Below are 61,221 nucleotides of genomic sequence, written 5' to 3' on the forward strand. Positions count from 1 at the left end.
ATCAAAAGTCATCTCCCAGGAACCCATCTGCTCATATGGAGAAGCACACAACCAGAGGGTTTAATAATCAGCGCCCTGAACAGCCCTGATAATTTATGCTAATAGTCGCATTACATGTGGAACCAGACACAGCTTAATCCGGCTCCCTGCAGCGTGCGCCTCAAGCCCCCTCCCTCGGCATGAAAGGCTTTTGAGCACGAGGCCCCCTTCTTTGTCCCTCTCAGAAAGTGGTATTCGCTGCATCTCCTGGTTACCTGGTAACACAGGCCTTGCACAGACTGAGATGTCTAAGTGGAGCTGGAATTTCAACCAAGGCGAATTTTCTAAGATTTAGGATCTCAATAGCTCACTGATGCTTCAGGGGCTTGGTTGGCATGGTACCCCGTTCCTATCTAACGCAGCACGACCTCAGCCTGCTGTCTGCAGGATCCCAGCCTCCTCCCAGTGCTCGCAAACGATCAGGGCACATGGAACAGAGCAGCTTGTTAAAGTAATGATAACAAAGTACTACCACCACGACCAGCTTACTGTTGAGAAACGGAACCAACCCCTCGGTGCAGAATGAAGGCTCACCCCGCAGCACGGCACGCCAGTCCTGCCACGAGCCCGCCCCAGACAGCTCTGGGTCTCATCTCCTCCGCCAACCAGCCCACTGGGTATTGCCTATGGGTCCACTGTTCACACTTGCCCCAGGAGCTCCTACCTCCTTGCCGTGGTTTATGCAGTGCCTCTCTGCCCCCGCTTCTCAGCCCAGGAATTTTCTACCCATCTTTCAAGCTCCACTCAGCTGCTTCCCCTTGTGTAAGGCTATCCCTGATCCTCTGAAGAGCCATCACCGGGTGCTGGAACAGAGGCCCCAGCAGCAAGCCTTGGAGGGAAAAGGAAGGTGGATTCAGGCCGAGAAACTCTAAAGATTCAAAGGTTTGCAGCGCCTTCCTGATCGAGTTGCCAGCAGGTTATAGATACATGACTCCATCTGAGAGTCAGTACCTGGAGCCCCACCTCAGCCGGCAACCAGTCATGTGACTCCAGGAAACTCTCTTCCACCCGCCTTAGTTTGTCTTTCTATTAAGTGGGAGTGAGATCTGGCCAGGGTAGTTGTAAAAAAATCAAAAAAGCAGATGGAATGCAAAAGCGATTTCCGATAGCCAAAAAATTACTTTTATGTTGGAACCCAGTGAGTCTTCAATGCATGTATGTTGATCACAGGATTGCTCTCATAATTCGAATTTTGGGGGCATTTCAGAGCATAGGAGGAAAAGTCCGAATTTAAGCCTGAAATCACTTCCCAATGCCCCTCAGAGGTATTTGGGTATGAACACTTCCCACACTGTGAAACCTAGTATTTACGGAGGCTTCATCCCCTTAACGTCAGGTGCTGGCTTGCTGACGGCATAGGAGAGAACAGGGAGCGCTGACTTTATCGCCAATACTGAAGCAGAACAGCTGCTGCTCTGACTCGGTCTGTTTCCCGTCAAGCAGCGAGGTCCCCAGGGACATTGTTAAAAAGTGCTCCCACCGTGGTGTCTGAATAAAGGATGGCTTGAGGGCAGCATGGAATGAGGTGCCATTTTCCCTAGCTGAAAAGATCCCCGGTCCACACCTTCCTGCTCCACCAGGGCACGAGAGCAGGGGCCGCACAAACACGTCAGGACAGAAGGCGATGGGACGACAGTGCTGTGGTCTGGGGAGTGGCCAATGGCACAATCGCTGGTAGGGAAGGAAAGCTAAATTGTGGGGAGGCCTGACGCCTGCCATTCCTGGGATCGTTAAAAGCAGCTTCTGAATTACTTGTGTTTGGCTCCATAAACATCATTACTCCCGGGGCCTGTGCCTGGAGTGGGCTCAGAGCCCACAGATCAGAGTGAAGGGGCTGTCACATTTACTTGTCATTTGGTAATTTTCAAAGAATTAGGGGTACAGGACCTCCATCTGCCCACACTCCGGTAACCATGGCAACCGCCACTTGCCTGACTTAACACTATCAAGCCCTACCCTGAAGCAGTGCTGAACAGGGTGCTGGGGACCTGGAAGCCAGCCAGGTTTTACTGGTCACCCTGGATGAGACCCCTGCCCCAAGGGTCTCCGTCTCCGTATAATAGCAGATTGGGTCTGAATGCCTTCAAGGCAGCTCTCTCTTAGAAACAGAGCACCAGTCCAGGGAGGAATCGTTTGAGAGCATCAGCAGTGAGTTGGTCTGGAGACCTGGTCAGCATTTCTCACGTCTCCTGCATGTGGAGTGAAAATGTTACCTGTCTGGAAACAAAGAAACTTGCCTCAGCAGAATTAACTGCTGAGGAAAGTAGATTGCAAAAATAGATGGCAGGAAGGAGAAGGAAGGAGACAGGGCTGTTTAAATGACACGGGCAGAAACATAGGTTCAAAGTGGAGGGACCTCAACAGTGACTCCACCAGGGCTGACACCGCCCCCGGAAGGGACCAGCCCAAAGCCGCAGCCAGGGAAGCAGCAGCCAGCTCTCTCCTCCACCGGGAGCCCTAGTGAGGAATAGCCAACAGTGACTTGCATGTGCTCTTGGGGCTGTCTCAGACCCCTCAGTGGGCAGCATATTATTTCCAAGTTTCCATAGACAGAGGCCTTCTTGCCTCATGTCCAACAACCCATTGGGTCTCCTGGACTTGAGGGCATCTAACTGGGATTCTTGGTGAAAGATAATACTTACTAGAAACTTCCAAAGGCTGTCCCCCACCCCCAAGGCTTCCTTGTTGCAGCTGAAGTCATTACACTGAATGAAGCATTTAGGCCTGCTCTTGGATCTCCAGTCCCAGGCCAGAACCCCAGAGCTGGGCCTCCTTGGGACTCCCCTGGCACAAGCTCACCTATACTCTCCACTTCCCTCTCCAGGCCACCTAGACAAGGGGCATTTCTCCAAAATCTAATGGTCCAGCAGGGTGCTTGACTGGGCATCCCTATACTAATATTTTGGTTTATTTCTGTTTGGTTTTAAAACATTACTTGTAGAAAGTGAGCAAATATGGCACCCAGAGATGGCTTTATTGTGATGTTAATGAAGCTTGTGTTTTTAGGTCCCAAGCAATTAATCATTTTCTATTACTTTACTTAAAGTGAAGTGAAAGTGAAAGTCGCTCAGTGGTGTCTGACTCTGTGACCCTAGGGACTGTATGGTACATGGGATTCTCCAGGCAAGAATACTGGAGTGGGTAGTCGTTCCCTTCTCCAGGGGAATCTTCCCACCCCAGGGATCAAACCCAGGTCTCCCACTTTGCGGGCAGATTCTTTACCCTCTGAGCCACCAGGGAAGCCCTTACTTAAAGTGGAACCCTCCAAATTCTATAAACTTCAGTCTTATAAAACCTGGGATTTGCCTCTGATGGCACCACAATCTCTTCGGAGCTTAGGTCTCCCAAGGTTTTACCTGTCCTGGGCGAGAGCTTCCTCAAGATTCCGCAAAGGGCTGGACTCCTCACTCACTGAACCCCGGTGCCCTGATCCCCAGACTCCGGAATCCCAATCTGCAGCTCCAGCTCCTCCTCATCCAGCATCTCCATCTGCTCTCCCTCTTCATTCAAACAACCCACCCCCGTCAGGTCCAAGGTGGGACCCCAAGGAGCTGGACCCAGTGGGAACACCCTGCTTCCCACACTCTGTCTTCCGGAGGCAAATATGCCAGACTTGCAAACAACTGTATCAATAAGTACTTAAGTACCAAAAGGGACAGCAGGCTCCCCAAAATTACGACCAGCTCGGTGACTGGTGGCTCCAAGGGCTTGGTAAGAGAGGGTACAGGATGTGGATTCCTGCCCCCCCCCCACACACACACATCCCTCACCCCCGTCTCCTTGGGTAACTGGCCAGATGAGAAAACTGACCCCATAGGGAAAACTGGGGCCTGGGCAGAGCTGTCCATCGCTGTGTAGCAAGAGATCCTTCACCCCACGCCCCAGAGGGTCAGGGTCCCTCTTTTTCACCCGCCCCAGGATCGCGGGGCAGAAGCTAGACTTACCAAATTCGCAGGGGCCGTCGCGCGCCTTGTGCAGGTGGCCAGGGAGCGCGCGGGGCGCCTGGCGGGCGCGCAGGCGCAGCGCGCAAACGCTGGGGTACGACCGGCCGTCGGAGCCGCAGACCGAGCCGCGCTGCGCGCACACGCAGAGCCCGGTGCCCTCGGGCGCGGCCCCCGCGGCGCGGCTCGCACACACGAGCCCTGGGCCGCAGCGCGCGCCGGCCCGGCCCCCGCAGCTCGCGCCCTCGGCGCCCAGGCAGCGCGCGCAGCAGCCGCACTCGTCGCGCGCCACGATGCCAGGCACCGGGCAGCGCTCGGGCGCGGGACAGCGCTCTGGTCGGCACGGACCGCACTCCGGGTTTCGTCCGCCTGTGCTGCGGAGCCCGAGGCCCGCGGCTGGCGGCGGCTGCAGCACCAGCAGCAGCAGGAAGAGCCCGGGTGAGCGTGGCATGGTCCGCTCCCGGACGGCACTGGCGCTTCTGCTTCGCGGTTCTCTCTGCGCGCGCCGCGCCGCCACCCCGCCCGCCCCGCGACCGCTGATTGGCCGGGCCTGCACCGCGGGCGCCAGCGGTCGGCCGCCCGGCCGAGTCTAGCGCAGCGGGGTGGGCTGCTGGCCTGGCCTGGGCTCTGCGATGGAGGGATGTTCTGAGATCCGCCCTTCCGCAACCAGTGGGCTCTTGGAGATCCCGTAGGGGCGGGAACTTGCCCAAGGTCGCTCTAGTAGAGCAAGGATTGGATATACAATCTCCGGATCCAAGGCTGGCTCCAAGTACTGTGCCCCTTAATCCAGAAGGAAGCTCTTTTATTTTACTTTGCATTTCGTAGTTTCCTAAATTTTATTTTTTAAAAAGGAATATTTGGCTTAAAATGTCAAAGTTAACAAATGAATGTAACTATGAAAAGAGGACCTCCCTTCCACCTGATATCCCAATGCCCCAACCTGGTGTCAAGAGGCCACACCTGTTATCAGGTTCTTGAGTCTCTTTCCAGGAATTTTGATCTTTATAAAAGTAGGTATGATTGCATAGCCCCTCCTTTAAATACACGCCCAGACACACACGAATACCCTACACATTGCTTTGTGCTTGGTTTTTCTACCCACAGTTATTTCCCGTAGTTACCCTGCCTCTTACCATCTCTGAAATCAACCTCTTGTACAATCAGTGGAGTGGAGTTTTATTGGCTCATTTACGCCCTTGATGCTGCATAAAGGCTTCGCAGGTGGCGCAGTGGTAAAGAATCCACCTGCCAATGCAGGAGATGCGAGACAGGTTCAATCCCTGGGTGCGGCAGATCCCCTGGAGGAGGAAAGGACAACCCCTTCCAGTATTCTTGCTTGGAAAATTCTGTGGACAGAGGAGCCTGGTGGGCTACAGTCCATGGGGTCCCAAAGAGTCGGACATGATTGAGCACGCAGGCTACATAAAGTCATGGTGCATCTCACAGTCAACAGTGACTTTGGTTGTAATCAGATGGTGATACATTTTGGATTGTCCTTGGGCTTTTCAACTTTGCAGAGTGTTAAACGCAGAAAACTGAAGTTTTTTAACCCGTTGTTTTCAGTACTTTTGTTACTACAAATAATGCTTTGATGTCCTAGAGCACGTATCAATGTATCTGAGGCTTAGTGGGGGTATGCGTGTTGGAAAGATGCAGTGGAACAGGTTCTTTCCGTCAGCTATTCTGTTATTCCTGTGGCCCTGCACTTACTCAGAGTCAGACTCTGCACCATATCCATGGCCCAGTCCTGGCAGGGGTGCCAAACAAGAGACCCAAGAGAGTCTTGATTGCTGGAGTTCGTTGTGTGGCCACATGAAGACACTGGATGGAAGGAAGGACTTGTTGACCAGGCTTTATTAGTGGCTTTTCATGCCTTCACCCCCTAAGCCTCATTGTCTCTAGGAATCCTACTAAAAGGTGACTCACTCTATTACAATAGGAAAAACTGTGGATCTTGTGTTCAAAAGCCAATTTGAATCACTGTAGAAGAAAGCCATGGTCTCTTATCCAGATTCAGATTTCATCTAGATGTGGAGCCGCTAGTTGGAAGAGGAGGCCATGCCCTCTTGAAGGATTCTGTAGAAATTCTATAAATCTGAGCCCTTCCAGAAGAACCTGTGATCACTTACTAGAGTGGTCCACTGTTGCCCAGTCCAAGTGGGGGCTTGTGGCCGTCAGGGCCCATGTTCCAATCACAGTGAACCCGCCTGTGGTTACTTCTGCAGGTCCTGAACAACTAGGTGCACTTGGCAACTGGCAGAAGAACCCCAGCATCAGTTCTGTGAACACAGAATAAGTGCTGTTCTTCGAGGTAGGAAGCCCCTGGAACTTTCCTTTTCTGCCAGGAGAGTAAACCGGCTCCCTCGGTTTCCTTATAAATAATTGAAAGAGAAGTCACCTTGCCAAAGGGAGACTAAAAAAAAAAATTCGTTTTTAGAAGATGACACAGCCTAGTCTCACATTAGGGAAGTGTTGGCTTCTTTTAACAAGCCTTTGGCCCTGCTCCTTTCAAAGTAATAATGTGCCTTTATTGTGCTAAGGAGCACTTGGTCCCTTCCTGAACCAGGGTCAACAGAAAAATAAGGTTTTTCTCTTAAATGAATCCCCTGTTGGGAAGGAGTTTCTCTATTCATCTCGCTACAGCACATCCCTAATTCATAGATTCATTGCTTCATTGTTTATGCAGCAAGCTCTCAGAGGACCCAGCCCTGCCCTCCAGGCCTATGCAGGACGCAGAGGGGCTGGGGGATAGATGAGCAAGCCAGTGCTTAAGAAGGCAGGCAGAGAGGAAGCAATTTCAGTGTGAAAAATGCTGCTACAGAAACAAACTTGGGGGGGAAAGGAATCAAGGAGGCTTTCTGGAAAAGGTGCTTTGTGAACTGGGTCTTTTTAAAATATATACACAATTTTTAAAGGTCACACTCTGTTTACAATGATTACAAAATGTTGGCCATATTCACTGTGCTGTACAATATATCTTTGGAGCTTATTTTATACCTAATAGTTTGTATCTCTGTCTCCCTCTCTGTATTGCCCCTGCTCCCTTCCTTCTCCCCACTATAACCACTAGTTTGTTTTCTATATCTGTCTGCTTCTTTTTTGTTATATCCACTAATTTGTTGTAATTTTCAGATTCCACATATAAGTGATATCATACGGTATTTGTCTTTCTATGCCTGACTTATTTCACTTAGCACAATGCTCTCCAAGTTCATCCATGTTGTTTCAAATGGCAGAATTTTGTCCTTTTAATGGCTGCATAATATTCTATCACACACACGCACACACACATGTATGTATATGTGTGCATGTGTGCCAAATCATTTCAGTCATGTCCGACTCTTTGCAACCCTATGGACTGTAGCCCGCCAGACTCCTCTGTCCATGGGATTCTCCAGGCCAGAATACTGGAATGGATTGCCATGCCCTCCTCCAGGGAATCTTCCCAACCCAGGGATGGAACCTGAGGCTCTTGTCTCCTGCGTTGGCAGGCAGGTTCTTTACCGCTAGTGCCACCTGGGAAGCCTATATATATAAATATATGTACTTCTATATACTATATACTATCTACACGCACACATCTTTATACTACTTCTTCCTTATCCATTTATCTGTTGATGGACACAAGTTGCTTCCTTGCCTTGGCAACTGTAAACAGTGCTTCTGTGAATATTGGGGTGGCTGTATCTGTTTGAATTAGTGCTTTGGGGGGTTTTGATATATTCCCAGGAGTGGAATTGCTGGGTCCTAGTGTAGTTCTAGTTTTTTGAGAAAACTCCATGTTGTTTTCCACAGTGGCTGCACCAAGTCACTGTCTCACCAGCAGTGCATAAGGGTTTCCTTTTGTCCACACCCTCACCAGCGCCCATCTGGGTCTTGAAGAACCAGCAGGTGCCGCCTGGTAGGACAGGGAAGAGAAGGCCCGGTGTGTCTGAAGGCGTGAGGATCAGAGAGAGCAAGGCAGAGCCGGGAGCAGAAGAGAGCTCACGCCGCTCACAGAGCTGAGTGGGGTGGAGGAGGGCTGCGGCTGCTGAGGGAGGAGGCTGGGGAGGGCAGTGTCAGCCGGGGCACCAGCCTTGCCCAGCCGGGTGAGAAGCCGGGAAACGTGAAACTTGGGCTCGGCCGCTGTGGCTCAGGCCTGCGTGGCTGGCTGAGATGGACGCTTTACGGTGGAGGGGAGCGCACCGCACACACCTGCTGAGCAGTCAGAGGTGAGTCCTTCAGGAGAGTCCTTCCAGGCTGTTTTCAACATCTCCCAGGGCTTCAGCCAACATGCAAGGTTTGTATAGCAGCCACCTGTGCAGATTGCCACCTTGTGGACAATTCAGGGATTACAGACCTAGAAAGGTTCCTCATTCATTAGTTCAGTATATAGTATTACCTAAAACCGAGAACTTCCAGATGTTCAAGCTGGTTTTAGAAAAGAACCAGAGATCAAATTGCCAATATCCGCTGGAACATCAAGAAAGCAAGAGAGTTCCAGAAAAACATCTATTTCTGCTTTATTGACTACGCCAAAGCTTTCGACTGTGTGGATCACAATAAACTGTGGAAAATTCTGAAAGAGATGGGAATACCAGACCACCCAACCTGCCTCTTGAGAAACCTGTATGCAGGTCAGGAAGCAACAGTTAGAACTGGACATGGAACAGCAGACTGGTTCCAAATAGGAAAAGGAATACATCAAGGCTGTATATTGTCACCCTGCTTATTCAACTTATATGCAGAGTACATCATGAGAAACGCTGGGCTGGAGGAAGCACAAGCTGGAATCAAGATTGCTGGGAGAAATATCAATAACCTCAGATATGAAGATGACACCACCCTTATGGCAGAAAGTGAAGAGGAACTAAAAAGCCTCTTGATGAAAGTGAAAGAGGAGAGTGAAAAAGTTGGCTTAAAGCTCAACATTCAGAAAACTAAGATCATGGCATCCGGTCTTATCACTTCATGGGAAATAGATGGGGAGACAGTGGAAACAGTGGCTGACTTAATTTTTTGGGGCTCCAAAATCACTGCGGATGGTGACTGCAGCCATGAAATTAAAAGATGCTTACTCGTTGGAAGGAAAGTTATGACCAACCTAGACAGTATATTAAAAAGCAGAGACATTACTTGGCCAACAAAGGTCAAGGCTATGGTTTTTCCAATAATCATGTATGGATGTGAGAGTTGGACTGTGAAGAAAGCTGAGCACCGAAAAATTGATGCTTTTGAACTGTGGTGTTGGAGAAGACTCTTGAGAGTCCCTTGGACTGCAAGGACATCCAACCAGTCCATCCTAAAGGAGATCAGTCCTGGGTGTTCATTGGAAGGACTGATGCTGAAGCTGAACCTGCAATACTTTGTCCACCTCATGAGAAGAGTTGACTCATTGGAAAAGACCCTGATGCTGGGAGGGATTAGGGGCAGGAGGAGAAGGGGGCGACAGGATGAGATGGCTGGATGGCATCACCAACTCGATGGACATGAGTTTGAGTAAACTCTGGGAGTTGGTGATGGACAGGGAGGTCTGGCGTGCTGCGATTCATGGGGTCTCAAAGAGTCAGACACGACTGAGTGACTGAACTGACTGAATAATTCAAATGTGGAGAAGGCAGTGGCAGCCCACTCCAGTACTCTTGCCTGGAGAATCCCATGGACGGAGGAGCCTGGTAGGCTGCAGTCCATGGGGTCGCTAAGAGTAGGACACGACTGAGCGACTTCACTTTCACTTCTCACTTTCACACATTGGAGAAGGAAATGGCCACCCGCTCCAGTGTTCTTGCCTGGAGAATCCCAGGGCCGGGGGAGCCTGGTGGGCCGCCGTCTGTGGGGCCGCACAGAGTCAGACACGACTGAAGCGACTTAGCAGCAGCAGCAGCAATAATTCAAATGAGCCAGAATACTGGGATAAGGTGCCTTTGGTTTGGAGGAGAGAGCAGAAATAAATGCAGATGATCACCAAGTGCTCTGATATGCGAGTCTGCCTGAAGCAGTAGGGTCAGTGAGTTGATCAGACAAAGTGTCACAGAGGTGACTCCTGAGCTGGGTCAGGTAGGAAACAAGGGTCTTTAGAGACCACCTCTAATATCCTCACTTTACAGAGAGGGTGACTGCAACCCAGGGTAGGAAAGGACTTGCTCAAAGTCACAGCGTCTTTCGGGTGGGTGTTCCAGGCCAGGTCCCCTTCCCGGTGCATGGTTGGCCTCCGATGAGAATAAGCCCCCCGCCCTGGGGTCTGATCTGCTGCTCCTCTCTGTGCCTGGGAGGTCCCACCCCGGCGGCTTGTCCAGCCTGCCTCCTGCTGCAGCGGTCGCTTCCCGCTTTGTCTGCCCTCGACCTGTGATCACCAGCAAAGCGCCGAAACCCTCCCCAGGGAGCACCCTTTCCTTAGGCCGGGATCTTAGCCGGCCTGGGAGGAGGGCAGAGTGCATCTCCAGGGCATCTGCCGTCCGGGACCACCATACTTCCTAGTACATAGGTTACCTTGTAAATTCCGTAACGTGGATAGATGGGTAAGGGCGGCGAGGGAGAGGGCTCGGGTGGCACTGGAGAGATCAGTCCTGTCCTGTGGACTTTTCCAGAGTTGAGTCTAGTCTGGGAATATAAATTACAGCCGGGTCACAAAGGTCACTAGATTTAGCTCAGCCAAGGAGTTTGTCTCTTTTCTGCCAGCAGGGGGAGCCAGGTTTAGCTTGTGACAGAGAAGGGATAGGACCAGAGCATAAGAGAGTTTCATTCTTTTCCGAAGTTTTGAGAAATATTGTCCCTAGTCAAGGGTCATACCTGTTCCATAAAGCCATTGATATTGCTTGAGGAAGAAATTGCACTAGGTCTTCCAGATATCTTTAGATTCTTTGTTTTTAAAGTAAATAATTAAGTCATATGTTTATAAATAAACGCTGTCCGGGGAGAACCTTCCAGCGCTCTGGAAATGAGCATGGCCTTTGTGATGCACCGCTGAGTTTCCTTCTGCTGTGTCTCCAGAACTCTGGACCCTCCAAGACACAGGCCTCAAGCAGAGCGTGTCTTCCTCCCCTGGGTTTTGGTGCAGTGGGTCGTTTCTTTCCTCACGTTCTGCCGACTGCAGCACTGTTAAACATGCCTCCAGGAAAGAGGTCTGTAGTGGAAGGGCTCTCTTCTATTCAATGTTTTTTGTCAATAACCTGGATGAACTCATCAAAAGTACTCAAATGCTCCAAAGTTTCAAAAAGAACTTTGTGTACATTGAATAGAGTAAACAGTGTTCTGGGACTTCACTGATGGTCCCGTGGCTAAGACCCCATGCTCCCAATGCAGGGACCTGGATTCTATCCCAACTCTGGGAACCAGATCCCACGTGCCGCAACTGAAAGATGCCACATGCCTCAGCTGAACATCAAAGGTCCCATGTGTCACCACTGAGACCCGTGCAGCCAAATAAATAATTTTCCCTTTTTAAAGAAGCAATCTTCCAAAGTCTTGCAGAGGTTAGAATGGTAGAGGTAAATCAAATGTTGAAATGTTCCACAGATATTTGTTAAGTTCTCCATTTAGATTCAACTCTAAAATGAGAACGTATGGGGGTGGGGGAATGAAATATAAATCACACAGGGTTATCTCCAGGTTCAAAGCGGCCATGCCTGGAGCATGGTGGTTGCTTAGAAATGGGTCCTTCTCACTGCAGATGAAATTGTGCTGAAGCTTTCCTCCCACATAATTGTGGTTGCATTCCCAACTCCCCAGGGCAGCTGGTGGCAATTCAGTAATGACTCTTCCTTGATGCTGTGAAGAGAGCAGTTATAGATTGTGAGGGATACCACCATGCGAATCCCAGAATGTAAAACATCCATCTGAAGCCTGGGCAACGGAGCCAGGAAGCACCTAGCAGGTGGCACTCCCAGAAGAGACTGCATCTGCGTGTGCCTGATAGAGAGGTTTGCGATTCCCTTCTCTGAATGGTATGCATGGATGTGCTAAGGACTGCGGCTTCTGGGAAAGAGGGCCTGGTTTCCGAGCAAACACATTTACAGGGTTTCTTTGTTTCCAGGCTGTCCAGTAAGAGAGTTACATTTTACTGATCCTTGTATTTCTGTCTTTTTATTTTTCTCTTATCATTTAAAATTTTGAGAACAAGCATTTATTTATTTATTGGATTTTCTAAAGAAGGGATTCCCCTTTCAATTTTTTTTTTCTTTAATTGGAGTGTAATTGCTTTACAGGGCTTCCCAGGTGGCGCTAGTGGTAAAGAACCCAGCTGCAGGAGACGTAAAAGACAAGAGGTTTGATCCCTGGGTCGGGAAGAGCCATTATCTTTGGAAAATATATCCTCATATAAATTTGATAAAGAGAAGTATGTTAGCATGTGGTGCTAGTGGTAAGGAACCCGCCAGCCAATGCAGGAGATACAAGAGACACTGATTTGATCCCTCGGTCAGGAAGATCCCTGGGAGGAGGGCGTGGCAAACCCACTCCGATACTCTTGCCTGGAGAATCCCATGGACAGAGGAGCCTGGCGGGCTACAGTTCGTGGGATCACACAGAGTTGGACACGACTGAAGCGACGTGACAGGCACACAATTGCTTTATGCTGTTGTGTTAGTTTCTGCTGCGAAACAAAGCGAATCAGCTGCGTGAATACACATACCCCCTCCCCGCCCTCCCCCACCCCTGCAGGTCATCACAGAACCCCGAGCTGAGCCCCCTGGGCTAATTTACAGCAGCTCCCGGCTAGTTCTCTGGTTCATACGTGGAGTGTATATATGCCACTGCGACTCTCCTAATTCGTCCCACGCCCCCCCTTCCCCCCATGTCTGCATGTCCCTTTTGATGTCTCTATTTCTGCCCTGCAAATAGGTCCGTCTGTACCATCTTTCTGGACTCCACATGTGAGTATTAATGCGTGATACTTTTCTCTTCCTGACTTATTTCACTCTGTATTACAGACTCTAGTTCCATCCGCATCACTACAAATGACCGACTTTCAGGAAATGAGCATTTATGAGGCCTCCCCTGTATCCCAGATGTCATGTTGAATTGGATCAGGTGGTAGCTTCCAGGCCACTGGGATCTAATTGGGGATCAGAGATCTTGGACATGACCGTGTGTCCACCTCCCAGTCTGGCACGCCCTCTGATCACTCATGCTCACTGAGGGCTTGTTGCGTGTCAGGCACCCTCCTGAGCATTTTATGTTAGTCCTTCAACCTCATCTGTCATAGAGTAGGTGCAGCTTGTCTCAGATAACACTGGGGATCAGAAGGGATCACAACGTAATGTGGCCAAAATTACGGCTGGTAAATTGTTGAGTTGTCCTCAAAGTCCACACTCTGAACCACTGCCCCAGGCTGCTTCTCCATGAATGTGTACTAAATGGACAAATAAAGAAGACATAAATACAAGCCATAAAAGAGACATCGACCAAGCCAAGAGAAACAAGATTATGCCACAGTCATCAGAATATTATGCCAGATATTACATTTGAGGTAATCCACCAGGCTCCTCTGTCCATGGAATTCTCCAGGCAAGAATATTGGAGTGGGTTGCCGTTTCCTTCTCCAGAAGATCTTCCCGGCCCAGGGATCAAACTCACATCTCCTGCACTGAAGGCAGATTCTTTACCACTGAGCCACCTGGGAAGCTCATGCTTAAGGTAGGACTTGATGAACAAGCAATGGTGATAAGCAGAGGTAGGAGGTGTCATTCTAGGCGTGAGTAGAGGGGTCAAGTGGGTAAACACAGGTGGTCTGAATCGTCAGTTATCGTGCCTATTCAGTGCTTCCAGGACCCCCTTCTTCTCCATCAGGACTGATTAGACCAGGGCTGTTTATGGACTGAATTGTCCCCCTGCCCCAAATTCAGATATTGAAGCCCTAGCACCCAGCTTTCTAGAATGTGACTTTACTGGGAGTCGGGACATTTAAGAGGTGGGCCTGATGCAATCTGACTGGCGTCCCCTTAAGAAAAGGAGCTAAGACGTAGAGATGCTGGGATGCAGGTGCAGAGGAAAGGCCAGGTGAGGACAGGTGAGAGGGCAGCTCTCTGCAAGCCAAGGAGAGGCCTCCGGAGAAAGCGCCCCTGCGGAAACTCTGATCTTGGATTTCCGCCTTCTGGAACTGTGAGAAAATGAGAGTTCTGGGTTTTGGATTTTTGTTGTGGGGGGCCCTAGGAAACTGATACGAGGGGTAGAGGACTGAGCCAAAGACAGGAAGGCGTAGGCTGGCTGTGATCCACTGAACGCAAGATAAACGGAAGAAGAGCTTTTCTCTTAGCAGGTCTGGGGAACGAGCCAGGGATAGAGGTTGAAAGGATCCCATGGACTAGAATCAGGATGGTGGGGAATTGGAGCCCCAAGAGAGCCCCAAGAAACCCTAAGAAGCAAAGGGGACTAAGCCGGAGAGAAGAAAGGTTAAAGAAAAGGCCAGAGAGGAGAGAGACACGATAAAGAGGGACCACTTGGCAGGAAGGGAAGGAACCTTGCCCAAGAGAGCTTCAGTTTCCATCATCTTCCCTGCTTGGGCCCCACCTCCTGCAGGGGAGTAAGTGGAAACCCCTTTATTTCAAGGCAACTCAAGTGGATCTCCAAGCGGGCAGAAGGGAAAAGAGGACTGAGCCCTCTGACAACAGTAAAGGGGTGGATAAGAGCCCCCAGGAGGCAGAATGAGTGAGGTGAGAGAAGGGGAGGAGACACAATTTGGGGGTGATAAGAGTGTGAAGGTGCCATTAACTGGCCTGGGAGCCAATGGATGCGATGAGTGGACAGCAAGGATACCTCGGGTCTAGTTCCCATTTGGCTCTGGAAGATCGTCATGGAAACAGAGTGGCCATTTAAAATCTATAGGCCATGCTGAGAGATCTTAATACTTCTTAGGAGCAAGAGTCATGATCTGCCGTGATCAGAACTTGGTCACGCCTTAGCTTCCTGCATCTCTCTGGGTGTCGTTTGGTTCTTGGTCCCACTGACCAGTGCTAGGCTCTTGTTTTGTGTCTCAAGGTCAGACTCCTGAGAGTGATGACCTGCTGGACAGAATGTCCGTCATAGGTGACAGATTGACGTGATTTATGACTGGCTGTTCTTGGGCCAGGGGCTCAGCCTCAGTCCAGCGAGCAGCGCTCTGGGGCACAGAATCTCACAGCACCAGCATGAAAGCTCACGCCCTTGGCACCGCCCTGTGGGCATAGCAGACTTTCTGAGGCTTGGCCAGTCCTGTTACTGTACTTCCCTTCCTTAAGCCCATGTCTTCTTATCCTTAAAATCAAGAACTTGGACCACATGATGTTTACAAGTCCTCCACATTCTGTGCTGTGTTAGCTAGGGCAACACTAGCTGCTATAACAAATAGGCCAGCACTCGATTGATTTATTACAATAGACCCTTATTTCTTGCTCATGGACAGGTGTAGAGCAGCAGTCCCCAGCCTTTTTTGTATCAGGGACTGGTTTCATGGGAGACGATTTTTCCATGGACTGTGGAAAGGGGATGGTTTTGGGGTGTTTCAGACCCATTACATTTATTGTGCACTTTATTTCTATTATTACTTTGTGATATATAATGAAATAATTATACAACTGATCATAATGCAGAATTGGTGGGAGCCCTGAGCTTGTTTTCCTGCAACTATATGGTCCTATCTGGGGGTGATGGGAGACAGTGACACCCGAAGTGTGTTACTTATGTCCAGACTACTCCATAATCTCATTTTCATTGCTGTCACTGCAGAAAAGCCTGCTTCACAAAGATGAGGTGTTGAAAATGGAAGCAGGCTCCCCAGTGCTTTTGTAGTAATCTCAGGACATTCCTTCTCGACTTTAATCCAGAATATATGGAGATTTGAAGTTGCCTCAAACAGTTAAGAGGCCACTGTCATTTGCCATCTCAAGCAGTTGATCTTCTTTTAGCATGTCGATTCATCTGGCTTATTCACAAATGAGTCCCGGATCCATTCCTTCCCAGTTTGGGGGTCTTTTGTGGTTGAGAAGTAATGTTCAAATTCTTTTGAAAGTTGAGATAGGTGGTCATGCTTGGAGAAAGAAGACCCTGGCTCAGTCTCTTTTGAAATCTCTGCTCATGTTTGAAACATGTCAAAAATCCTGATGTTCACTCATCACCCCCGTAATTCCAGTTTGACTTTGAATGTAACTACTTTGTCTGCCAACTGAACACAGTTGTTCTCTCCTGAGAGGATGGACTGAGTTCCTTGAACAGGTTGAACAGGTTTATCGACTCATTCTGTGTCACTGAAATATGCTGCCAATGGTGACTGTTTTTTTAAAAGAAATCTCTAGAACTGCTCTCATAACTCAAAAACTGGCCAGCAACCTACCTTTAGAAAGCCATCTCATCTCTGTGTATAAGTCTTCTCTTTTAAGCTGAGATGCTTTGGGTTCAAATGGATGCTCTGCATCCATCTCCTCACAGATCTGCACGAAGGGACTTGAGTTAAGGGCATGTACTCTAATGCAGTTGATAATTTTAATCACATCCTGCAAAACATTGTTAAATTCAGGTGACTGTTTTTCAGCTAGCCAGTATTTCTCTATGGATGACATAGTGCATTGATTCATATTCAGAAGGGAATTCTTTGACCTGAGTAGTGAAACCAGAAAGTCATCCAGTCATGGCAGCCACTTCATCTATGTATATACCAACACAAAATGACCAATTCATCTTTCCTGATATGTAATCATTCAAGTAATGCTCAAAATTCTCTGAGCCAGGCTTCAATAGTACATGAACCGTGAACTTCCAGATGTTCAAGCTGGTTTTAGAGAAGGCAGAGGAACCAGAGATCAAATTGCCAACTTCTACTGGATCATCGAAAAAGCAGAAGAGTTCCAGAAAAACATCTACTTATGCTTTATTGACTATGCCAAAGCCTTTGACTATGTGGATCACCACAAACTGGAAAATTCTGAAAGAGGTGGGAATACCAGACCACTTGACTTGCCTCCTGAGAAACCTGTGTGCAGGTCAGGAAGCAACAGTTAGAACTGGACATGGAACAACAGATTGGTTACAAATAGGAAAAGGAGTACGTCAAGGCTGTATATTGTCACCCTGCTTATTTAACTTGTATGCAGAGTACATCATGAGAAACTCTGGGCTTGAAGAAGGACAAGCTGGAATGAAGATTGCTGGGAGAAATATCAATAACCTCAGATATGCAGATGACACCACCCTTATGGAAGAAAGTGAAGAGGAACTAAAGAGCCTCTTGATAAAAGTGAAAGAGAGTGAAAAAGTTGGTTTAAAGCTTAATATTCAGAAAACTAAGATCATGGCATCTGGTCCCATCACCTCATGGGAAATAGATGGGGAGACAGTGGAAACAGTGGCTGACTATTTTTCTGGGCTCCAAAATCACTGTGGATGGTGACTGCAGCCATGAAATTAAAAGACGCTTACTCCTTGGAAGGAAAGTTATGACCAACCTAGACAGCATATTAAAAAGCAGAGACATTACTTTGCCAACAAAGGTGCCTCTAGTCAAGGCTATGGTTTTTCCAGTAGTCATGTATGGATGTGAGAGTTGGACTATAAAGAAAGCTCAGTGCCAAAGAATTGATGCTTTTGAACTGTGGTGTTGGAGAAGACTCTTGAGAGTCCCTTGGACTGCAAGGAAATCCAACCAGGCCATCCTAAAGGAAATCAGTCCTGAATATTCACAGGAAGAACTTATGCTAAAGCTGAAACTCCAATACTTTGGCCACCTGATATGAAGGACTGACTCACTGGAAAAGACCCTGATGCTGGGAAAGATTGAAGGCAGGAGGAGAAGGACACGACAGAGGATGAGATGGTTGGATGGCATCACCGACTGAATGGACATGAGTCTGAGTAAACTCTGGGAGTTGGTGATGGACAGGGAGGCCTGGCATGCTGCAGTCCATGGTGTTGCAAAGAGTCAGACATGACTGAGCGACTGAACTGAACTGAACTGAATCATTCAAAGGCTTGAATAGTTCTGCAGCTGTTGGTTGGCAACAGAAGTGCACATAGTATATCCTCAAGCACACTCTCAAAACAAGCACTGTTGCCTTGATGTCAACATTGGTAGACTCATCAATGTCAGCATTGCATGCCACAGTGACTCATGAATCCTTTCTAACAATTGAGCCTCAACATCCCCTGCTGTTTCATCAATTCATCTAGTTATGGTGCCAGTTATAAAAGACGAACATGTGCCACCATTTTGACTGCGGCCTCTCCTAAAAGTTCATGATAAATGTCCTTGGCAGCAGGCATGATCAACTCTTTACCAAGAGTAAAGTGCTTCTTAGCTTTACCAATGCAGTTAGCCACTAAGAATGATGCTCTCGGTGCAGACACATTGGGCGAAGTGATGGCCTTCGATAATTATTTCTGTTCTTCATGTTTGTGGGGTTTTTTTCCTTTTAAAAGACTCCAAAGTCTTTTCTTTTAATGCAGGGTGCTTGGTCTCCATGTGGAGAAGTAGTTTTGAAGGCTTCAGGGCTTTGTTGTGTAGCCAGTCACCACATAGTATACAAAGCAGGGTTGGAGAATATGAATCACCTGTTGCAACAAACCCATAATTTAAGTTGGACCCTTGGTATTTTCTATTGAATGCAATTTTCTTTTTGTTTGCAATCTTCAATCTTAGAGGCTTCTGCCATCTCATCATTGGATCTTTCCCCAAGCTCTCTAGCAACGTTTTTTTTTTTTTTTTTTTACTCATTTTGGCTAGGGTTAGCTTGCAGGCTTACCAAAACTGTGACTGAGGCAAGTGTTCAGTGCAGGAAAGAGGCATGGATGGGAGTGGTAAATAAAATAAAGTGGTAAATAAAAATAAAAAAATAAAAAATAAAGTGGTAAATAAAATAGTGGGCCATGCACAGACTAAAATAAGTCGGATTCTGACTTAAAGCCTGCCACCAGTTGCAGCTTGTCACTTGCCACTGTCTGATAGGTTTTGATATGAGTCTGCAAGCAACTGATTTATTATGGTCTCTGTGCGGTCAAGCCTGTCTAATGATAATCTGCATTTGCAGCCGCTCCCCCGTGCCAGCATCACCACCTCAGCTCCACCTCAGATCACTCGGTATTCAGGTCTCACAAGGAGTGCACACCTGGATCCCTCACATGTCCAGTTCACAGTAGGGTTTGCACTGGTGTGAGAATCAGATGCCACTGCTGAGCTGACAGGAGGTGGAGCTCAGGCAGTGATGCGGGTGATGGGGAGCGCCTGTAGGTGCAGATGAAGCTTTGCTTGCTTGCCTGTTGCTCACCTCCTGCTGTGTGGCCCGGGTCCTAACCGACTGTGGCCCAGTACTGGTCTGTGACTCAGGCACTGGGGACCCCTGGCATAGAGGACAGTTTCCTCTACATGGTGATTCCGGGACCTAGGCTCCTTCCCTCCATTCCTGTCAGGCCTTTGAATCCTAAAGCAGCAGGTGGGGAAGGAGAGGGTAGAAAAACACACTTGCTTCTTAACTGTCTTAGCCCAGAAGTAACACACATCACTTCTGCTCACATTCCATTGGCTGCTTTGGTCCAATGTTTGTTCTAGACGCTGGCGTGGGCTGGGAAATATGCCCCCTGGTTGGGCAGGTCCTTGCCAGCAGCAGCTTCACTTTATGGCAAGGGAGTAGGAATTCCTGGTGGAGAGCTAGCCCTGGTTCTGCTACGGGAGTAGGGTTCTGTTTTGAATTTGTCTCTGGCCCCTCCTCCCAGCAAAGGGTCTTGTTTCCAGAGAGAATCTTGAGGGCAGTGGTCCGCATTTCCTAGTTTATTGCCTTGGGGCCGAGTAGGCAGAATCCTACTTTATTGCCTGTAATAATTTTTACAGCTAGCCAAAGAGGCCTCAACTGCTGAACAAAGCTTCAGTATCTCAAGGAGCCAGTGCCCACAGCCAGCAGGGACTGAGAGAGATTGCAGAAGTCTCAGAAAGAGGAACTGGGAGGGCAGTTCCTGATTTTGAGTGAGAAAGCACGCGAAGGGTGGAAGAGCCAAAGAATAGCCCATAGTGTTCCCAAACAAGAAGGCCACCACCACATGCTGTCATTTCTCGGGTAAATATTTGACTGGATGTTTGTTTTTCTCTGAGGGTTTTTGGATGATGTGACAGAATCTGGGCAGACCATCAGAATATCAGAAGCACTCAACCGGAGGCCAGAGAAGCCCAGAGAACAATTCAGAGAAGCAGATTGCTCACCAGGGTGGCAAGCAGTGCTTTTCCACCAAGATGCTTCCCCCAAATGCAAGGTGAGTTATCAGGGCTCAGCTTGAGACACGGCATGCTGGACAACAGCATGTTCCTGGCAACTGTCTTCTTTTTTAATTAAAAAAGTAATTTTTTAATTAAAAGAAGCACTTTAGTTGAAGTATAGTTGATGTACAACATTAGTTACAGTTGCACAATATAGTGATTCATAATTTTTAAAGGTTATACTCTAGGTATAGTTATAGAATATAGGCTATATTCCATATGAAAGTGAAGTCACTCAGTCGTATCTGATTCTTTGTGACCCCATGGACTGTAGCCTACCAGGCTTCTCCGTCCATGGGCTTTTCTAGGCAAGAGTATTGAAGTGGGTTGCCATTTCCTTCTCTGGGGGGGTCTTCCCAAGCCAGGAATTGAACCCAGGTCTCCTGCATTGCAGGCAGATGCTTTACTGTCTGAGCTAATTGTATATTAGCTATATTCCCTATATTGTACAATATATCCTTGTAGTTTATTTTATGCATGATAGTTTGTACCTCTTCATTTCCTACCCCTGTTTTGCCCCTCTCCCCTTCCTTCTCGCCACTGCATGCATGCAGGCATCAAGTCGTTTTAGTCGTGTCCGACTCTTTGCAACCCTATGGACCACAGCCAGCCAGGCTCCTCTGTCCGTGAGATTCTCTAGGCAAGATTACCAGAGTGGGTTGCCATGCCCTTCTCCATGGGACCTTCTTCACCCAGGGATCAAAGCCACATCTTTTACGTCTCCTTCATTGGCAGACAGGTTCTTTATGACTAGTGCCACCTGTGAAGCCCTCCCTCTCACCACTGGTCACCACTAATTTGTTCTCTGTATCTGTGTTTTTTTGTTGCTGTTGTTATATTCACTAGTTTGTTATACTTTTTAGATTCTACGTATATGTGATATCATTTGATATTTGTCTTTCTCTCTCTGACTTAGTTCACTTAGCATGACTTCCAAGTCCATCCATATGGTTGCAAATGGCAATCATGTTGTCCTTTTTATGGCTGAAAGGGGATCTTCTTTATCCATTCATCTGTTGATGGACGCTTGAGCTGCTTCCATATCTTGGCTATTGTGAATAACACTACTACGAACATTGTGGTGCACGTATCTTTTCAAATGAGTGTTTTTGTTGTTTTCAGATATATACCCAAAAGTGGAATTGCTAGGTCATATGGTAGTCTGTTTTTAGTTTTTTGAGAAACCTGGTGATGTCTTCTTTGCTATTGGTGATTCATGGGACCGGGAAGAAGGCCTGGTTTATGTAATCTGGCAGCTGGCACTGAGCAAAGACCCACAGATAGGTTCTTGTGTCAGTGAACAGATTTCAGTTTGTCTTTGTTTTGAAGGTACAGACTAGAATGGGAAGAGCTCAGAGGATCTGGGTTTGGAACCTGGCTCTGTAGTTTCTAGTAGATCTTAAAGCCTCAGTTTCCTCATCTATTAATCAGTTTCCTCACCTATTAACCCCTGCCCTAACCCACAGCTTTGTGAAGATCATATGAGAAAAGAATATGAAGGCATTTGAGAGCTCTAAAGTCACGTCTAGCTAGATGTCATGAATTAAGAATTCTCACTCAAACATTTAAACTTAAACATTTTATCTTAAATGATTCTAAAACTAAAAAGACTACTCAAAAAGTAGAACCATCGCTTCCTGGTGTCAGGGGAGTCTCTGTTTAGATTGTTGCAAGATGTTATTGTAGGGAAGGAAAAAATAATACTTCCTCTATTATTCTAGGTTCTTGGCCAAGATATTCCTATAATAAAAAAAAGATTAACAGGAGATAAACAAAAGTTTAATAACATGTATGCCTTCTGTATGGGCTCCCCAGGTGGTGCTAGCGGTAAAGAACCTGCCAACCGATGCAGGAGATGTAAAAGGCACAAGTCTGATTACTGGGTCAGGAAGATCCCCTGGAGGAGGGCATGGTAACCCACTCTAGTATTCCTGCCTGGAGAATCCCATGGACAGAGCAGCCCAGCAGGCTAGAGTCCATAGAGTCGCCCAGAGTTGGGCACAGTCGGAGCAACTTAGCACGCATGCACGTGTATACCTCCTGAATACATGGGAGACATAGGTGACATACATTGGGAGACGCTAACTCTCCCAAATGACTGAAGTTGTCACCCTAAATACCATCTTCAGCTAAAGACAAAAAAGGATATTAGGGTGAGGAGTCAGCTATAAGAAGTTATTAGGAAAAGCACAGTAAACAAAGGTAAGATTATAAAAGAAATAAAAATGAATGGTGCTTTTTAGGACAGTAAAGAATGGAAGGTAGCAAATAAATAAATAAATAAATGGGCATTTGTCTTCTTCAATCACCCATTTTTCACGTGATAACTCTGCCTGAACTTGCCAGACATGGGTGAAAACACTTCCATAGACTCCCTCCAAAAGGAGGGCAGCTACCAGATGCAGACCATTCTTCTCTGAACAGTAAGTTCCCATTGAAGGGGTAAGGTCAGGGCAAAGAGAATAAACAGAGATCTGGACACCCAGAGGAGGAAACAGGGAGGCCCTGGGAGAAGATGGAATAAAGAACCAGGCCAGAGACGAAAGGCCAGTCAATAGGTCATCTTAAAGTTATCAGGTGTGTTTGAGTCCCACCAAGAATGAGTGATCATCTGCCTCTGACTGGTGTTCTCCGAGGATCCAGTGAGACCTTGGTGATGAGTGAAAGTGAAAGCGAAAAGTGAAGTCGCTCAGTCGTGTCGGACTCTTTGCGACCCCATGGACTGTAGCCTAGCAGGCTTCTCCATCCATGGGATTTTCCAGGCAAGGGTACCAGAGCGGGTTGCCATTTCTGTAAAACACTGTTATTTACTACAGTGCCCTGCTCAAGACAGGAAAATCCTTGCAGTCCTTCTGCCCTGGGAAAGAGCTCTGTTCCCAGCTTGGCTGAGCTGATTCTGTCTCTGAGTCAGCTGACCAGTTGGTTAAACAGCGGAGCCAAGACGTCCAGCCAGGAGTCCAGCTCCTTAGCTATGTGGCTCCTGTATCTCTTGATAATGTCAGACCCCACCTCCAGGAGGGACCCCAGGGTCTGCTGGGGGCCAGGCTGCTGCTTGGAATACTCCACTCCTATCTCATGAAACAGCATCTATGGGAGGCAGTCGTAGGGAAGGTGGAAGCTGGCCTGAGGTTCAGCAAGCACGGTGCTTCTCAGTTAACAAATCACCATTCTTATCCATTCTCGAAGGATCTAGGGAAGTGCTGGCATTCCATCCATTCTACAGATGAAGCAACCAAGGATTCAGCAGGAGAAATGATTTACCCCAGCTCAAGAGGTTTCTAACTCCAAATCCCAGGCTTTTCCTCTGGGTAGACCTGAGGACTCACACGTGCATGAAGACAGCCCATTCACACCCTCTGATGGAGGTTACAAACCAGAGCTGATCATTCCCAGCTGCACATGAAGTGTTCAGTCACTTCAGGCGTGTCTTACTATTTGCTACCCCATGGACTATAGGCCTCCAGGCTCCTCTGTCCATGGGGTTCTCTGGGCAAGAAGACGGGAGTGGGTTGCCACGCCCTCCTCTAAGGGATCTTCCTGACCCAGGGATTGAACCCGAATCTGTTGCAGACTCTGCCGCTCACTGGCTGGGGAAGCCTGGATGTGAGTCCTTACCTTCTGTGCTTCAGTTTTCTCTGGTGAAATGGGTTGATGACAGAACCTCTCACAGGGCTATCATGAAGCTGGAATTAGTTAATCAAAGCGTACCCTTGAGGGATAGCTTGGCATACTGTAGGCCCTTGAGAAAGGTTAACTTCCCATCTATCCGTTTCGGAAGCATTAGTGGGCACCAGGGTTTCGCTGGTGGCTCAGACAGTAGAGAATCTGCCTGCAACTTGGGAGACCTGGCTTTGATCCCTGGGTTGGGAAGATCCCCTGGAGGAAGGCATGGCAACCCATTCCAGTATTCTTGCCTGGAGAATCCCACGGAAAGAGGAGCCTGGCGGGCTACAGTCCATGGGGTCGCAAAGAGTCAGACACGACTGAATGACTGGGCATAGTGGGCACCTGTTGTTGCCACGTGCTGGGTCAGGAGCCAAGCACATGAGAAGAATGAGGAAGGTCCCTGCCCCTGGGGAGCACCTCCTCTAGTGGGGAACACAGACGTATGAAGACTTTTCCACAAAGTGGGCTCCCTGCCATGATTGTGGACTGAGTCCCAAGCAGTCCAACTATCTCAGTTCACAACTGAGACCCTGGGCTCATCTGAGACTAGGAAGCCACGGCACTTTTAGGAGCAGGGCTAGGTGGGCTCCAAGTGGTATTTCCTGGCCAAGTGCCTCTACATGAAGGCCTCAGAGGAGGAGGCTGGCGGCTCTGGAGGACAGAGGGGCCATTCTGGGCAAGACTGCTGTGTTCTGCCTGCCCCGCCCCCCAACCTGTAGCGCGGAGCAGGACACTGGTCACTGCCAGGTGGGCAGAGCACGCAGGCTACTGGTTAACCAGGCGAAGGACTTCAGCCCACCATGTGACCAGGAGCCCAGGGCAGGTGAGCCCCAGACACTCGCTCACCTAGCAGGAGGCCAGGGACGCCAGTCAGCTGCCCGTGGAAGTGCACTGGGTTGGAGCTGGGGGGCACTCAGTCTGGAGTGGGCTGACCCCAGATGCTCAGGGCAGAGGAGCAGATGGGGTCTGGCATTTGAGGAGGTAGAAAGAGTCCCTCTGCAACCCAAGAAAGATAACTTTCCTTTGGTCCAAAAGCAGGGAATTGTACCGAAAGAATAGATTATCACACACCATTTACAAATAACAAATGTACAATGATCTTTCTTGCAAACTGCACAGACCCAATTAAATCTCACAGAATGCTTTCACTGATTTTTGCCAGAACTCTTGTATATGTAGTCAACCTGCCATTGACCCATGAGTTTATTTCCGACATGAGTGTTGGTTGATATATTTATTGACATTAATGAGTAAGCCAAACCTGCAACAGTGGAAACTAGGTGTGAGTCAGAGTTTCATTTGCCAGAAACTCCTTTTTGGATGAATGAGATAAGAATTTTAAATTCTGGAAGAATACTTCCTTTTTTTTTTTGCTATTCATAATGTAATGGCTACAAACATGTTTAAATTTAATCTGCCTTGTTAATATTTTCTCTGTCACATTCTAGACAGTCTCAGAACATAAATCAGAGCCTGATTTGTAGTGCTCCTCCATCTCCCTGGTATAAATACTCCCAGCCGGGCTGATTTCAAGCTCACGGTGTGATGTTGCTGAATGGAGGTGTGAAGCGGGGCACGGGAGTAGCACAATCCACAGCACAGAGTTTTCATCCTGCACGTGTAACAGATGTAGATAACCTCCAGAGAGAAATCACAGCCAAAGGTAGCAAAGTAATTAGGAGGTGATGGGTTTTCAGGCTTTACTACCTTCCTTTTTAATAATTTATTTAATTATACATTTGTATATTTTAATTTTTACCAGTGGTGGTGTTTACAAACTGGCTTGCAAAATTCCTGATTATGTGACAGTCCTAAGCTGGCACAAGCCAGCTTGAGCATACTATCACATCTGCCTCCAGCTCCAGGCAGGACTAGGAGGAGGCTGTGTGTTAGGGGATTGAAGGGATTCACAAAGCTGAGGCTGGGTGGACCCCAGAGACCCTGGCACACAGTCTGCCTCATTGCTAGAGGCATCACACGGACAGGCATGCTCATGCACACACACGCACACACACACACACAAACATACTGCACACGCCTCTTCCTCCTTCTCAAGCCTTCTCTGCGCTCAGCAGTGGGAACCAGTTCCCTTTTTTTCTGCCCCCAGGGTGGCCGGTGCCGCACTCACAGAGCACCTTGAGCTGGACTTGAAATAACCTGGGCTTTGGGACGTTTTCTGCTCACTGGTCCTCTTTGGGCCTCAACTTCCTGAGGGCAGTTCCCATGGAATTTAGCAAACATGCCCTAATCCTGTCTGTGCCAGGTGCTGGGCTGGATTTGGGATCAGAGATGAGTCAGCCACAGCCCGGAAGGTCAGCGAACTCTCGGAGCTCTGAGGAGCCACGTGAGCTAGCAGCAGGGGCTGGGAGGATGGTGTCATGCAGAGCTGCCTGGCTCCCAGCCTCACCCCTCCTGGGCCAGTTAGGAAACCTCTCCTGGCTCCAGTTCCTCATTTGGAAAAGGAGTTATTAAAATCTGCTACTTGTAAAGACTACATAAGATAACATAAAATAGCAGAATTCCTAAGGAGATGGTGATACACAATAGTGACATCAATCGATAAAAGCGATTATCATATGTTTGATGACCGTAGAGTGATAACCTTAGGACCAAAGGAAGCAGGACTGTGGGGCTCAGAGACTCCATTCTGCCCCCAGCAGGCGATCCGCACAGGAGTGTCAGAGAAAGAAGTTAGGAATGCAGCTGACCTGTGCTCTAGATGGACCAGTTCTGTGTCTTTGCTTGGACTCATCCTCGTTACTTTTTATTTTCAATCTTTATTTTTTTCATTTTGTATTTATTAGATAATTTAAAAATTTTCTATCTTTTTAATTAATGAGAGATTTATAATTTATACCCCATCATAGGACAAATCTTGCATGTTTTCACTTTATGCTGATTCTTGGGTAGCTTCCCTTCAGAATGGTGTTTTATTGCTCTGGGAACTGAGCAGAAAACCTCCAGTCTTTTCCCTGATTACGAAACCCAGTCATTCATTCAGCGTATGTTTATTGCTGTCTACTTTGTGTTAAGCACTGTTCTAAGCAGTTGTCAAGCACTACATCTATGCAGTACCCTTGGAAAATTCAGGAAAATCACTTTTAAAAAGTAGAATGGACTCAAATGCCACTACACAGAGATAAGCACTCTTCACAACTTGGGATCATATTGTTTTATAATATGTTTCCCTTAACAATGTATCACAAACACAGTTCCAAGCTGTCATCTGTGAAAATTAGATTTTCTACATTTGGGGGTGCTGTGTTTCGGTTCACCCCTCAGCAGATCTGCCCCAACAGCCCTGGACCCATTAGGAAGTAGTGTGAGTCTCAGAGACCAAGAAGGGGGGTCTCAGTGGCCTTCTAACTTGGGTTGACCTCAAGTCAAGGTCACCTGTTCATGCATGGATAGAGCTCTTATTTAGAGAGCTCCGCTCTCTACTCTCTCTGAGCTCACCTGCATCTAGCCACTGCCAGACTGACTCTCGTCTCAGCCCTCCAAGCAGGAGACAGGTCCAGCAGTGAATATGTGCAGGCAGAGTCACCCCACTGAAAGAGTTCTGTGGGTCTGTATATTCTGACATGAGAAATTGCCCTTCTTTAATAAAAATCTTTCCCTTTCCTTTATTGATTAAATGAAGAAATCAATCAAATCAGACAACTTTAGTCTGATCCCATTTTTGCTTGAAACTACAGGTTACAAAAACATAATTATGGAAGGGAAAAGGGCTTTTATTAGTACTTTTTACATTTGTAAATATTCTGAATATTTTACAATAAGCATAATTTGCATTTAAAATGTTAAGCACACATAGGAGGGATGGAGGGAGGAAGAATGAAAATTTTAGCATTCTAGTACATGTCCCCAGTCATCTCTCTGATTATTTCCTTAGTGTATGTTTTTTAGAATTAGAATTCCTAGAAGTGGAATTGCTATATTTTAACAGCTCTTGGTATATATTGCAAAATTAATCCTCAGAATGGCTATTTCTCCTTGCACTTTGATTACCAGTAAATGAATACCAACTTGTCTTGACCGTCAGTGATTCTGAGTAGTCCTGTCAGTAGCTCCCACTTCAACAGATAGGACAGGGTCTTCCCTGGCGGTCCGGTGTTGCCCTAATGGCCCGGAAGCAAGGGACGAGAATGAAGACAGAACACGAAATCTGATGCAATGGGCCAGGGGGCCTGCAGCCTCTATTGGACTGAGGTACAGAGTCCACTCTGAGCCCAGCTTTTATTCCTAATTGCAGACTACAAGACTCTTTTGATCTTATCTTTCCCAAGACACTACACTGACATAGTCCAGACCTCCTTGTTATTACCCCAGGCCGCTCACTTTTGGGCTAGTCTTCGGAACAATCAGCAAGTGATAGGCAGCGTTCAGGCCTGACGCTAACCCGGAGTTCCAAGGTCCTTGCTTTCAGGATCCCAGTCACACTCCCTTCTGGGTCTGGCCTTGGGGTTTGTAACAAGGAGATTATTGTTAAGAAAAACATGAAAGATAATCATTAACACAGCTTCTTAATATATGCTGTTTTTCCAGGTGCTATTTCTGTGGAATTTCTCAAGGCTGTGAAAGTACATTGTTAGAAATCCCCACTACATCTTCCCCCCTTTTGGTTTTTCAGGAGTAGATACGCCGTGTGAGCAACTTTTTTCTTCATCAGTTCTCAGATGGTTTTTCTCGTGCATCTGAGGACTAGACACAAAACAGTTAAAAATATACATCCTGATATTATAGTACCAAGCAATCCTCCTCCTAAAGTTTTAATCCACATCACGGGGTTAAGTTTATGTAAGCTTTCCTCAGTTTCTTCAAATAAATCAATTTCTGGGAGTAATTGTAAGTGAACATTCTGCATATTAGAAATAGTAGCCATAATTGGGAAATATCTAAGGATAGATTATTATGAACATGTCCTCTCAAATGTTTAAATAATCGATCCCAAGTATATGCACTTTGATTCTATTTATGAGGTGTGACACAAAATGAAGAGATATTCCAATCACACTGAAGATGGATTTGTAATTTTAAGTTTTGTACTTCGTCCCCTAGTAGAACTGCATTTTCTAAATCAACCAGTCGTTCATTAATCTCTTGGTCTATGTGGGTTTGACTTCGCCAGGCAGAACTGCATCTTGGTGCCGCTGCTGGACAAACGTAGTCTTTATATAGTTTATTGATGCAGTGTCTCTCCAGCTACTGCTGCGATCGGGGCTATAGCAGTAATTCCCACAATAGCTGCTATAAGGAGCCCATTAAACTTTTTGGAACATTGTAGTACTTTCTTTATAACCTTTAAAAGAGCATGTGTTTCAGGAGAGCCTTCCCAAGTTCTGGTTTGATTTACTGGAAGCCATATTCCCAACCTCCTTCTTAATAAAACAAATGAGTGATTAGAATTATAAACTGAAGAATTTAAGCAAGTATATAATTTTCAGTCCTGGCAAGAAAGTTCTTGTACACTTTCATTGATAAAAATTGTTCCTTTCAAGAACACATAAGAATCTCTCACACAAGACTGACTATAAAATGTCCAGTTTGTACTGGTACTAAATGTCAATAAATAATGAGTTTTATCGGAATAATGTCCATCCCAAATTTGGAATTTTTTAAGACTTAAAGCCAATCTCCAAATCTCTCCTTGCCCTCTTCCTTTATCCAGTTGTGGGAATGGGGCTGACAGGCCACTAACATGCCATATAGTTGGATGATCTGAGTGAGTGGTAATATTAATGGTCAAAGACTTTATGCACCCACCAATGAAGCCTTTTGTGAGGATCGCAGGACTGATTTGGATGAGAGCAATTAGAGGCTGCATACCCCTGAGGGGATCAGTCCCATACAATCCCACAGGAACCATTATTCAAAATTACTCCCTCAGTCCAGTAGAGGCTGCAGGTCCCCTGACCCATTGCACCAGATTTCCTGTTTTGTCTTCATTCTCATCGCTCACTCCCAGACCATTAGGGCAACAGTCCGGTGGCTAATATGCCAAGCTCCAAATGCAGGGGACCCAGGTTCGATCCCTGGTCAGGGAACAAGATCCCACATGCCCCAACATAGAGTTGACATGCTGCAACAAAGGCTGAAGACCCTGCGTGCTGCAGCTAAGACCCCGTGCAGCCATGCAAATGGATAGACATTAAAAATAGATAAGGCAGCATTTATCTTAATTTCCCCTTTTATTACTAGTTGAAATTTTAAGAATTTGTTGAATATTTGTATTTTATCCCTTGCTGGTGGCTTACTGTTCTTTGGACAGTTTTGTTCTTGTGTTTCAATTTTGGTCTTTATTTCATTTTTTCTTTTCCTGTGGCTTGCTGGAGTGATTGAATTTTTATTTCTTCATATTCACTTTTTAGTGCATTGATTTGCTTTCCATTTATATCCTTCTGGTAGCTAACTGTGGGCTTTTGATGTACGTACTTAGAATTATATTTTACTTATAAATCCTAGAAAAATAAAACAGATTTCTACACCATCTTCCTAAACATGACAAGAACTTGGTCATCATTTCACTTCCCTTTATATCCACATGTGTTCCTACCCTTCCATGTGAGGTATCATCAGGTATTTCAACTCCAGGTGGACATTTCAAACATTTTACTTCACAATAATTACTTATCTAGATATTTCCCCCCTAATTCCTATGTTTGTTGTTGCTTTTAAATTCTTCCCCTTCCTCCTAGATTCATTTTTCTTCTTAATTGAGAATTTTCTCCAATATTTCTTTTAGAACAGGTCTTTTTGAGTCCTTGTGTTTCTAACAATGTGTGTGTTAATATATATTTGTGTGTGTTTAAAATTCTGTGCTCGGGAATAATGGGAAATTTTGCTCATTTCTTTGCTAATTATGATTTTTTGCATCCCTCTACTTCCTCCTAGGGGGCTTCCCTGGTGCCTCATTGGTAAAGAATCTGCCTGCAATGCAGGAGATGCAGGTCCGATCACTAGGTCAAGAAAATCCTCTGGAGAAGGAAATGACAACCCACTCCAGTTATTCTTGCCTGGGAAATCCAATGGACAGAGGAGTCTGGCGGGCTACCCTCCATGGATTCGCAAAGAGTTGGACATGGCTTAGTGACTAAACAACAACTTCCTCCTAGGTTCATTCTTCTTGTGGACAATTTCCTCTACACTTTGTCTCAAAGAAGTTCTGCTTCATTTCCTCAGGAGTAAGCGCCTCTGTCTGTTGAATTTTTGGCTCCCTTTCAAAGTGTAATCTTTCCTCATGTTTGATGGTTCTGGATTGGGTGCTTATCTTTGTGTTGGAGCTTTCCACGGGGATATTTATTTGGGGTGTGGGTGGCAGCTGCTGCAGCGGCTAATACTGAAGTGTGCTGAGGTGGGAGGTACCGATGGATGGGGTACCGCAGCAGCTGATCTTCATCCAAAGAGCCTGGTCCCTCCCAGGTGCCACCTGTGATCTGAGGCATTGCCTTTCTCTCTGTGATGCATGTATACTATTCCCAGAGAGATAAACTCCTTGCCCCTGGCTGGTCAGCGTGGTGGGAGGACGCTTGGGTCTGTGGCCCCCCCAACTCTTCATTTTGTGGTCTGTCAACAGCCCCCACCTGTGTCAGCATCTTGCATGCGGATGCAGAGCCCTTTTCTCGTGGTCACAGTCTACAGCCATGCTGATTAATGCTTTTTCTCTTTGATCTTGTCCTAATTGCACTCCATCATTCAGCATCTTCTGGTAGTTTCGAACCTGATAGACTTCTTTCCTGCTTTCAAATATGGCTATTTTTTCCTTTCTTTAAAAGTTTGAGGCTCTTGTATAGGATGGGGAGATTGATGTATGTGCTCAATTTACCTTCCAAAAATAGAATTCTGACTTTTACAGTCCTACCAAATTTCTAACAGCATGTGTCCCCCCCACCACTACCCCACCACTTCTAGGATATTTCAGTCCTATGGTTTAGACATCACCATTAGGAGGGTCTGCAGGAGACAAGAGATGTGAGTTCGACCTCTAGGTGCAGAAGATTCCCTGGAGGAGGGCATGGTAACCCGCTCCAGTATTCTTGCCTGGAGAATCCCATGGACAGAGGAGGCTGTCAGGCTGTATACGGTCTACAGGGTTGCGAAGAGTCGGACACGACTGAACTGACTTAGCACCCACACACACATGTGATGTTCATGGGTTCCCCTGAGAAGTGCTCTTCCCTGAGACTTCTGAGGAGAAAGCTGGCCAGGAGGGAAGTCTGGGGAATGACCAGATGGATGCTGCAGGAGTGGGGCATGGAGTGAGCAAGGATCTGGAGGGTGAGCGTGTGCCAAGGTGGTGCCGTGCAAGTCAGAGTGATGAAGAGGAGCAGCTCCCTCTTGAAGAGGGGCCACAAGCCTGCCGTGATGTGGTTCAGACCTGAGACCCCAGCGGCCCTGTCCTGCAGGCTGTGAGGTCTGGAGAGGACAGAGTCCACAGCCTGTCGTCCAGATGACTGCTGTCCTGCCCCAGTAGCCCAGCGGTGAATCAGAGTGAGCAGATGCTTCTTGACCTCTGATTATGAAAGACCATGTCGCTGTCCTGTGAAGTTTCTAGAGCTTAAGTCTCAGGACCTCTCACTTGCAGGACCCCACCAAGGCTCTGGGAGGGCGGGAGGCACCTTGGTTAACTGTTTACATGGTGATGTGTTTTCTTTAAAATATGAGCAGGTAAGATATTTTTGTAGTTCTATGTGAAAAGGACATCCAAATGATAAGCTTTGGGCTCCAAGGAAACCTGAATCTGTCCTGGACTATGTCACCAAGAAAAGGAGTTAGAGCCAGTTAGTAGGACAGTTGTATAGATAATTAAGCTGGAGAAAGAGTTAAGAAAGAAGATTAATCCACTTAGGGAAGACACATCACAGGCGAGCGGCACTGGCTCAGAAAGTGACGTTAGAAAAGATGAGATGATCTCAGTGGGCTACAAGTCAGATTCCTGACAGTGATGCTCGAGGCTGAAGGGTCAATGGCCACAGCCGTGACTGATGATGTGAATGAGTGTTTTGGCTGTTTTTCAGGACCGGGCGGCTGAATGGCACTTGTGACAGTTCGGTGGACATGGAGCTCTTCCTGCATTATTCCCTCATCCCGTCAGTAAGTGAAGGCAGGGGAGGGTCATGAGGGGAGAGGGGGGGAGCCACCCCCCATACACAGGCATCCGCAGGGGTCTGAGGAGGTCAGCGGAGACTTGCTGTCTTACATGAGGCCCCAAAAGCACAGGCAGAAGAAGGCTTCGAAGGTCCCAAGAGTCGGGAACACTGACTTGTAGGGAAGTCAAAATAGGTTTTTCTGAGGAAGCCATGCTGGAGCTAAGGTCTGTTGGAAGACGTAGTAAAGAACATGTCAAGCACAGGGGAGAGCTTGTGCAAAGGCTGCGTCGGGGCAGGGAACGTGGAGAGTGTGGGGGGCTGAGAAGGCAAGTGGGCCGGAGTGGAGAATTGAGGTGGGCCTGTCTGGGGAGGTGGGGCAGGGCCAGGCCCTGTGTGAAGGAGTTTGTCTTTGCTCTAAATACAGTGGGGAGTAATTGGAGGATTCCGGCATGAGGATGGTGGGATCAGATTTATGTGTTGAAATGATTACTCTGGTTGCAAGTGGGGATCAGGTTGGAGGCAGGCAAGAGAGGAGGGAGGAAGGACCAATGAGGAGATGGTTGCACAGGTCCAGGTGAGGTAATTTTACGTCATCCTAGATGATGGCGGTCAACTCAAGGTGTTCAGGAGGTAGGAGCAGTAGGACCTACTAGCAGGTTGGCCAGAGAGGAGGGGGAGGATGACGCTTCAGCTTCTGACTTGCACAGTTGGAAGGACGGTGGTGTTTGCCATTCACTTGTTGAGGGAAATTAGAAGAGATCCAAGCTTGGTGCGGATAAAGGAATAGGACAGGGAGGAAAATCACGAGCTCCATTTAAGACATACTGAATTTAAGAAGCTTTCAACACATCAGAAAGAAATGCTAACTGTGTGGTTGGACATACAATTCTGGACCAAGTCTGGGCTGGAAATTCAAGTTTGTGAGTCTTCTAGGTATTTGGTGGCCAGGGAAAGCGTGGACATGGGTAGGATCACTGAGGAAGAGAAGGCCAGGGAGTCAGAGGAGTGGTCCTTGGAGTGAACTACGGTGAGGACCTCCACTTCTAGCAGCTGGGTGAAGAATGATCCAGCAAAGGAGACTGAGAAGTACTGGAAGAAAACCAGAAAAGTGTGGCTGACAGAAGCATAGAGAAGAGAGTATTTCAAAGAGGAGGAAAAGGTCAACAGTGAATGCTGCTGAGAGGTCAAGCAGACCTGGCTTAATGTTTACGTTTGGGTTGAGCAACAAGGTGGTAATTAATGACTTTGACCAGCACTGCCTCTGTGGAGCGATGGTGGTGGAAGCCAGGTTAGGGGGCTGAAGAGCAAGGGAGAGGTCAGGAAATGGAGATGGCGAGTGTTGATCATGCTTGGGATACTTCTAGCAAAAGGAAAACAGAAAAGGGCCATCAAATATCAGAGAGATGACTGAATCCACAGGAATAAAAAGCAAAGAAGGATTTGCTTCTTTAACAGTTAATAGTAACTTTAACAGATAATAATAACAGTTACTATCTGTTTTTTTACAGAAGAGGACACTGAGATTCAGAGAAGTTAAGTCTCCCTTCAAGCCAGTGAGTGGGAAAGAAAGATTTGAACCCATGTCCATTCAGGGCAGCACAAAAGGAAGCTCAGTAGAAAACATCCTGGCAGCTCCAGGGTGCACACAGCCAGCTCCCTGAGTCTGGAGTTTGAGTCCTAGACGTTCTGAGTGCTGGGCTCACCCTCACACTCCCCTTCAGTCAGGGCACAGAGGGTCTGAGGATGAATACTCCCTGATGGCAAACTCATCTTCTCTTCCTGTAGCTTTTCATCATCTTGGTCTTGTCCTTTCTCCAAAGAAGAGAGCAACACAGAGAGAGAGATGACACTTACCTTCTGCGGAACCGCTTCGGAATGATCATGTAAGTTGAGCCAAGGTTCATAACTACAGCCTGGGATACTCTGTGTTGGGGACCAACACCACTTGTAAGACCAGGCTAACTCCTAGCTACCTCCCCACCATGAATAGCTCTGCCCCTCCCTTCCCCAACCCACCCAAGGCCCAGAGAGTTCAGAACACAGTTCAAGCCATTGTGCCCTCAGCACCCAGGGCTGCCCAGGTGTGCTGAAAACATCTCAAGGAGGCTCAGCTCACTGTGGGAAAGGCCCTCCCCCGCTCAGCACCGTGGCTACTCCAGAAAGCAGAGGGGAGAGAGTTCCCTGTCGCTGGTGGCAGCAAGCTCCCTTGTTGGGATGGAGGCAGGAGTCGTGTCCCAGGAGAGCTGGGGGGTCCAGGCAGCTTTCAGGGCCTTTCTGGCTCTGCCATTCTGAATCTCTGCTCCCCTTACCACATTTTTCCATGAGTTCTAATTTTCACATCTCTGCCTCCTCACTCTGTAGTTAATAGTAATGTTGATGATACAGTTGGCATTTATTGCACGCTGACTATGACCCAGGCACTGAACCATCGGCTTTAACTACATTACTCTGATGAACCCCAACAAGGCAGAGGTTGTTATCCTCATGTGATGAGTGAATGAGCTCAGGCTCAGAGAAGTGAGTCACTTGCCCTTGCTCGTAGTCATGGCTGCTGATGTCCTTGCTTTTGCTCCCCAGACTTTGAACTTCTCCAGGGCAAGGATTTTGTCTCCCTCACTTCAATACCCTGAATCCACATCTAGCCCCAGGATCGGCACAGAGGGCCTCAGGATATGTTGTTATTGTTTCGTCACTAAGTCATGTCCAACTCTTTTGTGACCCCATGGACTGTAGCCCACCAGGCTCCTCTGTCCATGGGATTTCCCAGGCCAGAATACTGGAGTCGGTTGCCATTTCCTTCTCCAGGAGGTCTTCCAGACCCAGGACGGAACCCACATCTCCTGCATTGCAGGCAGATTCTTTACTGCTGAGCCACCGAGGAAATGAATAGTTCACTAATCAATAATTCCTCCCCAGCCTGGGGTAGTTAACTTTGGAGATGAACTGTGGGGGTGAGTCACTTCTGGCTTCCTAACTTGTTTCTCTTATTCACAGACCTCTGGACTTCGTGGGCACTTTTAGTAACCGATGGTCCTATGGAATCGCCTTTGGGGCCACAGCCAATAAGGTCATGTTCTTGTTCTCAGAAGGTTATCAGCCCCTGCTGGTACCGCAGTGGGCCCAAGGTACACGCGCTGCCTCACACCTGCTGGGAATTTCACCACGGAAATTCTCGCTCAGAGACCAATGGCAGGGGTTCTCTGGGGTCAGGGGACACAGCATGTGGACTCTCAGCATTCTTTTCAGCTTATCACTTACCCAAGGTCAATGTGGAGCTCACAGAGTTTCAAAGCTCGTTTGCGGGAATTTTCTCCCAGTTAGATTCAGAGGTTCTTTAGTCATAGTAGAATGAAGGCCCAGAAGGTAGGTTCACTGTAACCCGCCCTAAACACCTCTCCTGAGTGATAGCTATAACTGCCTTCTTGCTATCAGTAAGCATTCAGATGCTTCCTCAAAGAACAGTGCTTACTTCTCTGGCCATTGATCTGAGGTCTCTTTGTTCCCCATGCCCTGGGCTCTCCTACAGTTCAATCATCCCTAATCTAATGACTCCCAAACCTCTCCTGTCCAGTTTGGTCCTCCCTCCTGAGTTCCAGTCCTCTATGAGCAAACGCCTACAATATCTCCTTAGTTTTTAAGAGTTTTTGATGGAAATTAAAACCAAAATGACACATCTCTTAGAAGTGCATAAGTTAAGCTTTGGCTGATGTTTCTTCTCGTGGTTTAGTCACTCAGTCATGTCTTTTGCAACCCCATGGACTGCAGCCCACCAGGCTCCTTTATCCATGGGATTTCTCAGGCAAGAATCCTGGAGGGGGTTGCCATTTCCTTCTCCAGAGGATCTTCCCAATCCAGAGATTGCACCTGCGTCTCCTGCGTTGGCAGGAGGATTCTTTACCACTCAGCCACCTGGAAAGCCCGTGGCAAATGTTTACATCTATGAAATCATCACCACAATCATGATGGTGAACCCCAGAGTTAACTTTTTCCCCTTTGTACTCTCTTCTTCCCACCTGTATCTGGTCATCACCCCCAGCCTCAGGCAACTGTATAAATGGAATCACATGCAATGCACACCACCCCTCCTTGGAGGGATAATCTGTTTTCTTTCACTCACCAGCGTCATTATTTTGAGATCCATACCTGTTTAGCATGTATCAGAAATCATTCCTTTTTCATTTCTGAGTAATGTTCCACTATATGAATAGACCACAGTTTGTTTATCCATTCACAAGTTGACAGACATTTGATTTATTTTCAGTTTTTGGCTATTACAAATAGAGCTGCTAAAAGGACTACAAGTCCTTGTACATTTCCATTTTTCTTGGGTAAATACCTATGAGTGGATGTCTGGATTATTAAGACCTTGAAGTAGATTATATTTTTAAAGAAACTCTCAGACTATTTTTCAAAGTGATTTTTTTCCAGTTTTGATTACCTTCCTCAGTGTATGAGAGTTCAGTTTCTCTTTGCTCTTGACAACACATGGTCAGTCTTTTTAATTTTAGCCATTCTAAGAAGCATGTGCTGCTGCTAAGTCGCTTCAGTTGTGTCTGACTCTGTGCGACCCCATAGCTGGCAGCCCACCAGGCTCCCCCGTCCCTGGGATTCTCCAAGCAAGAACACTGCAGGGGCATCTTATTGTGGTTTTAATTTGTACTTTTGTGATGACTAATGATGTTGAGCATATTTTCGTGCTTATTTGCTATCCCTCTACCTTCCTTGATGAATTGTCTGTTCAATCTTTCGCCTACTTTAAAAAATTGGGTTGTTCTTGTTCTCTTATTGTTGAATTTTGAGAGTTTTTTTAAAATAAAACCTGTATATAAGTGCTTTATCAGATGTATGAATCGCAAGTATTTTCACCCAATCTGTGACTTGTGTTTTCATTCTATCAACAGTGTCTTTTGAAGAGCTGCCATTTACAATTTTGAGGAAGTCTAATATTTTCATTTTTCTTTTTATGGTATCATGTAAGAAATCTTTGCCTAAGCTAAGATCACTTAGATTTTCTTATTTGTTCTTTCTAGAGGTTTTAGTCTAATGGTGTCTTGCATTTAGGTCTATGATACATATTAATTTTTTGCTTATAGTGTAAGGTGTGGATTGAATTCCTCCTTCTTTTTTTTTTTTTTTTTTGTCTTTGACTATCCATTTATTTGCAACACTACTTGTTGCCAAAACCTATTCTTTGCCCACTAAACTGCCTTTGCACCTTTGTTGAAAATTGATTGACTACACATGTGTATGGGTCTATTTCTGGGCTCTCCATTTGGTTCCACTGACCTGCAAGGTGTGAAGGTTCCAATTTCTCCACCTTCTATCCAACACTTGCTATTTTCATTTTAAAAAGATATAGGCATTCGAGTAGGTGTGAAGTGCTGTCTGACTGTTGTCTTGACCTGTGTTTCCTGGAAAACTAATATGTTGAGCATCTGGCTGGGCCAGAACATTGTTCTTGCTTCATGGCTCAAGGGTTCCCTCTTCTGTTTTCACAAAGTGATTTTATGTATGTATCCTCATTATAACCGTACATTTTCTGAGTTGACTTCTTCCCTCCACTGTTGTCTGGACTCACTAGTTCCCAGTTCCTAATGTTCTTATCCTTTTCATTTTGAATTCCTACTTCCAGCAGTTTCTCTGTCACCCTGGGCTTGTCCTGGGAGGGGACTTGGATATTTAGTATAGTGAGTTCATGGGTTGCAATAGATCCAGCATCTTCAGACTTACTAACACCAAGGTCTGCTGATTCTCACCTGTGAACCATGACCTTCAGCACCTTGCCCATTTTCTGCTGTTATTTCATCTTCAATATTTCAGCTGTGAGTATCTGTTGGCAATTTTGGTTCTGTTCTTGGGCTTTCAAAGATCCTATTGTCTGCTGTCTGCTTCCTCTTAATCTGATGTTGATATCAAATGGGTCTTGTCACTTAGATTTGTTGTAAATGTTTGTGGGTTTATGGTTTTGCTGTCTTATTCACTCTGTCTGCTTTCATGGTGGGTGAATTCGGGTAAATTTTAAAATTATTCTCTTGCAGCTTCTAACCTCACAGCAATTATTCCTTTTATATTGTCCCTTACCTGCCCCTCCTCCACCACTCACATTCACAGAAATACTGACCACCCATAACCAACCATCTCCCATCCTTTGAGTGAGGAATGTCCTTCTTTTCCTCCTTCTCGCCATCCTACAAACTCCTTGTATTTCATGGCCTTGCTAAATGTCATCACCTCCAGGATGCCTTCCATCATACTCAGACCCTAGGTGAGGTCCATGACTTCCTCTTCTTGCCCTCATAGCATGTTGAATATGCCTCTACTATCGTACATATCACATCACTTACTTTCCTCCTTGTCTTCCCTATTGGATTGTAAGTATCTCAAAGCAAGAACTTTGTTCATTCCTTCTGTGTCCTTGATGCCTGGTCTGTGCCCCAGCTCAAAGCAGACACTTAGAAAGGACACCTTGTCCAATTACATTTTGGTGGTGGTTTAGTTGCTAAGTCTTGTCCGACTCTTGCGATCCCATGGACTGTAGCCTGTCAGGCTCCTCTGTCCATGGGATTCTCCAGGCAAGAATACTGGAGTGGGTTGCCATTTCCTTCTCCAGGGGATCTTCCCGATCCAGGAATTGAACCCGGGTCTCCTGCATTGCAGGCAGATGATTTACCAACTGAGCTATGAGGGAAGCTGTTAGACCATCTCAGAACTAGTCAGTGACAGCATTAATATTATCATTGCCTTAAGGGCACAGTGTATCAATATAATACTTTACAAGAGGTTTTAAAACACAGGACATCCCTGCTCCCTGTGTTGCTATGGTATACATTATGGTACTTTACTTGCAGTGATTGTTTGTTCATTTATGTTGTCTGTTTCTGCCCATCATACTGTGAGTTAATCAAGGCCAGGGACCAAGTCTTCTTCATCTCAATAGTTAGCCCAGTGCCTGGCATGGAAGAGGTGCCAGGAAGGCTCTGTTACGTGAATGCATGACAGACATCCCTGCGTTCCTCCTCGGGCTAATCTGGGACTTATTCACTCAACTCCCTGAGTCCTGAGATCTGTGACTGCAAGTCACATGAAGCCCCATAGCTGCCCTGAGTCTCCCCTGAGCTTGTGAGAAGAGGAACTCACATAGTCTCTGGCCCTTTTCTCCCAGCCTTTGTGCTTCTGATCGGAGGCATCGAAGTTGGCCTGTCCCACTTCCCCTTTTTTGCCTGCCTCTCCTCGGAGTTCGGGCTGGTCAGCTCCGTCCTGGGCTTCAGCTACTCTCTTATCTGGTAAGATGGACTCTTCCTGCCTCCCCTCCAACAGTTTGTTTGGCCGTGGCTAAACTCTGGGCAAAGTGCTTGTGGTGACCTGAGAACTCTCTTGGAGGGCACCTTGCCCAGAACTGAGGCTCAGGGTGGGAGGGTGGAGTGACTGGTTCCAGGCCCACCGTGGCCCCTCCTTGGGACTGCACTTGAGGTTTCAGAAGGTCAGTCTGCATTCTGTCAGTTCCACAAGAGCCTGCTCATGATTAGAATATTCCCAGAAGTCAGGGTTGTAGAAAAACTCACTTCTGTCAACTGCCGTCAGCTAGACCCACAGGTAGAAGCAGGAGTCCCACTTGGATGTGACTTCTCCTTGCTGTTGTCCCTTCCCTGGGAGCCCAGAAGAAAGTGCAGGGGCCTTAACGGGGAATTTGGGGCCATCACAGTCTGGCCTTTCCCTGTCTCTCCATGCCTGTCTGTCTCTAGCACACACCTCCAGTCATGCAAGGCTCCTGAATCCATTCCTTCATCCATCCACTTCTTCATTTAGCAAATATCCTACTGTGATCCAGGGAATACACTGGAAGACAAAACAGACCCTCATGGATCGTGCATTCTGGCCTCTTCATCTACATGTTGCTCTTCCCCGTGTGGAGCATCTTCCCCACTTGGCCCAGTGATGGGTATATGCTCATCCTTTATGCATCATCACCCCTAGATGTGGGAGCTTTCTCACCCTCCTCATGAGCTGTGTGCCCTCAGCTCTGATACCAAACCAGCACAGAGCTGGCCCTGGAGAATATTACTGGCTGAGTAATCCCATGAACACGTCTACTTTCCAGCCCTCAGGGTCATCTCATTGCCCACAACCCCCTTACTGGGCTCATTCCCCCACAGCATGTGCTATGGAGCAGGGGTCCCAGACCTAGTGTGTAAACAAGTGGAGGGAGCTCTCAAGCAAAGGATACCCTGAAAGCTACAATTCCAGAGTTTGTTAAATGGCTTGCTAATTAGTGGCTTGATTTTAAAAAATTAGAAGTCAGGGTATTAAGGGTTAGACAGGGAGTAATATCATCTTAACAGCCTCTGGCAGACTCTGAGCTGGTGAGGAAGAGGTGGCCAGAAGCACTTAGCAGCTTGTGCACCATCGGCCCATGGGCACCAAGACAATATGACCAGTTGGGGGGAACCCTTGAGGCTCGTTCCCCAGAGGAGTGTTTACAGACAAGGCCAGGCAGGAAAAGCCTCAGCCCCAGGGTTGGGAGACTTGGTCTTGGCTCTGAGTGTGACCCTAGATGAATCCTTTTCCCTCTCTGGGCTCAGTCTCCCCACCTGAGTGATGAAGGGAGGCAGGAGGAGAACGCTCTGAGTCTCCCTGCTCTGCTACTGTGCATTCCAAGCCTGGGTGAGGACGTGTTAAATGAATGGAGCGTGCATGTACCTAGGCATGAGCTGGGTGCCTGATCGGGGTGAGATGTACACGGAGTCCTGGGACCCAGTCCTCCCAGAAGGATGGGGAGAGGACTCCAGGCAGGTGGAATCTGAGCTGTTTTCATGGGGGCTGCGCTGGGAAGGACCCCGGGACTCCAACCCTGTTTCTGCCCTGCAGGTTTGTGGTCACCATCCTTTACATCATACAGTGTCCTCACGGGCAGGTGAGTCCCCACTGAATCGTATTTAAGTAGTTCGGTCCTATCACTCTGGCCAGCTCGCTGTGTGACCTGGGACCTTTCCCGCTCTGGGCCCCAGCTTCCTCATGTGGACCCAGGGGAGTTGGAGCCATTCATGATGCCTCCATTTGCAGAGCAGCTTGTGTTGGTCAGGTGTCATTCACGGGAGGTGTCCTCACAGTTGATGCCCCTAGTGGCCCCTCAAGGGAGGGACACTCTCAGCAAATCCATTTTACAGGTGAGGAAACTGAGGCACAAGTATATTATGTAACTCTTCAGAAGCAACAGATTTGGGAGTTGAGACCAAGTCTGGCTGACTTCAAAGCTCCTTTTTTCCCATTCCTGTGTGTAGCCTCAGTTTCTCTGTCTGTAAAATGGGACAAGTGGACTAGATGTACCCCTTATTGCTTTGCTATACATTCTCTACCCCAGAATCATAGGAAGCTGGTTTATCTGTTCAGCCCTATTCCCAGGAAAGTAAGCAAGATGAAAGAGAGGTATCATGTTGCACCCGAAGGCTTACTAGGTGGGTGAGAGGAGTTCAAGGAGGCCACCGGGGCCAGGAGCCCATGGGAGTGTGATAAAGAGATAAAGGGGTGTGATAAAGAGAGTCTGGGGGGAACCAGATCAAAAAATGAGGTGTGTAGGTCAGACCTTCCCTCTGCATCTCTCCGCCAGGATTGAGGGTATTCTGGTGGATCTCTGTCCCAAAAGAAGCCCTTCTTCACACTGCTCACAGTACCTGAGGTTCCCGAGCGCAGCTATTTTCTTTGGAGTCTTGGAGAACTTTCAGTCTTCCAGAAGTTCTCTTGTAATTCAAAATATTCATGGTTAATTGGAGGAGAGAGCAGGGTCTTACTTCTGTGCTCAGAATCTCTAACACCAAGAACTGCTACATGTCAGGCATTGTTCTAGGCTCAGTCCCAATCACTAACTGGAGAATTCTCAAGACACTCGGCAGCCACTGTGTTAGTGCCATTCATTCCCGGTTCGTTGGTAGGAAAGTAAGGCTCAGGGGCTGACATGACTTAATAATTAACAATCATGGGACTGAAATCCAGACTAAGGAAGTAATAAAGACCTGGGGTCATGTTTTCAAATGTATTTATGGAAACATTGTTTATAAAAATGAGACATTGGAAAGAGTCTAAAATGTCAAATTCTAAGGGGAAATTTAGATAAAATTTGTGTGCTATGTGCTAAGTCGCTCAGTCACGTCTGACTCTTTGCGACCCCATGGACTGTAGCTCACCAGGCCCCTCTGTTCATGGAATTCTCTGGGCCAGAATACTGGAGCGGGTAGCCATTCCCTTCTCCAGGGGATCTTCCCAACCCAGGGATCGAACCTGGGTCTCCTGCACTGCAGGCAGATTCTTTACCATCTGAGCCACCAGGGAAGCCCAGATATAGCTATATGGATATAGAAAATAATAAAAGACACTGAAATATTAATACTGCAATGACTATGTCTCAGATGCAAGCATACGTTGGAAGATGAAGACATGAGCCCCTGCATCTCGGAATGTGTCTAACCCCACCCTAACATCCTGCATCAAAACTCTGATTTCCCAAGGGTGGGAAGAATGCTCTGGAAACATAAAAAAAGAAACTAACCTGTAAATTATGAAAGATAAGCAACAATATTATTTATCTTAAAACAGTGAAAAAATTTTTTTTATCAAAATGAAGCTAATAACATAAAAACCATGAGCACCATTCTGAGAGACCTGTTCCTCTTGGGAGCTTGTGATGCTGCCAGCATGATGACACTCACAGGCCCTTCCTCCCTTCTTTCCTTCCTTTTCTTCTCCCTCCCTCTCTCCTGCTCCACGCCCCCTCCCTCTTCCTCCTCTTTCTCTTTCTCTCTGCCTCCTTCTCCGCCTCTCTCCCCCTTCCTCTCTCTCCTGTGTGTTTTCCAGAAGGAACATTTAATACACAATCAGGGGAACTCCCTGGCAGTCCTGTGGTTGGGGCGCTGCGCTTGGACTGCAGGGGGCGCAAGTTCAGTCCCTTTGGGGAACTAAGATCCTGCAAGCCAAGCTGTGCCACCAAAAAATATATGCAATAGGCAGAAACCCATGAAAACCCTTTGTAGAAAATTAAATGGGGGCCCAAGACTCAAGTCCAGGACTGCTGGACTCCAAATCTACTGCTTGTTCTGATGAAGTGGGGTGGCGGGGCGGGGGGTGGGGAAGGGCTTGGCTGCTGACCTCCAAGCTCTGAGAGAGTGGGCCCTGGTGGGAGCAGGCTGGGGCAGGCAGGGTCCTGTGCCCAACCTCCCAGTGGCCTCGCTCAGCCCTTCCTAGAGCCCATGCCCCCGGTCTGCTTCTGTTGCAGTTCGTGGGGAATTACGAGACCGTTGTGTTCTACTGGCCCTCGCTGCTCTGCCTGGCCTTCCTGCTGGGCCGCTTCCTGCACATATTTGTCAAGTCTCTGAGGGTCCACCTGGGCTGGGAGCTCCAGATGGTGAGTACTAAGTAAAAATACTACGTGTGCCCTGACAGGCTAAGTTTTCCTAGCAGCCCTGTGTGGTAGGTTCTATTATTACTTTTCCCTCTCTGTGTTAGGAAACTTGGGCCTGGAGGCATCAGTTGTATTGTCCAAGGTCAATAGCTAGTCTGTAGCAGAGACAGAACTGGAACCCAGAGAGTTTGGTCATTGAGGCTCTATCTTACCCCTTGTGCTTCTTCTAGTTCCTTGAGGTAAAAAGTTAGGTTGATCTTCTTTTCTTCATATAGGTATTTACTGCTATATACTTCCTCTTAGAACTGTGTTTGCTGCATCCCATCAGTTTTTATATGTTGCATTTCTATTTTCACTTGCTTCAAGGTAATTTTTTATTTCCCTTTTGACTTTTTTTATTTGATCCATTGGTTGCTCAAGAGTGTACTGTTTGTGAATTTTCCTCCTATTATCAGTGTCTAACTATTTGTGGTCAGAAATTATGCCTGGTATGATTACAACCTTCTTAAATTTAAGTCTTGTTTGTGGCCAAACATGTGCTCTATCCTAGAAAATGTTTGTGAAAAGAATATGTATTCTGCTGGTGTTACATGGAATGTTCTGTAAGTGTCCGCGTGGTCCATTTGGTCTATAGTGTTGTTCAAGTCAGTTGTTTCCTTGTTGATTTTCTGACTGGATTATCTATCCATTGTTGAGAGTGTGGTATAGAAGTCCCTTACTATTATGGTGTTGCTGAAATAAGCAAGAGAAGTTCCTTTTCATAAAAAATAAAAACACTGGGATGTGGAGCATTTCATTCCTGAAATCGTATTTTGAACTATGATGAGAAATCACCAAATCTCAGGAGGAAATCAACTCCACAAAACAGAAGAGTCCGGGAAGGTCAGGCCTCTAGCGTTTCTTGAAAGCAAGTCCTAGGTAAACAGGAAATGGGACACTATTGTCTCTTCAACAAATGACAGGTGTCTGGGAATGGTTCAATTGAAAATAGCCAAATCCTGGCCTTCATGGCAGTAGTCCTTCAGAGAGACCAAAACACTAGTAAGACTTTCTGAGTCAAAGCATCAACCTCTTTCTTTTCTCACAGGAAGAGAAACCTTTCCTGGAAGCTCACCAGGCCAAGCACGTCAGGCAGCTCCTGCGGACGCGACCCCGTCAGTAAGCACCGCTGTTTGCCCTCTGTGTTTGCACAGACTGACGAGTTCTGGCCCGTCAGAGGCCTGCAGATGACTGCAGGGCACTATTTCAGGGGCTGCTTGTTTGTTAATAACAGAAACTCAATTCAAACGGGTGTAAAGAGAAAAAGAAAAATGATGGCCTTACCTAGTTAAAAAGTCTAAAGGTCACCAGTGTCAGACACAGATGGATCCAGGGGTTTGATCGATGTCCTCAGAACTAGGTCTCTCTGCCTCATCTCTCTGCTTTGTTGTTCAGTCTCTGAGTCATGTCTGACTCTTTGTGACCCCATGAACTGCAGCACGCCAGGCTTCCCGGTCCTTTACTATCTCCAGGAGCTTACTCAAATTCATGTCTGTTGAGTTGTTGATGCCACCCAACCATCTCATCCTCTGTCATCCCCTTCTCCTCCTGCCCTCAATTTTTCCCAGCATCAGGGTCTTTTCCAGTGAGTTGGCTCTTTACATCAGGTGGCCAAAGTGTTGGAGCTTCAACTACAGCATCAGTCCTTCCAATGAATGTTCAGGATGATTTCCTTTAGGATGGACTGGTTGGATCTCCTTGCAGTCCAAGGGACTCTCAAGAGTCTTCTCCAGAACTACAGTTCAAATGCAGGAGTTCTCAGCGCTCAGCCTTCTTTATGGTCCAACTCTCACATCCACACACGACTACTAGAAAAACCATAGCTTGGCTATACGGTCCTTTGTTGGCAAAATGATATATCTGCCTTTTAATACACTGGTTTGGTTTGTCAAAGCTTTTATTTCAAGGAGGAAGTGTCTTTTAATTTCATGGTTGCAGTCACCATCTGCAGTTATTTTGGAGCCCAAGAAAATAAAATCTGTACTGTTTCCACTTTTTCCCCATCTATTTGCCATGGAGTGATGAGATTTGATCTTCATTTTTTGAATGTTGAGTTTTAAGCCAGCTTTTCACTCTTCTCTTTCACTTTAATCAAGAGACCAGAATCGCTAAGCTTTTACCCTTCTGGCTTAAGCTCACAGAAAAGAGTGTTTTCTTTCAAGTAATTCTAACAAAATTCCCATGAATGTGTTTCATTGGATCAAGCTGGACCACATGCCATACCAGAAACAATTACTATGAGTAGGTGATTGGAGTAAACTGATTGTTAAACCAGAGTCAGGGGCTTCCCAGGTAGCGCCAGTGGTAAAGAGCCTGCCTGCAAATGCAGGAGACATAAAAGACCCAGGTTCAATCCCTGGGCTAGGAAGATCCCCTGTAGGAGGGCACAGCAACCCACTCCAGTATTCTTGCCTGGAGAAGAATCCCATGAACAGGGGAGCCTGGTGGGCTACAGTCCATGGGGTTCCAGAGCTGGATTTGACTAAAGTGACTTAGCATGCACGCATGCAGACTGGGGTCACATGTTCACCACTGGAACTAGGAAGTGGTTCAGCCTCACTTAGCCACCAGGACTGATGCTAGGGAAGAGTACAGACCCAGGGACGAACTGAGGTGCTGTTACCAGTAAAAGAGGACAGAGCTCTTGGCCAGGAAAAAGCACCTGTCTTCAGTGATCATTCGGGTTACCTACCCCTGCCACTGCTGCTGTATACAAGGGGACATTTCCCAGAGAAGGCATATGTCTAATCCAAGGTCACACAGTTGCAAAGCTAATTCTTTGGTTAGAAATATAGTTGGCAACATGTAGCAGAAAATGCAAAGTAATCATGGCACAAACAAGAGAGAGATTTATTTCTTTCTCATATAAAAGAATTCTGGAAGCAGGCAGTCTATCCTTACCCTGGACTGCTCATCATGGCAGTTTACACGTCATCTGTCTTCCTCCTCTGATAACTTAGTGGGTTGCTATCATGAAGGCTGTCTGTGGTCCAGAATAGATGCTGGAGCTCCAACCTGGACCAGCCACCAGGTCTGCCCTTCAAATGCAGGCATGAGAAGTGAGTAAAGACAAAGGAGGCCCTCCCAGCTCTGTCACTTCCACCTGACCAGCCTCTCCAGGTCCCAACCCACACCTCCGTTCATGTCTCATTGGCCTGTTCAGTCTTGGCCACTCTTAGCTATAAGAAAGGTCAAGAACCATAGCCTTCTGTCTAGTAAACTGCTGTACTGAATAAAAGTGAGTCCCTATTCTGAAGAATAAGGGGAGGATGACAACTGTGGAATCTTCCAGTGCTCTTTCTCTTCACTAAACTCTAAGATCAAGAGGAAATGACATTATTTTCAGAAGAATCAGGCATTTGTTTACCAATCACAACCTGTCTTCTCTTGATGTTTATTCATTCACAGAGAAAGAAATAAGTCTTGGTTCCAAACCAGGATATATGAGTGGGACCCCTGCTTTCAGTTCCCAAGCAGGATGATTGGAACCATTGTGTTGGCTTTCATCTGCCTGTACCTTGTAAGTAGAGCTAAGATGACCCTTTTGTATTTTATAAATGGGGTGGGGATAGGATAGGGTTGTTCTTTAAAAGCTGGGTCAAAACTGGGTATCTGTAAATCAAAGAAGTACAATTGTTTGACCCTACCATTTTGACTCTAAGGACACTTTTACTCATGTAGTGAATATTAGTAATAAATATAATTGAATTATTTATGGAGACTCCCAGCTGCCAATTCCACATGTAAAGAGCTTGCAAGATGCCGCTCCATCTTAAAAACAAGTACAAATCTGAACAAACTGAAGAATCAACAACTATTCTTAGATCCCTAAGAGCAGGGAGGTCATGAGGCAAAGCTTTGCTCCTAAAATTGAAGAGACAGACAAGATCATGGCAGCATGGGGCAGAAAACCTATGGCAACCAGTGCCAAGGTAAGAAAATCTGAATTGTAGTTGATGCCATCAACCAATTGGATATTTTGGAAATCCAAACACTGCTTCATCAACAATAGCAGAATGCATATTCTTCTCAAGAATAAGTGGAAAATTCAACAAGATAGACTATATCTTGAACCATAAAACACACTTAAATGTAAAAGAATAAAATCGCATGATGTTTGCTCTCAAATCAAAATGGAATTAAATTAAAAATCAATGACAGAAAGATAACTGGAAAATCCCCCAGGAGTAGATATCAAAACAACACACTTCTAAGTGATATATGAGCCAAAGAAAAAAATCAAGGCAAGTTAGAAATATTTTGAAAAAGGAGAACACAAATTATCAAAATTTGTGGCAGGTGGCAAAAGCAGTTGTTGTTGTTATTGTTGTTAAGTTGCTCAGTAGTGTCTGACTCTTGTGACTCCAGGACTATAGCCTGCGAGGCTCCTCTGTCCATGGGATTTCTCAGACAATACTGGAGTGGGTTGCCATTTCCTTCTCCAGGGGATCTTCCCAACGCAGGGACTGAACACGGGTCTCCTGCATTAGCCAGTGGATTCTCTACCGCTGAGCCACCAGGGAAGCCCAGCAAAAGCAGTGATTAAAAAGAAATCTGTAGCGTTGAATGTATATATTAGAAATGAAGAAAGATCTAAAATCAATCATCTAAGCTTTCACATTAGGAAACAAACAAAAAAGAGCAAATTAAAATGCAAAGTAAGCAGAAAAATAGATGTATTATAATAAAAAGCAGAGCAGAAACTTATGAAATTGAAAACAAGAAATCAGTAAAGTACAAAATCAAAGCATTTCATGTGGTCAGAGCTAAGTGAGGTAGAATGTCCAAGTCAAAAGCAGGATCAAAGCAGAGAGACCAAAATGGCCAAATTGTCTTCTGTTCATTTTAAATGTATGAGGATGATACCTATTTAAACTAGTCCTGTGATAACTTTTAGGTGAATGTGTTAGGTTATGACGAGGTACTGCATAAAACCCCATACTTCAGTGAAAACACTGTGTATTTATTTATTCATTTATTTACTTTTTGCCCACTTAACAATGTTGAGTGGGTGTTCAGGTTTTGGAGGCAACAGTCTTTTATGTTGTCCCATAACTAGTTTCTCCATTATGTACCTTCATCATCCCTGAGAATCCTTACCCCCTGCATCCAGTCAGCAGAAGGAGAAAGTTTGTGGAAAAATGCAATGGGAGGCTTCAAAGGCCATGTGGACCCAGCATGCATTCCTTCCACTGTTTTTCCATTGGTGAGGTCCTTGTCATGTGGCCATGTCTAACTCAAGGGATGCTGGGAAATGTAGTCCAGCCTTGTGGCCAAAGACGGGCAGAATGGATTTTAAAGGACACTGACTAGAGTTCTCTGCAGCAGTGAGTAAGTCACCTGTTATTGTGTCCATTAAATCTTTACTAGTTGTCTACTCCATTCCAAGTGCCTTGTTAAGACCTGGAAGAGAGAAGAGGGCTGATTCGGCAGCTCTTGGCCTGGGAGTAGCCCATGGTCTAAGAGAAGATGATAAGATACGGTATGCAGTACTGCCGTCTAAACAGGGGAAAAGAAAAGATGAAAGTGTTCTGGAAGTTTAGTGAATTACTCTGGATGGAGAAGCTGTCTGACAATAGTAGCATGTGAGCTCCCCATTCAGAGATAAACAAGATTCAGTTGATGAAGTAAAACGGCATCAGGAGCTCCAGAAGCAATGGCATGATGATCAGGGGCATGATGGCAGGATGACGAGATGATAGGAGAGGAGCAAGCTTGTCATGCATGCAGGAAACAGCACCTCCTCCAACTCGGTCATTGCCAAAATGCAAAAAGGAGAACAGTGAGAAATGTCTGGAATTGTCCATAAAGTCACCCCTTATTCAAAGTTAGGCATCCATGTCACTCTGATTGAATTAATGTTTGAAGAGTTTCTTGAGCCCTTTTGGGATTTATTTTTGTATGCTATTTTGTGAAGAATAGAGTTTGGGCTGACTCCTGTCTCCAAAGCAGTTACAATCCCATTCATGTCAGTAAAGCAAGTGTCCAGAGTCTATTTCAGTTGAGTTTTGAGCTTCAAAGAGTTTGACCTCAAAACCAAAGAATGACCCCCTATATTATTCATATAATGAGCAGGACTCGGGTGAGACCTTGAAACACTTACTTTGTGTCCCCAGTTCATCGTCATCGAGTTCTGTGTGTTCGTGTATGTGAGAGATGCGCTGGATGTGTTTGAAGGTGAACTGGAGAGCTACATCACCTCCATGAACCAGACAGGGACCCCAGCCCTCCTGCAGGTGAAAGAGCTGATTAACATCACCAAAGGTAAAGCCACATTCCACCTTTGTTCCTGCCACTTCTGTATGGAACAGAGAGTGGCTTGTGACTGGTGGTGGGTGCACACCTATAGTAACTATTGCTGCTAGTCTTCATCGTATCTGCGTTTCACTTACTCTGTGCCTCCCTGGATTGAGTTGAAGGAAAAAGGGGTCAAGACACAGGCCATGTTATTACAGTTTATTTGGGGCTGCATTGAATGTGCCTTGAGAATGTTCTCATCTTAAATAGCTTATCTTTTTTTTGTGTCAGTGGAAACAACTAAAATCATCATCTATTTTTCACTTTGGAAAAGATAAAACAGAAAGTTTTGACTTTATTATTATATGAAAAGTTTACTCATATCATTCAAACTTAATTTCTTCTTAGTTCAGGTTACTGTAACAAGTTACCATAGACTGTGTGGTATAAACAACCAAATTTTATTTCTCACAGTTCTGGAGACTGGAAAGTTGAAGGTGCTAGCAGATCTGGTGTCTTGGGAGAGCTGCTTCCTGACTTGCAGATGGCCACCTTCTCTTTGTGTCCTCACATACTGGATGGAGAATAGGGAGAGGAAGCAAATTCCCTCATGTCTCTTCTTTTAAGGGCACAAATTCCACCATGAGGGCTCCACCCTCACAGTCTAATCACCTCCCAAAGGCTCCATCTCCAAATACCATCACATCATGGGTTAGAGTTTCAACACATGAATCCTTTTGGGTGGAGGGACACATATTTATTGAAGGTGGAGGGACACATATTAAATTGTCAAGACAATTAATACTTTTCATACCTGTTGAAAATTTATTGACAATGGGGATTTACTTACGGATTCTCAGTTTATTCCATTTATCTACTTGTCTATCTTTACAGATATACCACAGTCTCATTACTGTAGATTTACAGTAAGATTGAAATCAAGAAATATGAGGCATGCAATTTTGTTCTTCTTTTTCAAGGTTGTATAGCCTATTCTGGGTCCCTTCATTTTTATATGAATTTTAGGATTAGCTTGTCAATTCATATAGAAATGGCTTTGGACATTTTGGGGGATTGGTTTGAATTTGTAGGTCAATTTCGGGAGTATTGCCATGTTCATAAAGAATATCCTATATATAAAAGTGATATGTTTTTCCATTATTTTAGGTCTTCTTTAATTTCAATAATCTTTTGTAGTTTTCAGTGTACGAGTAAGTTGTACACTTCTTTTACTAAATTTATTCTTAAGTATTTTATTCTTTGTGATACTATTTCAAATGCAGTAGTTTCTTACTCATCTTCAGATTACACACTGCTAGTGTACAGTGATGAATTGATTTTTATATATGGTCTTGTGTCTTACAACCTTACAAACTCATTTATTAATCATTTTACTTTTGTTTGCTTATTCCCTAGGATTTTCTATACATAGGAACATGTCATTGGTGAATAGAGATAGTTTTATTTCTTCTTTTGTAGTCCAGATGCATTTTCTTGCCTAATTGCCCTGACTAGACCCTTCAGTACAATGTTGGATGTAATTGGCGAGAGCAGACACTGATTTTCTCATTCTTGAACCTAAGGGGAAAGCAGTTTTTCACCAATTAAGTATGATGTCAGCTGTGGGGGTTTTACAGATGCTTTTTATCCAATTGAGGAAATGCCCTTCCCTTTCTAGTTTATTCAGTGATTTTATTATAAAGAGGTATTGGATTCTTTCAAATGCTTTTTCTGCACCTACTGAGAATCCGCTTGTACGGAAGCTTTTACTTCCTTCTGTCTTTCTCCACCCCTCTCTCACAAGCACCCAGAGTCACTCTGAAAGCAAGTTGGATATGAAATATTAAAAACTTACTAAAAGGTGGATGAATGGAATAGTCAAGACCTTCATTCCAGTTACTGCTGCACACGGTGGCTGTGAACTGGGGTTGAGTAACCCCCTCCCCCAAACGTGGTGATTAGAAGTTTGAGTATAAATGATGTTTTACAAGGCTGGAGGCTTGTTTCTATTACACATTGTAGGTTGAAAATATTAATACCAAAGGAAAAGTTTATAAACACAGAGGAAATAAAGGATATTGAAGTCATATAGCTAAAATGAAACAAAAATAAGCAAAACTTCTTTGCCCAAGAGGTATATTAAAGGAAACACAATATATTTTGCCCAGACTTTTCTGTTGTGACTTTCTGCATTTTAAAAATTATTTCTGGTTCATCTTCTGAGGTCGCTCGTGTCACCTCTTCTATTTCAGAAGTCTGGGTGGTGACCATTTTGCCTGCCTCACTCACATGTGTGAGCTACCTGTTCCACATCTTGGCTTGTTACAGGTAAGGGGGTTCTGGGAGGCATTTGTGTGTCTTCAGGCAGGAAATTGGCTGGCAGATTTTTTTTCTCAGAATTCCCAAGCAGTGTCAGTCATTCCCAAATTGGGAACGGCAGTGTGTTCAGGGTCTGGGGACAACCACACCTATTGGTAAAAAACAAAACCAAACAAAATAGCATTTGATTTGAGCTTCTACTATCAATTTGAACTGTGATTAGAGTCTTCTTTTGGTCTTCAGCAAAACCCTCAGCAGTACTTTCATCGCCATGTTCACTGCTGAGCAGGCAAGACTCAACAAAATAAATTTGTTGTTGTTATTCAGTTGCTAAGTTGTGTCCAACCCTTTGCAGCTCCATGGACTGCAGCTTGTCAGGCTTCCCTGTCCATTACCATCTCCCGGAGTTTGCTCAAATTTATGTCCACTGAGTCGGTGATGCTAGCCAACCATCTCATCTTCTGTTGGCCCCTTCTCCTCCTTCCCTCAATCTTTCCCAGCATCAGGGTCTTTTCCAATGAGTCAGCTCTTTGCATCAGGTGGCCAAAGTATTGGAGCTTCAGCTTCAGCATCAGTTCTTCCAATGAATATTCAGGGTTGATTTCCTTTAGGATTAACTGGTTTGATCTATTTTCTGTCCAAGGGACTCTCAGAAGTCTTCTCCAGCACCGCAGTTCTTTAGCCAGTCTAGTAGCAGATGACCATGTCTTCTGGCCTCTTCTAACCTTATCATCTCTTGTACACTTCGTGTCTCTGCTGGGTGTCAGACCTGCCCTGCTCTCCAGGACTAACCACAGTGGGTTCCCAGCAGGTGAATCTGGCTCAAGGGGACCCCACAGGAGGTTGGATCGAGGGGACCAGGTGCATCTGTCTCAAGAACACAAGTGCAGGAGGAGGGGATGGCCTTCAGTGTGTAGTCAGCATTTGCATGCCGATAGGAGTTGCATCTAGGTCTCTATTGCTTCTCTCTCTCCCCATTTCTCTGCCTCTGTCTCTGCCTCTCTCTCTGTCTCAGTCTCTGGTTCACAGTCACCCACTCACTCACCGGAAGCCCAGGGCCAGTTCTCACCCCTCCAGAGCATCCTGCCTTTACAGCCTCCCCATCTGGCTGCCCAAAGGGTGAGTCTCTTGCAGATGGCATCTAAGTGAAGACTCTCCCAGCACAAAGAGGCCCCAGCTCTCCATCCAAGCCCTGCCTTGCTCCTTTGACTATAGTTTAAAAATAGTGAATATGTGAAAGCTGCTAAGAGAGTAGATTAAAAGTTCTCATCACAAGGAAAAATTTTTTGTAACTGTATGCAGTGACAGATGTTAACAAGACATTATCATCATTTCACAATATATACAAATATCAAATTATATTGTACAGCTGAAATAAGGTCATGTTATATGTCAATTGCATCTCAACTTTTAAAGAGTATTTTAAAAAGATTTCAAGGCTGATTAGAACCATCTCAAGAGCTGTGGTCAATACAGGGGAGCTGAGCTGCCCGCCATCTCCCTCCACAGGCCTTTCTGTTTACATCTGTTGAGCTCTAAGTACGTAAGGAGCCCGGGTCATGAGCATTACTAATCTCCCTCTCTCTCTCTAGAAAGCACATCAAGAGGTTGTGGGCAGGGGATAAACACTTTCTTCCTCTGAAGTTTCATAATCCTTCCTCGTCTGAGAGTGTGGTAAGTCTGCAGCAGTCTCTCTCTGCTCCCAGGCCAAAGCCTGCTCTCCTGCCCCTCAGACAGGGCTGGCATGCTGGGGAAGGAAGAGCCCTGGGCTGGGGCTGTCCAGAGCCCTCAATTTTAGTATTCTCTGCTGCTGGGTGACTTGGGACAGCCACTGTCCCCATCTGGCCTCATCTGTAAAATGAGGACAATCATAACACCTGCCTTGGTAGCTTGGTGGGTGACCCTCAAATGAGACAGGGATGCTGGACAAATGTATTAGAGGTAATCAAGGTGTCTCCCTTCTCAGACCTTTTTTTCTATCTAAATCTCAGGTGGCCATTGCAAGGTACTCTGGCTGGCAGATAGCCTATATTCTGTGGGGTAAGTGCCATCACATGACCCATCACGTTCCCAGGTACCCATTCCCTGGGTACCTGCAGAGTCCCGGCTGTGGGTGGGGAGGAGGGACATGGGGCAGAAGCAGCCCCAGCTCTTCCTCGAGGGACCTTCAGGAAGGTCAGGAAGGAGTGAGGAGCACACGTTCATATAGGTCATCATCGCCACCTGTCCTGGCATGTACGCTCAGTGTGGTGGTGACCCAGGGGAGGAAGTGACTATCCACACCTAGGGCAGGGTGCCAAGCCTTTCTAATGGAGCTGACGTTTGAACTGACCTGGCAGGGTGAGCAGAAGGTCGGTGGTCATGCCAGGCAGAAGAAACAGTATAAACAAGAGTGCCAGGACCTTTGGAGGGAGGAGGCTGGGGGGGGGGCGGGGATGCTGGAGGGAGAGACTTGTGTGACTGGATGCTGAAGGGCCTTGAGTGACCCCCGGCTCCCTTGGCCCACAGGCTACCTCGTCATCCATGTGATGCAGAGCCTGTGTGGCCTGGCGATCACGTACAGCCTGGTGCTTCCTGTCATCCACCATCGGGCACTGGAAATGCTCCAAGGACTAGGTATCGGGATGTAAGTGCTGGGTGGGCTTCCTGACATTGCCCAGGGCCTGGGAGCTGCTGGGCCCTCCAAGCCGCTGTTCGAAATGCCCCTTCCCGGCTGGGTTCTCACCAGTCCGGACCCATGCTCTCACGGTGATGGGAGACTCACAGTTTATAAAATGTTCCCACTTGCACTGTTCAGCTCTGTGGGAGGTATATGCGCATCCGTTGTATTGCTGGGAAGACTGAGGTTCAGGCAGGTGAAGTGAGAGAAAGGACTGTTTGGTGGAAGAGAGAGGGAATCTGAGTTTAGGCTTCAGATCAACTGTGTGAGTTGTAAACTGCCTCTCCAAGCCTCAGTTCACCCATATGGAAAGTCACAGCGAATGCTGACATTACTGAAAATTCACTTTGCAACTTTTCTCTTGAGGACCTTTTGAGGTTGGGACTTATATTAGCTCCTTTTTTTTTCTTCAGATGAGGAACAGAGGCATAGAGAGGCTGAGCAATTTGTCCCAGGAGGGGAGGAGGCAGGATGGGAAGCTGGACAATCTGAAACCAAAACCTCGTTCAGCCATCAGCCCATGCTGGTGCCGGGGAGAGGTGCAAACACAGGGTGTGTGCCCTCAGGGGGGCTTGCTGCTCTGAACTCCTTGGTTCCAGGCTCACCCAGAGCCACCTACGAGTCTGGGGCAGAGCCTGCCCTGTCCATTCTTCCATGGCCTTCATGAACTCTTCTGAAAACCCCATTCTTTTCTTTGATTCCTATGCGGCTAAACCACTCAGCCCAGCTGCTATCCCTCAACAAAAGGACCTGTTCTAATCCTGGAGTTCTGGTCTGGAGCCAGAAGGCCTGATGATGCAGCTTTGAGAAAGTCATCTCCCCTTTGTAAGCCTCATTTTTTCTTATCTGCACAGTGGACAAAATTCTCTGTAGGCATCAAGGACAGAGCTCAAGCTACTGTTGGTCTGGCGGGCAGTCAACATCTCTTTCCTCTCTATCACTGGGCATTCCAAAAGAGTTTGGGAAGAGTGGACAAGGCCACCTCAGCATGGTCTTGCCTTGTGTTTTAGCCTCACCGTATCCATCGTCCTGGGTCTCGTGGTCCTGCAGGTATGGATTGCCGCCAGCTTCTTCCTGCAACCAAAGATGGGGACAGATGACAAGCAGAAGCCCCTGGCTCTGAACAACAGGTGAGAGCAGGAAAAGTGGGGCTCAGCAGTCTCACTCCTTTCTCTTCACCTTTGGCAGGTTCCTGGGTGCACTGCACTCTGAGAGGGCAAGGGGCAGTGGTTCCGAACTGGGACCAAAACGCGGGAACCGGGCTGCCTGGAGCCAAATCTTGGCTCCACCCTCATGAGCTATGTGACCTTACTGAACATCTATGAACCTCTACTTCCTCACTTTACAAATAAGTGTGCATATCTCAGAGAGGTGTTCCGAGGATGAAAGGTATTAAAATGTGAACTTAGAACAGCAGTGCCTGTCCCATGGCAATCCTTTCTAGTTCATTCAGTCAAAGCTGTTCATCATGGAGGAAGCAACATGGGCACTGAGGATAATGAAATACTCCTTGCGATCTGCCTGTGATCTGCTCTTGGTCCACTGGAGTTGACAGACACAGATATTTAGGGACAGTAGAGTCCAAAGGGTGTGAAAGCATTACAAGGGAAAGCAAAGAGGAGAGGGAGGGAGGCTGGGGAGGAGAGGCAGGGGTGTTCTTTCAGCGGCAGGTGGGATGTTTGAGCTAAAGTAGGTAGGATGGTAGGATTCCTACAGGCAGAGATGAGCAGATGGTGTGGCCGCAGCCCCCACTGTATGGATGCAGGCAGGAAGCCATGAGAGAGCAGGATGTGTTGGGGGAAGAGTGAAAATCCAACATGGTGGCCATGCAGTGGCCTTAGATGGTGATGGACAGGAAGAGAGCACAAAGTGCAAGACCAGAAAAGTCCCTCTCGGGGAGGACCCCAAAATTCATATGCAATATTTGGGCTTCATCCCATAGGCAACAGGAGACCATGCGATTAACTTGAAAACTTTTATCTGGAGGACTTGGAGCAGTTCTAGCTGGGGACAGGTCACTGTTGCAATAGACAGTGGGAAAGCCACACTCTCTGCTGTAACCATGAACCCGGCGGTAGCCACGTGGGGTTTATGGCCCCCACTCACATTCAGCCTGCCTGGTGCTCAACGTCCTCTCCACTGTTTCTGAGCCGGTCTTCACATCAGCTGTGAAGTGGGGGCTTCCACGAACGGCACGAGGTCACACAGCTAGGAGGTGGGAGAGGTAGGATGTGACCACAGGTCTGGGAGGGCCGCTGAGCCCACCTGCCTAGCCACCTTCTCAAACTGAGGGGTGCTTCTCCTCTGCCTGCTTCCCTTCGCAGGAGAGCGTTCCACAACTTCAACTACTTTCTGTTCTTCTACAACGTGCTGCTGGGCCTGGGCGCCTGCCTGTCCAGGCTCTTCATCAGCTGCGTCCTGGGCACGTGGCTGATCGCCCGCATTGACAGGACCATCCTGCAGAGTGGCTACGAGAGAGCAGACATGGGTGCGTAGCCCTGCGTCTGGGGAGCGCTGCTCTTGCACCTCTGCGGAAGCTGCCTGCGTGTCGGGTTCCAGGGGCCCGCAGTTCATTCTCTTCTCTTGTACTTAGAGCTTATCTTCCCACGGGGGCTATAAAGCTGAATAGAAACAAAACAAATCAAAACTGTTCAGCCCAATGGTCAGATTGCATATTTAACAGATCTTTGAGGCATAATGAAGAGCAGGAAGGGATAGTGGAATTCTATCTAAACAGTTACAAGGTAATTTGTGAATGCAGGCCCCGAAATTTTTGAGAAAACATATCTCAGAATTACTTGTGGTGTTAGTTGCAAGTTTACTTAGTTAAAAAAAAAAATGGTCTGTTCATTTTGCTCCAAAATCAAACCATTTTTTGTGGAGAAAAAGCAGTTTTTGTCCTATTTCTGGATCGTGTCTTTTCAGTCACACATTGATTCATACAATAGCAGCTGGTTTCTCTGTATAAGCCACAGAGGCTCCCGTCACTGTGAACTTCAAATTCCCATAAAATGAACAGGTTAGGGTGTGATCTCTAAGAACCTTTCCAGCTCTTGATACCTCATTTTCTAGATTCACAGCAAAGACACAGACACCATTGGGGAACCAAGTGTCGCTGCAATTATGTCATAAGAAGCAAAACCTGGTCATCCAGGGATGTATATTGCATGGTCTGACTTCCCCTCTGGATTTCAGGGTTCAGGGCATGGATTGGCATGCTCTACGTAGATCACTATCACACCAACCCCGTGCTTGTCAGCTTTTGTCATATCCTGATCACAGGCCACAGGCAGAGGAGGCTACAGCAGACCATCAAATATTGGTGCCTACATCAGTCAGCAGGTAAGTCTCCTGTGTGAGCCTATACTGGGGCTGGACACCAGGAAACAAGAGCCTTCAGCCGTCCCTGGGATCCCCGAGATGTCCCACGTTCCTCCTTCTCTGCCCCTCTTCCTCCACTCTGTGCCCTGGGAGCCCTTCTACCCAGGAGAGCAGAAGGCTTCACCCCCAGCCAGTCTGGCTGTGGGGCCCCGAGGCCTTGTTCCCACTAATCTGGCTTCTCCATTGTTTCTGGAAATGAAATCTGCTACCTGAGCCCTTCAATCAGCCATTTGTCTGAGACTCCTCCATAGCTCATGCTGCAAGCCGGATGCCCTCCAAGATGGTATGCGGTGTTGCTTAAACTCCCCCATTCCTTACCACAAGCTCTCTCTCGGCTGCCTCCTGTATCGTTCTGCTCTGCCTTCCCCTGGGAAGCCCTCCAGTTAGCCTTGTTCTGCCTGCAGACACTCAGCACTGATCTGGACTGTTTTCATCGCTGATCCCAACATCGCAGACACCCAGATCTTGGAATAAACTCTCATCCCTCCAGCCGCCCTCACGTCCCCGGGAATCCTGGTCCGGCTCCTTGCTCCACACCTCACTCCTCCTGGGCAGCCTCCCCTGTGCCTCTGAGCAGGACAGAGACAAGCTGCCGGCTCCTCCAGCCCACCGGCTCTGACTCTCTTGCAGGTCCCCGCCTCTCCGCGAGGTCCAGGACGAGGTGGCTGCTGCTGCAGACGCTGATCAACAACCGCGAACTGGTCAGACTCAGAAAGCCCAGGCCGGGTCTTGGCTCCCAGGAGCTTGCCCAGACTCTGTTGACGTGCTCGGAGAGCTGACGCTGACCTCCCACACCGCTGCATGGTTGTTCCAGGACGACTGCCCGGGAGACTCGGCTACTCAGGCCCAGGCTACTCGGCAACTGCCCCCCGCAGCGGAATAGGCCGCCCGGCCACTGTCCATTGCAGACTGGCCACTCGTGGGGTAGCACTTGGGCTGAACAGTGATGTCTCAGGTCTAATTCACTCCCTTGGGAATGAGATCAAGAACTAAAGAGAATTTCTGTTGAACAAACTTTGTCCAATAATGATGTCCACAACCCCTGGTTAGAAGGCAGCCTTGGAGGGTTCTATGTTGAGATGCACTGGGCAGAGCTTCATGTCACTGAAAAAGCTGGTATAAAAGTCTGTATCAGGAGAGTTTAACTGTTTGGTGCAGTTCTTCTCTGGGACAAAGTGTGGCCTTAATCCAACAGGGTCCTTGTTGCTTCCTCCTTTCTAGATTGTATGGTGGTGGGAGATAAGGAGCCCATGACCCCAGCCTCCAGTCTGGGCTCTCTCCCACAGCCACTGGGTGGGGAACAGATCAGAACTGACATGTGCCCTGGTCACAAAAAAGATGTGGGGATTCTCTCTGCCATACAGGGATCCCCAGGAAAGCCGCCTGTCTGAAGAGGCAGAGATGAGATCTGCACTTCAGTTTGTTGTCGTCGTCTAATCACTCAGTCGTGTCTGACTGTTTGCGACCCCATGGGCTGCAGCCTGCCAGGCTTCTCTGTCCATGAGATTTCCTGGGCAAAAATACTGGAGTGGGTTGCCATTTCCTCCTCCAGGGGATCTTCCTGACCCAGGGATCGAACCTGTAACTCTTGCATCTCTTGCATTGGCAGGTGGGTTCTTTACCACTGAGTCATCAGAGAAGCCTCATGGCATTTAAACTGGGGGGCAACAAAAGCAAAGACATGGGAACAAGAAAGCCCCGGGCAGCTTTGAGGACGGTGAGCCCTCCAGTGTATGCAGGGCATGGTGTTGGGGGCTGGTTAGGCCATCTAAGAAACGCCAGATGCCAGGACATTTCTGTTTGTGCAGAGGGCTGAGTACTTACCCAAATTCTTCATGCCCAATCATAAAGTCTCTGCTAACTTGGGAACTGTCACTCTACGAAGCCTGTGCAAGTGCCAGGAGGATTCACCCACAGAGTGAGGGAAGGCCCTGTCCACCTCACATGTCCCAGAGCCTTTGAAACTCAGTCATCATTATTGAGCATGTACCATGAAGCCAGTCCTATTGCTCAATGTATCTGCCAGATTTCTCTCTTTGAACTTACTCTCTGCAACCAAGTTTTGTCATTTTGCTTTTTGAAACTAAGAAAACTGGAACCCAAGAGTATTGGGATCCCCACACCCCTTTCTAGCTGTGTGACATTGACTGAATTACCTCACCATTCTGTGCTTTCTTTATGTATAAAAAGGGAGTAATACCTATAACACCAAAAATTACTCTGAGGATAACATGAGTTTATATATACAAACACTCCTAAGCTAGTGCCTGACACATCCT

At 46.9% G+C, this 61,221-nt stretch overlaps 2 protein-coding genes across 2 annotated transcripts in view; one reads left to right on the forward strand and one right to left on the reverse strand.

The window, feature by feature from the left end:
- Nucleotides 1-4,617, reverse strand: part of IGFBPL1 (insulin like growth factor binding protein like 1) — a 16,445-nt gene extending 11,828 nt beyond the window's left edge. The window contains exon 1 of the mRNA XM_043891474.1: nt 3,984-4,617. Within this exon, the coding sequence (XP_043747409.1) occupies nt 3,984-4,431 (448 nt within the window). The 5' untranslated portion in view covers nt 4,432-4,617. The remainder of the gene's footprint in view (nt 1-3,983) is intronic.
- Nucleotides 4,618-19,916: 15,299 nt separating this feature from the next.
- LOC122686168 (stimulated by retinoic acid gene 6 protein-like) lies at nt 19,917-60,087 on the forward strand. The gene is made up of 18 exons (XM_043891292.1): nt 19,917-20,162; nt 32,847-32,922; nt 34,704-34,801; nt 35,913-36,043; nt 40,081-40,201; nt 41,784-41,829; nt 44,182-44,310; nt 45,395-45,465; nt 47,755-47,866; nt 50,463-50,610; nt 52,836-52,911; nt 54,495-54,576; nt 54,894-54,942; nt 55,411-55,528; nt 56,572-56,691; nt 57,886-58,049; nt 58,757-58,903; nt 59,573-60,087. Exons 1-18 carry the CDS (start codon nt 20,143-20,145, stop codon nt 59,719-59,721), a joined length of 1,857 nt encoding a protein of 618 aa, XP_043747227.1. The 5' UTR covers nt 19,917-20,142; the 3' UTR covers nt 59,722-60,087.
- Nucleotides 60,088-61,221: the final 1,134 nt, after the last annotated feature.

This window comes from Cervus elaphus, chromosome 29 (genome assembly GCF_910594005.1).
Source record: "Cervus elaphus chromosome 29, mCerEla1.1, whole genome shotgun sequence".
Taxonomy (NCBI): Eukaryota; Metazoa; Chordata; class Mammalia; order Artiodactyla; family Cervidae; genus Cervus; species Cervus elaphus.

Bases quoted from the DNA above. Each gene is read 5' to 3' on its own strand.
- LOC122686168 (XM_043891292.1), top strand. From the start codon at position 20,143: ATGCTTCCCCCAAATGCAAG. The intron at 36,044-40,080 runs GTACACGCGCTG...CTTTTCTCCCAG, and splicing joins GGTACCGCAGTGGGCCCAAG to CCTTTGTGCTTCTGATCGGA. The intron at 58,050-58,756 runs GTGCGTAGCCCT...TCTGGATTTCAG, and splicing joins CTACGAGAGAGCAGACATGG to GGTTCAGGGCATGGATTGGC.